This window comes from Papaver somniferum, chromosome 2, assembly GCF_003573695.1.
Source record: "Papaver somniferum cultivar HN1 chromosome 2, ASM357369v1, whole genome shotgun sequence".
In the NCBI taxonomy this organism is placed as follows: domain Eukaryota; kingdom Viridiplantae; phylum Streptophyta; class Magnoliopsida; order Ranunculales; family Papaveraceae; genus Papaver; species Papaver somniferum.
In genome coordinates this window covers 121,195,497-121,262,910 of record NC_039359.1, presented here as the reverse complement: position 1 = coordinate 121,262,910, position 67,414 = coordinate 121,195,497, and the positions used below count along the sequence as shown (strand labels likewise).

Sequence of the window (67,414 nt, the reverse complement as noted above, 5' to 3'; positions counted from 1 at the left end):
AATTTCACAATGTTTAGTAAGTTTTTATTAATATTTGCACATTTATTAGCCTGTCCATCATTTCTATGTAGGGCCAAAAGGATAAATTTTAATATAAATTAATATGAAGTAGGATTACGGGTGGAGGTAAAGCCCAAGCAACATGTTAGCCTATTGTGCTGATAGCATCATACCTTTCTTGGCCTTCCGGGTCAAATATAATGGTACATCCTATTTGGATTAAATCTAAATGGAAGAGTACATGGTTTTCAACCACGTAGATGTGTTTTGACTCCCACGGATGGTATTTTTATTTAAATAGGCTAAAACCTTATATGATTACAATAACAAAATAGAAAGCTAAAGACATCAATCCATATCAAACATAGGGATTCTATCAATTCTGACACCTTTAGCTTCGTCGACTTAATTGTAGGACAAAAACTTGGCGGCACCAAATAAAAAAAGTATCGGGACGGGGGCGAGGCGAAGCCGAGCCACACCAAATAAAAAATGCATCAGAACGGGGGCAAGGAAAAGTTGAACCACACTAAATAAGAAATCTTAAGCGACGGTGGACGCGAAGCCGAGCCATACCAAATCATTAAATACATCGCTACGGGGGCGAGACAAAGCCGATCCACACCCAATCAAAAATGCATCAGGATGGGGCGAGGCAAAGCCGAGCCACACCACATCAAAAATGCATCAGGACGGGCGAGGCGAAGCCGAACCACACCACAAAATATGGTTAGAAAAAAAGATGAATTGGCGAAGCAAGTTTGCGGAGCCGCCCAGACGTAACACGACACAAAATCTAGTAAAACTTTAAAATCAGAATGAAATCTCATACTATCCAAGATTCTTTTCTGGAAATTACCGGTCGTACTTATATGGAATACATATTATATTTGACCTCCTTAATGTTGACTGCCTTAATGTGAATGTTGTATGTACACATTTCATCATCCACCACGTGTACAGGAAGAGACACGTGGAAGGCATGCAAAGCGAGATATCAAAACATGATAACAAGCAGTCATAACTTAGAGGAGCATCTCATCAGAAAATGTCACCGGTCAGTAGATCTGACGGTCAGGGACTGAGGATCACAGAGGTATGATGGCAAAGAGGATCACCAGATAATACCCCTTGGGTGTTAGTACATCCTATCCCGAGGAAGATCCCAGATCAACGGTTGAGAGAGAGTTTGACTGACGCAGATGTGACCAGACTAAGAGACACTTGTCTGACACGAGCGGACGTCCAATTGTCCGCATTAAATACCAAGAGATATACACGTGTCAATCAGCTCGTGGAATAAGCGAGGATAGCTCTTCGTATTCAAGCTTAGACCGCAACATATTCCGAAGACCTCTGCGTAATGGGAACAAAGCACAAGAAGATAAGGTTGCAACGGCACCTCAGAAGTAGGACCCACGTTCCAACCCTATAAATACCCCTCTCCACTAAGAGAGAGGAGGTCGACCAATCCAGAGCAATTATAGGAGAATATAGAAGAGAGAAATAGGAAGAGTAAGTAATCCTCCTACTTTCGCAGACCTATGTATACTCTAAAGTCATTCGACTATCTTTGTAATCATTCAATACATATTGAAACACCAGCCCCGTGGATGTAGGCCTTAGTGCCGAACCACGTAAATCTTTGTCTTATTTACATTTCAGCACTTTACATTCAGCGTTGAACTTCATGTGCTTTACATTTATACTTGATTCTCTGTTTATCCCTTTATACGAATATTATTTATGATAATATTCGACTAGACAACGACAAGCTCGAAGGCTTTGAGTCGATGAATCGATATAATCATCCCCTTTACACATACGACGTACAATTTTAGAATTAGAATGTATGTGAATATTGTTTGTGAACACGTGGATGGCTTCGTGATTTATGTGTTCACAATCTGGCGCTAGAAACAGGGACTTTGTCCCGGTAAAAGATTTATCTTATCCTGTGATTTCACCTTAAACGCGCATTATGGCTGTGCTCTACTCTGGGTTCATCGTGCTTTCAAAAACTTTTTTATTCTGGGCTCATGGTCTTTATTTTCACAAACACCATTTCAAAGAAGGAAAATCCACGGCTATCTATCACAGATTTGCACGTGCGGCGTTTTTTAAACTAAGTAAGACTTGCTAATCAGATTCATGAGTTTTCGCTACGGATCTGCCTTTTCAAAAGTAGTCTGAAAACAAGATCCATTATTGTTTATTAGAGGATTTGTATTTCGAAAACAAGACCGTTGAAGACTTTATGTTTTTCTTTTATTAAGGCCCTCGGGCAAATCATTTCTTTTTTAAAAAAAAAAAGTAAACACTTTTTATTCCACATTTTGCGGGTACGAATGACACTAACCCGATCCTCGTGGATATCTTTGGTTCTCTTTATTTGAAATTCCCCTATGCAGAAAAGGACTCAAGATGGAAAAGACACTAGAGGAAGGAAAAACCAAAGCCTCATCAAAGGAGACACTGAGGACTATCCCGGTCATGACCCGAAGTAAGCAGAAATGAGACAAAGCTAAGACATCTAATCAGAGGCAGGATGCTGCGGAAATCACCTCACCTATGAACACTAACTCCATTGCAGCCGTGGATCTCAAAGCAGCAGCTACGAAGAACAATGCAACTGTTGCGGCCCTCCAGGCTGCAGAATCTAACAAAACTTTGGTTACAAACCAAGTCCATCAACAAAGAGAAGGGGTGGCAGAATCTATGACACATCAGCCCGCACACCCGCCAGCCTTCGGAATGCCGTCAACCAACGGTCATAATCAAACCATACCAGTGGTTTTAGCACCGCGGGTGGAAACTCAACCGAGGGGACCAAACTTGGAGATACCAACAATCGAAGCTGATCCTCTACCACCCTTAATACACACAGTAGATGAAGGGGGAACCATGGCCGTAGGGGTACAATCTGGAACTCCCAATCAGGGATCTAACCAGTCTCATCGACTGATGGTAGAGCTCGAAGAATTGAAAAATAGCCAGCAGGTCTACGCAGATGCCGTAGCTCTGCTGACCAGAGAGAACCAAGTCTTAAAAGATCGGATTGCCCAAAGCACGAAGACTAACCAACAGCTGGACGAAGAAAATTCTAAGGCACCAGAGCCTAATCGAGACCGAAGAATCATCCTAGCAAACGCCGCTAGGGGAAGCAGTGCATCTGATCCGGATTATGCCGACGAAGACTCATATTATTATGACAGTGAAGACCGAAGAAATAAACGCTCAACTGAGCACGAGAACGTGGGACATTACCGTGCAATGGAAGAGTTGCGTGATGAGATGATGGCTGAGATCAGGCAGTTAAAAGCCAGACAAGGCAGAGGAAGGCTTGAAGAGGTTATGAAAGAGGCTAACTCCACGCCCCTAACTCATCGCCTGGAAAATACCCCCATTCCGCTGAAGTGCCCTGTCCCAACTTTTGAATGCTATGACGGATCCAGTGATCCCGCGGCACATATCCGGTATTATAATCGTATTTTAGCCCGATGGAGTCAAAACGACGTCATTCTCTGTAGGTATTTCCCATCAAGTCTGAAGGGATCGGCTTTGTCTTGGTTTGACAACCTGCCACCTGATTCTATCAACTCCTACGATCAACTCGCAGAGAAATTATTGAGAACCTACATGTACAACAAAGTTGTCAACACCGGAATGGATAAACTTTTTTCTCTGGAAATTGGTTACAAGGAGAACACAAGGGAATACACCTACATATGGCATAAGATCTTCCAAGCTATAGGGAGTGTGGATCCCGTAGTAAGCATCAACTACTACAAGTGGGGATTAGACCGAATGAGTCCACTGTTTGTTGAGATCCACGGAAGCGTACCTAAGACAGAAGGAGATCTTCGAATAATTATTGAGAAGTATGCTCGTCTTGAAGAAATCCAACGTGAGAACCCGAAGGCACAAACTCAAAGGTCTCACCGTACCAATTCCGTAGAACAAACCAGGGGGGAAAAAGGAATAGCTCAGTGGAACGACCGCACAAAGATAGGAAGGAACGAAGAGATGATCGACAAAAAGACGATCGAAAATTCGAAAATCAGGTTTACACGAAGCTCAATGCTAGCTACGTCGGATCTTGCGAGAGATCAAAGGAAGGGAAAATTTGGAGTGGCATGGTCTAAGGGAAAACAGCCCCCAAGGACCGAGAAGTCAAAAGATTACTGTGAGTATCATTGCTTCAATGGTCACCAGACCGAGAAATGCAAAAACCTCAAAATAATGATCCAAAAGTTGATTGATGCTGGCGAACTCAAGCAATACATACGAAAGGAAGTCACTGAGGACATATCCAAACGAACCAAGCAAGTCCAACTTCCAGAGGGAAACCGCACAATCAACACCATTTCGTGTTCCGAAGCCGTAGGTCCCTCACTTACAGCGCAGATAGGAAAGAGGCTAAGCAAGAAATTCGAAGACCACTGCGAATTATATAAGATTGATGGCGTAGAGGTGGACGAGCACGAAGAGTGGATGGACACACCTATCATCTTCGATACTGAAGATATCGAAGAAGATATGGAATATCATAACGATCCCTTGGTCCTCACACTACCAGTGGCCGGATGTAACCTCAAAAAGATCCTCATCGACGGGGGAAGCTCAGTTAACGTTCTATTCTACGACGCCTTCAAACGGATGAAGCTCCATGATGAGCAGTTGATGTCCTCTTATTACACCATCTACGGGTTCAACGGAGCACCCACAAAGCCATTGGGAGACATCGTGTTGCAGGTGAACGCCGGTTCCATGAAAGTAGAAACACGGTTCAGCGTGGTAGACGCCTCATCCCCCTATAACGCCATTATTGGACGAAAATGGGTACATAAACTCAAGGGAGTGGCAGCAACTTACTACCAATATCTCATATTCCCTACACCCGAGGGAGTAATGGAAATCAAGGGAGATCGAGTCTCTGCAAAGGAGTTCCAGGCTACTCAGGATCGTATCAACAACGAACAGGAAGAGCAGCGAAAAACCCGAAGGACCAAAAATAAACAAGCTGCGAAAGAAAAGGTCATAGACCTGTTCCTCAAGGAAACCGCGGGGAAGGGCTTGATAAAAGATGATAATGTTCTTAACACAGAGGCAAATACTTCAGCAGCCAACGAAGGACAGAAACATACCAAATAGCAATTAAAGAACGTCCCAGTCCTTGGGGACCCGAAGCCGATGTTCACAACAGTGGATCCCGTAAAAGAAATCAACATAGGAACGGAAGAAATCCGAAGATGATCAAAGTAGGGACCATAATGGACGAAGAAAGAGAATCTTCCTTAACCAAACTACTTAAAGAATACGCGGATGTATTCGCATGGAAGTTAGAAGACATGCTGGGGATTGATCCAAAAATAATCCAACACGAGCTACGCATCAAACTAGGCACGCCATCTTTCAGGCAGAAAATAAGAAAAGTTGCACCAGAGTATCATAAGGCAGTAGAGAAAGAACTTCGGAAACTACTAGAAGCAGGCTTCATCAAGGAAGTCAAATACCCAACATGGATCTCGAACATGGTCATCGTTCCTAAGAAAAATGGAGGGGTTAGAATATGCATCGACTTTACTAACCTCAACAAGGCATGTCCAAAAGACAGCTATCCACTACCGAGCATAAATCATCTGGTTGAAGCAGTGGAAGGGTACGAAGAGCTGTCATTCATGGATGGATATTATGTTTACAACCAAGTAGCCCTGGCAGAAGAAGATCAACAACACACAACATTCTACACCCCGCACGGCCTTTATTGCTACACTAGAATTCCCTTCGGACTTCGAAACGCAGGGGAAACTTACCAGAGAATGGTTGATGCTATCTTCAAGCCATGGATTGGTAGTACCCTAGAAGTCTACGTTGATGACATGCTCGTCAAAAGTAGGCTGCCCAAAGATAACCACCAGGACCTGAGAGATATTTTTGAAACAATGAGGAAACATCACATGAAAGTAAATCCAGAAAAATGCACCTTCGGTGTCACCTCAGGGAAATTTCTCAGATATCTGGTAACAAAAAGGGGCATTGAGGTAGACCCCGCGAAGATTCAGTCCATAGTGAAAATGCCATCTCCGGAGAATTTAAAAGAAGTGCAAAAGCTCAACGGATCCTTAGCAGCTTTTGGCAGATTTATTGCCCGATCCTCGGAAAAATGCAAACATTTTTTCAATATTCTCAAAAAAGGGAGTAAGTTTGAATGGACCGCAGAATGTGAAGAAGCCTTCCAAAAAATCAAGGAATACCTGGCTTCAATTCCAATCCTACAGAAGCCTGATCCTGATGAGGTTTTGGAACTGTACATAGAAGCGGCAGAAGACGCAGTTAGCGCAGTGTTGGTCAAAACCAATACGAAGATAGAACAACCTATCTATTATGTCAGCAAGACCCTCAGTTCTGCGGAAAGGAATTACACGAAGATCAAACAACTCATCCTGGCATTAGTATGGGCTACTCAAAAACTAAAAACCTATTTCCTAACTCACTTCATCCGCGTCCCATGCAAAGCACCATTGGAAGCAGTCCTCAAAAGCGCGGGAAAAGTAGGGAGAATAGCCAAGTGGAACACCCACCTGGACCAATTCAACATCATCCATGAAATTCAACACTCCCAAAAATCCCCAAGTATTGGCGGATTTCTTAGCAGACCTCCCCTGGAAACGATGAAGATATTAGGGGCATACCAGAAGCTGACGAGGAAAGCAAGGATCCAGTTGATGTCCTCGAACCCACGAGTCAAAGACGATGGGAAGTCTTCGTTGATGGTTTCAAAAATAAGGAAGGGGAAGGAATAGGCATTGTCATCACCACCCCAACTGGAGAAAGGATCGTACAGGCACTCAGGTTAGAATTCAAAGAGCATACTAACAACATCGTCGAATACGAGGCAGTCGTATATGCCCTCCGCTTGATAATAGATATGGGGGTAACTGATGTAAGACTGACAAGTGATTCGCAGCTTGTCATACGGCAAATAGGGTTCGAATACAATGTATATGACGACACCCTCTCAGCTTACATGACCTTGGTCCAAACATTGGCATCACAAATTCCGAACATCAAGTTCAGGCACTTGTGCAGAAGAGATCTCAGGCACGTGGATGCCCTAGCATATATATCATCCATGCAGAAGGACAAGAATATCGAAGCTATCAAAATAACAAGGGTATAGGAGCCTTCAATTGCATCACAATTTTCTTTTGCCACAAATCAAGATACAGTGGAAGAAAATATCGAAGATCAAGTGGGAGAAGACATCCATAACGAATTTGACGAAGAATATATCCTGTCAAGAGCAAATCAAGACGAAGATTTCAGCAACGAAGATGATTGGAAAATGATGATTCATGCGTTTCTCAAGGATGGAACCTTACCCGCGGATCATAAACAAGCCAGGAAAATACTCTCCAAAGTAGGAAGATATGATCTTCGGGATGGGGTCCTGTACAAGAAATATTTCCTCGGACCGTTACTACGTTGCTTATCCAGGAAAGAAGGGCATCGAATTCTAAATGACATCCATTATGGTGATGCAGGTAATCATAGCGGCATGAGATCACTAGACGACAAAGAAAAAATGCAAGGATATTACTGGCCCACAATGATACAAGATGCTGCAAGAATGTCCCGACGATGTGAAGAATGTCAGCGTTTCGCCAAAAAGATACACGCACCAGCAACAACGTTGAATTCTATGGATAGTCCGTGGCCATTTTCAAAATGGGGCATAGATATCGTTGGGCCTTTCATCAAAGGATCAGGGAAAAGACGATTTTTGATAGTAGCCACAGACTACTTCAGTAAATGGGTGGAAGCTAAAGCCTTAGCCAGGATCAGAGACGTGGATGTGTTTACTTTCATATTCCAAAACATCATTTGCAGGTTCGGCATACCGGCGGAAATCGTGTCCGATAATGGTAAACAATTACAGGGGAAAAACATACACATGATCTTCAACACTTTCAAAATAAGGAAGAACAAGTCCACCCCCATATACCCTCAAAGCAACAGAAAAGTGGAAGCTACTAACAAGACCCTCTCCCTTATCCTCAAAAATCAATTAGACGAACACAAGTGGCGATGGTGTGAACAGCTACACAATGTATTATGGGCATACAGGACAACACGAAGATCTGTCACCGGGGAATCCCCATTTCTCCTCACTTATGGAGCTGAAGAAGTCATCCCAACAGAGATCCTCATGCCAACCACAAAAACCAAAGCATGGGAGAAAAATCTCACAACAGACATGATGTTAGAGAGATTGGACGACCTGGAAGAAAGGAGGGAAGCAGCATTGCAAAAGATGGAAAATTATCAACGAAGATTAGCGAGAGAGTACAACAAAAAGGTTAAGCTTCGAAATTTTGTAGAAGGGCAGTATGTGCTAAGAACAATCCCGCAGTATCAACGAGAGAAGAAATGGGGAAAGTTAGCACCTACATCGGGAGGACCTTTTATAATACACGACATTGCGGGAAACGGTTCCTACTATCTTCGCAATCTGAAAGGCGAGGTCCTCCGACACCCTTGGAATGCTAAATGGCTCAAACCGTACTATCCATAGGAGCAACGCAGCTTTGCATCTGCGTGAAGAATACCAGAAGAAGAAGGCAGCGTAACCGCTCTACATGTTTCTATCTCTGGACGAGGAATAGCAGACGTCAATCTATCAATCAAACAAACTTTTTGGGAAATTTTCAAGTAAACGAAATGGTCAAAAGGCTCGCTGGGTGAACGCATGTACATTACATAATAAATTAACAATATTGGGGAAAATAGTTAATCTACAATCTCTCAGGGCTCCTTTATCAGTGTCTATGAGTGTAAGACCAGGGAGAAGGCACCCAGTAGAAAGAGATACCCAACCAAATTAAGGCAGCGGGTCGACGGAATGGGTGCATGTAAATATTTCAAATAAGCATCCCATATCCTAGAACGCTGCCTCCTCCCCCACCGTTTGGGAATCCTCTGGCCCAGGATTCGCCAGCGGGGTGACAGGTCTCAAGACGATCACGAAGGTATTTACCTTCGATGTCGCACCCAAACACTCTTTAACTTTTTACAAAGAAAGTTATTTCTAATTTAACGCTTCACAATATTTAAAATAAAAATGAACTTATAACGCATGTATGCCCAAAGGATGATCCATTTCATAAAGAGTTGATTACAAGTTCAGCAAATAAGATAGAGCAAGAAACACATCAAAAAATAATCCGAAATTATATAATCAACAAGGATCAACTTTCTATGACTAATAAAAGAAATATACTTGGACGATACAGCTCCATCAGCAGGGTTGGCTTTGCGAGATGAAGGTACGCTAACACCTGAAGAAGGCCCAGAAGAACCAGGCAAGGGCGCGGGTAGGGAACGACGCGGATAATTCTTGAAAAGACCATGTTAGACTTTAAGATCAAGTTCAATCTTGAAAAGACCATGTTCCACTTTACGGCTTCGCTTTTCAACTTACCCACCAACTTTTCAATGCGGGATTTCTGTCGTTCCCTTTCTTTCCGAAGCCATATCAGCTCGGGGACTCCACCCACTGAAGATAGGGTGGGGAGACTCAAATAGAACACCAAAGTACAAATAGGGAATCACGAGGAGTGAAAGATCGGTAAAATACGAACCTGTGAGGGACGATACATTTCTACGAGTCTTCTCCAATTCTTTGCGGACTATAGCAAGTTCCGAACGGAGACTCTCCTCAGTGTTACCCAGTCGTTCCTTTTCCTTCAGGCGGCCCCTCAAATAATTTATTTCCACTTCAGCCGCAGATAGTTCCTCTTCTGTATGACGAATCTTAGCCTCCAACTTTAAAGACTTTGCTTTAAAGAATTGGTATTGAATATGGTTACAATGTTCGCTCCTCATCATCTATGTCACAAACAACAAACATTATTATACCCAAGGGATCGGATATCAGGAAGAATACAATGTTCGGATATCATGAAGGAATAAGTACAAGGATTTACCTCTAAGACACGCTGCTGGGGAAAACCGTATTGGTACCATCAACTATGGCCATCATATCAGCAACAGAGGAGGGAGGGTCAACCACCAGGTTAGCTTCCGAAGCTCTCAGATTCTTCTCCCACATCTCAGCAACGCGGGCTTCAGAAGACAATTGCATCATCTGACGAGTATAAGCGTCAGAATTCTTCTCACCAGGGACCACTGGGGCAGGGTTGGGGACGAACATCAGATTCTTCTTCCTATGCCAAGCCAAAATGGCATCTTCACCTTCAGGCATTAGCGAGTAAGGGAAATCCTCTGAAGGAGACTCAACCGCAGACTTCCCCTTGGATGTTATCTCCTCACCCGCGCAAGTCTCGACATCACCAGACTCAGCATGACCACCTGCGTTTTCAGCCTGCTGACCAGTAGCACCTTCTTTACCAAGATTCCCATGTACATACCAATCATCATTTGGGGAAAGCAATGAGAAGTCTTCGGCAAGACCCATGGCAACGTTCACATCAAAGGATTTCCCCGCGGAATATATCCTACCAAAAGAAAATTCAGGGGAAATAACGGGCAGAGTACCCACACCACCAATATTATCGCCAACAGGGGCAGATCCCCCCTCGCCAGTACCACCTGCGGTAATATTACCCTCAGACTCACCATCACCACCCGCGACAACTTCTTCTTCACCATCACCACCCGCGGCAACTTCTTCTTCACCATTACCACCCTCATCATCAGGATGAGAAGTATCAGTACGCTCTTCTCCATCGGACATTTCTTCATCCTCAGCATACCCTTCGTTTACAGGACTCGTAACCTCCTCATAAACCTCAGCCTCACCGGTTACAACAGTAGAAGATTGTTTGGGTCCAAGTTTCTTCTTCTTCGATACCTACAAACCAGTACACATCCCAACAAAGGCTCATTTTTTCCCTCACTTAAAAAAAAAATAAACCAAGGAAAAAAGGGCAAATAGAATAGAGAATATAGGAAGAAACTATACCTTGGCAGCAGCAGCACTCTTTGGTGGATGGGTAGCACCAGAACCTTCCTCCTCATCTCCATCAACGACATCAAGAGCGTAAGGAAAATTCCTGCCCGCGAAATTCGGACGCCAAGGACAGAAATCTCCATAACGAACAGGAGGAGTTTCACGAGGCTTGCTGTTTTCAGAAGGACGTCAACCGCGCGGACCAGGATTCCAACCATAAGCCCAAGGACCAACTATTTCAATGACAGTAGCATGCCACTCATAATCATGATCACGCTTAATCCTTTCATGAGCAGGAAAGAGTTTCCGTTTAGCATATCCCTCAGTACCAGGAACATACTTCATCTTGGCATCACTCACCTCACTCAAAAGACGAATTTCACCACGAGGAGCAGCAATATTACGAAGACTAACACTCCAAGGCTTATGGTTCCTACTGTTGACATAATCCCCAAAGGAACTGTTAAAATTCTGAGGAGTGTACCACTCTCTCTCAGCAGGATTTGGAACATAGCAGGTCATCATAGTCTTTCCCTTGCTCCGCAGGTAACATTCCTTCAGTGCACGAAGATAATTCCCAGACAGTTGTGACACGGAATGATTATGAGTGTTTTTGGAAGAGCCTTCGCGACTAGCCAGCACGTCATAATAAAAGGAGTCACCCGACTTATACAGGGGCAACATGAGACCCGCCTCGAAGGCTCCAACCGTAGTCAACAGATGGAACTCATCAAACTGATACTTAGAGAGGAGCTCGTAAGTGATATCATCGTCAGGGGCATAGAAGCGAACCTCAAAATCTTGAAGCTCATGTTTTCCTTGAACATCTCAAGATCAATATGATTGAAAGTGACCTTCTTCTTGCCAACTGAAACGCTGCGTATCACGGGGGAAGTTTCTTCTTCGTCTGCGGAATCTGAAGTAAGACTCAATTTCGAAGCTTTCCTTTTAGAAGAAAGATTTTTAGACGGGTCATCTCTCGACATAGTACCCTTTGAGTACTTCCCTTTGAAAGAAATCGTTGGAGGAGGAGGCAAAGATTTCTGCAGAGGCACTGAAGGAGGAGCCATTGAACGAAGGGGCGGAATATCCGATGTTTCATTACAAGGAGGAGGAGCCCGCGTACTCCTAGAATCATCACGAGGAGGATCCTGCGTACTCCTAGAATCTTCACGAGGACGAGAAGGGGCGCGGTTAACAACATACCTAGACCCAGAAGGACCCTTCGGAAAATCCCCTTTCTTAGTAGGCAAAGCCTTCACACCAGAGGAAGATGAAACCCTATGACCCCGAGGATCTGATTGTGAAGATTTATAAGAACCTTCCCCAAGTGGAGATCTGTCAGAATCTCTACGCGGAGGGGATCTTGGCGGACTAGACGGCGGGGTTTGGTAAGGAGCCCGCGGACGATCAGACATATCTACAAGGAAACACAAAAAACAGTTTAGATAAGAATACGAGGAGATCACTAAAGATCAAAAAACCCATAACTGATGGTTCATCCGGATTAACATTAAAAACCCTAAAAACTGAAAATAACCAGAAATACCCCATCAGACTCCAGAGATAATACTTAGATATAGACTTACAGACTTTGTAACAAAGAACATGGGCAAGCATATATGCTTCGACATATGTGTTCTTCATCACAAAGCCAAAAATACAGCAGCAGAAGACAAACGTGTAGATATAACAGAAAATAGATAAATCAATGACGAGCAGCTAATGAAAAACCCCATACCTGTATAAAAGAGGACGACAAGCACCAACCACAGTCGAAGATAGAAGGATCAGAGATATCAAAATCAAGTTATCTTTGATATAGGGGCAGCAGCAGTCGAGAGCGAAAGAGTCAGAAAATTGAATGTTGTTATCTTCCTCACAAGAACAACGATAATAAATGACTAAAGAACAAGAATAGAAAACAAAGAAAGGATGAACACTGACAAGAAGAGGATGAACACTGACAAGAAGAGGATAAAAGTTTTTTTCACATTCTCTTTCCTATTTATAAAGCTAGAGAAGACAATAAATGTCCCTCGTACTAAGGAGCAGTTATGTGGAAAGTTAATGCAAAAGTGAGAAACGTGCCCGTATTAATAGGCGAAGTTATTTCAGGAGAGATAAAACGTGTATGACGACCTTTCTTCTTCTAAATTGAAAAATACGCCCAAGTCAGAAGAAGAGGGGCAAATTGTATGTACACATTTCATCATCCACCACGTGTACAAGAAGAGACACGTGGAAGGCATGCAAAGCGAGATATCAAAACATGATAACAAGCAGTCATAACCTAGAGGAGCATCTCATCAGAAAATATCACCGGTCAGCATATATGACGGTCAGGGACTGAGGATCACAGAGGTATGATGTCAAAGAGGAGCACCAGATAATACCCCTTGAGTGTTAGTACATCCTATCCCAAGGAAGATCCCAGATCAACGGTTGAGAGAGAGTTTGACTGAAGCAGATGTGACCAGACTAAGAGACACTTGTCTGACACGAGCGGACGTCCAACTGCCCGAATTAAATACCAGAGATATACACGTGTCAATCAGCTCGTGGAATAAGCGAGGATAGCTCTTCGTATTCAAGCTTAGACCGCATCATATGCCGAAGACCTCTGCGTAATGGGCACAAAGCACAAAAAGATAAGGTTACAACGGCACCTCAGAAGTAGGACCCACGTTCCAACCCTATAAATACCCCTCTCCACTAAGAGAGAGGAGGTCGACCAATCCAGAGCAATTATAGGAGAATATAGGAGAGAGAAATAGCAAGAGTAAGTAATCCCCCTACTTCCGCAGACCTATGTATACTCTAAAGTCATTCGACTATCTTTCTAATCATTCAATACATAGTGAAACACCAGCCCCGTGGATGTAGGCCTTAGTGCCGAACCACGTAAATCTTTGTCTTATTTACATTTTAGCACTTTACATTCAGCGTTGAACTTCATGTGCTTTATATTTATACTTGATTCTCTGTTTATCCCTTTATACGAACATTATTTATGACAATATTCGAATAGACAATGACAAGCTCGAAGGCTTTGAGTCGATGAATCGATATAATCATCCCCTTTACACATACGACGTACAATTTTAGAATTAGAATGTATGCGAATATTGTTTGTGAACACGTGGATGGCTTCGTGATTTATGTGTTCACAAATGTATATTTTGTCCTAAATGCTTTGGTTACGTGGTCTGAGGTAGCTTACTAGGAGTCTAAAGGTAGAAAGGCTTGGGACCCTGAAGATTTGTGAGGGTCACCTAAATGTAGTGTTGCCGACTGAGTGTGAACAAATGGTAGTCCCCTTAATAATGCCAATATAGCCGACCTGACCTGGTACGATGACTCGCAACGGTTTGGAGTCATACGTGGCGTATTACATCAGCCTTGTATAGCTGGACATTTTGTATAGATTAAAGAAAACGGCATGGTAAGAGAAAGTCTTATTGTGGAAGAGTTCCATCTTCCATCTTCCACGCCACCTCAGCATTTGGAATCGTGGATGGAAGCGCAAGTGTAGTGGTGGAACAACAAAAATGCTAATCTTAATAGCGTTTAACGCTAATCAGAATAGCGCTAAACGCTATTAAGATTAGCGCTATTTTCTCAGCCATTAGATTTCCAATAACTTGCTTGAATCTATGGATTAAAAAAAGCGCTATTCTGAGTAGCGCTTTGTGTTATTCTGAATAGCGTTTTGTGCTATTCTGATTAGTGTTGAGCGCTATTTTGATTAGCGCTTTTCGTCTTCTAGTGCGCTATTCTGAATAGCGTTTTACGCTAATCTGATTAGCACTACCATGGATTCCACGGACCATTACACGAATCCATGGAACACTGCTTGTATTTTTCATGGAAAACACCAATTTGGAAGCCACTAGACTTGACATTTCATGGTTTTTGCACACTTGGAATATGATGGATTCCACCATAAGGCTTGCTCTAATGGACATACGATGCTCGTACTATGGACATAGCTATATAAAACTATATCCCATAACAAATAGCAATATATAAAACCATAAAGATTAATACTACAAAAATCATCTTCCAAACAATTTTAGAATTTAAACCAATAAATCTAAAAACATGAAGATGAAAACATTGGACATAGCTATGTGTAATCACAATAACGGCTATTCCAAACTTCTAGTTATTCTTCTTAAACAAAATAAGAAAATAGAATATTTACTGGACATAGCAAAAAATCACAAGCTAAGAACCAAAAAGCAGACTTCAGTGCTATGCCCATACACGAACTAGGATCAGTTAGACGGTTCAGGAACATCACGAATATTGGGTCTTTGAGCTTGCGATTGACAACATCCATTGCATCTTCAGAGAAGAGATTCTCTTTGAGAAGATCATTGATGTGAGATTTTATGAGACCAAGGTTAGAGGTAACCTTTTTCAACTCAGTCTTTAACACATCAAGACTTTTCAGAGTATCAACGAGCTGCTGCTTTGATTCCTTAAAATATTTAAGAAAATCATGAACCATTTCAGCAGAGATCATATCCTCCTTTTCAACATCCTCATGAGTATAGGCATAGTAACATGAGGCATTATGATGATCTTCATATACAAGGGTTCTTTTCTTCCTCCCTTCGGACTCAAAACCAATACCTTTATCAAGAAAGCCTTTAGCGAAACCACAATCTCGTGAAGAGGACGACATTCTTGATAAACCAAAAACCCATAGTATGCAAACGATTTAGATATTTAGTATTTTATATGGTTTCTTAGGGAAGATAACCTTTAGGGTTTCTAAGAATTGATTCGTAATAGTAACAGGGGTACCCGTACGAACACAACCCGACCCAAGGAAAAACTTAAGACATAAATCTTTTTGCCACATGAAAATTCATAACTGGCTCAAAATTCCATACCAACAAAGGAGTAATTTAGAGCACAAGAGTAGCAGGCAACATTGTTGCAATGAAACCCTTTTTTTTTCTTTTTTTTTTAAAAAAAGAAAGAAAAAAAAAATCAACAAGAAATGACATTAAATACTTAAGCAACCTTTTCTGCAGACAGTAGTTTAGCTATAGACGATAAGAAAATAGCTCCACTAAGCAGAAGTAGTATGCTAACAGTATACCTGAAAATTGACACAACTTACTCAACAAGATTTTTATGAGTAAGTTCTTTAACCCTTGTGATTAATTAGCACAAGTATGAGCTCTGAGCTCATTAAAAGAATTGTGTTTTTGGTCGAATCTCTTTTTCTTACCGAATCTAGAAAAGGATCCATTTTGATGTGAGAAATTATCACAAAACTTACTGTCATAAAAATATGATACATAGTTTGAGTCCTTACCAGAGGATTTTTTCTTTGAGGGAATTGACAACCTGTTGATAGTTTCCTTATTCCTTTCAATCATCTCCTTCAGGATATTTCTCATATCATCATTTTTGCTCCTTTCTCCTGGAATCTTATTCACATAAAGGACAACATTATCTTATCTTTTGACGATAGGAGAAACTTGTTCCTTTCTTAAATGTTTTTTGTTAAGACTCATGTTCTGCTTCGGAGTATTTGAGGAACTCATTGAACTGACTTTCCTGGTAGCATACACAGAGTATGTACGAAGACCAATTGGTTTAGATATACGAATGCCAGTTACACCTTTGAGGATTAAGTTTAAGGTGTGTTGAAGTTGAACAAATGATTTTCTATTCAACCTAGAGTTACCTTTTTGTTTACCAAAACATTTGGCCTCACAAAAGAGACCTACTTTATGATCACAAGAGTGATTAGACGGTACAGTCTTAACAGTCTCGTTAGGAGATTTCTTCCTTCCATGTGATATAGAACACCCTTGACTGGATGAGACTAAAACATATTTTCTGGATGGAAGGGATTCCAATTTTACTTCTGGAGCTGGAACATTTTCAGACGAAGCATAAGTACTTGATATGTTGGACTGCTTAGAGCATCCTTTAATAGAGAGTTTACTCAAGCGATGTTCAATTTCTAAAGCATACTTTTTGAGGCTTTCCTCAAGAGATATACATGAAGAATGATCTTCAGTATTTTCTTTGAACTTGCAGTCCCTTAAAATACCAAGGAGAACATCAATATGATGTTTTAACCGATTAAATCTATCAGCTTGGATTCTAACAAGATTTAGAATCAAATCACTCTCTTCAGCCATTTCCCGTTCATTTAGAGAAATAGACTCTTTTGAAGGGTAATCGGAATAACACATGTCGGAGCCTGTCTGTCTAGTTTGAACACAAGGTTCGTCTATATTTGAGATTGAAGAAGATTTCTCTTTAATAAAAATAGACGAGACAGAGTTTTTATTTCTGCTGATGCATTTATCAGAGATAGTACTATTGTCCATCGAGTCAGATCGAGTACAAAAACAGACTGATAAGGTATTTAACGTGTTTGCCTGCTTTGATACCAATTGAAAAAACGGGGGTACAACAACCACACCCAATATTTCGCTTAGCAATTTGTATGTACAAACTCCAATGTATTTTCAAGAGAATAAACTAGACTCAATCTTAATAAAGCATATCAAAGAGTTATATCTCTCTTTCTTGATTCAATTCTTTCTCAAGCAAATAGAAATTTGCGAGTCTAATTGAATACAAGAGAAATCACTTGAAAGATACCAAAGACCAATGTTCAAGGATCAATCAATTTCAATCAACAACCAAAGGTCAGATTTCCAATTGATTGATTCAAACGCACAACCTGTGATATTTCAATTATATAACAAAATATAATGTGGAATAGAAATAACACAGACACCAGAATTTTGTTAACGAAGAAACCACAAATGAAGAAAAACCCCGGGACCTAGTCCAGGTTGAACACCACACTGTATTAAGCCGCTACAGACACTAGCCTACTACAGACTAACTTCGGTCTGGACTATAGTTGAACTCCAATCAATCTCACACTGATTCAAGGTACAGTTGCGCTCCTTACGTCTTTGATCCCAGCAGGACACTACGCACTTGATTCCCTTAGCTGACCTCACCCACAACTAAGAGTTGCTATGACCCAAAGTCAAAGACTTTAATAAACAAATTTGTATCACACAGAAAAGTATACATAATAGATAAATCTGTCTCCCACGGAAATACCTACAAGTTTTGTTCCGTCTTTTGATAAATCAAGGTGAACAGGAACCAATTGACAACCCATACTTATATTCCCGAAGAACAACCTAGTATTATCAATCACCTCACAATAATCTTAATCGACGCGGCGCAAGAAGATATTGTGGAATCACAAACGATGAGACGAAGATGTTTGTGATTACTTTTCTATCTTGCCTATCGGAGATATAGATCTCAACCCAATCGTTACGATTGTACTCAAAACGATGGAATCGACAAGATCAGATCACACAACTACGAAAAAGTAGTATCGTTCTGGCTTCACAATCCCAATGAAGTCTTTAAGTCGTCAACCTGGTTTTTAAGAAGAAACCAAAGGTTAAAGGAGAATCGACTCTAGCTAATACAACTAGTATCACACAAGAGGTGTGGGGACTAGGTTTCCCAGTTGCTATAGTTCTCCCTTATATAGTCTTCAAATCAGGGTTTGGTAACAACGCATTCAATATTCACCGTTATATGAAAACCTGATTAGATTCAAGCTAATATCTTTCAACCGTTGGATCGAAAAATTAGCTTGTTACACAAATGAAATGTACTATTTTGGGTTTATGTAACCGTACCCAAACATGAACATTTGTTGGTTCAACAATAGTTAACCAAATGGTTAGCCATATGAGAACTTTCATATGAACCATGTTCTTCTTCACCATAACTAGCTCAAATGACTCAAATGAACTAGTTAGAGAGTTGTTCAATTGCAAGGAAATCTTATGAAACTACACAAGACACAATCGAAGAAAAAACGATTTGATTCACTCGAATCGGTTCATGAACTATATAGCCGCAGTTTGCATTTAGAATTCCTTAGTTAATATGAATAAGTTTGCAAAAAATCGTCTTTATATATAACCAGCTTAAGTTCGCAGACTTAGTTCGCGGACTTAAGTTCCCGGAAGGAGTTCTCAAACTCCAGCAAATTTTCTCGGGTCGAGAACTTCCACCGGCTCGCGGACTGAGTTCACGGATTTTGTTCTGGTTCTCTTGATCAACAAAGTTCGCAAACTTCGGTTTAAGGATAAAGGACTTATACATATATGCGTTGCCATACAATGCTTATATCCATCACTGGTTATTTAATCTAAACTCTCATTTCAATCATTGAAACATTCTTAGAGGACACTTCGTCAAAGTAAGCAATTCTCAAAGTGATTGAAACGTGTCATGAGTTTAGTCACTAGGTAAAGATGAACTTGGCCAAAGCAAAAGCTTACCAACACATATTTCGAGAAATAGATAGGCGACATAAACTCGACTCGAAATAGAAAATGTGTATAATCAAAGTCTATATAGCAAAATGACTTTTGTTTCAAAATAGGAGATAAAGTAGATAGACTTTTGAGTGATAGATAAGTTCAACACATACCTTTTAGTCGATGAAGATCCACCAGCTCCTTGAGTAGTCCTTCGTCTTATATGATGATTGTCATGGAGTTCTTGAGCTCAATTACACTTTCTATCCTAGTCCAAGACTTAGCTATAGTAGACCAGAAATCAAGACTTATAGTTTTGATCACTAACATTGACAAACATGCTTGAGATACCAACGCATGCGAGTTCGACCGAGCAATGCTCTAACAGAGGTCATGATGAAATGCGAGGTATCGAACGCTCAGCTAGTGGAGGCCTTTCGAGAAATATATTCATCATGGCTCGTAAAATATGAATCCTCACATGCTTGAAGCCGTGTCAGAAACATGCAGTATCATGATTTTACGATTTTGACCTTTGTTGAAAATCCATCATCAACATTAAGTCCCCTGCTTAGTGAGGGACAGTCATGTTTCGCAGTAAGCATTAGATGGTGATTTTCAGTCGACGAGATGAGTGGTTGAACTCAGTTACACAAAGGTATTTTCAGAATCCTCGATTTTCTCCAATGGTGCCTGTACGAGCAAGTGTTCAGGTGAAGACCCTGATAGTATGATAGAGTTTCATCTCGTGAACAAGGAGAGATGAGGCACTGCTGATCTGGTCGGTTAAAAGTCCGGTTTTGGTCGGTTTAGCGTTCGCGGGCCCAAGCCCAAAAAAGGAAACCCATGTTTTATTAGTTTTGGAAACAAAATTGTTATAAAAGAGAATCAGCGTGTTACTCCTGAAATCACGTCATTCTCAAATCACTCATACAAAGAGGATGATATAGGAAAACACAAGGACATACCAATAGGGTTGTCTCTCTTGTCTATAAATCAGAATTCTCTGGAAACAGTGAGCACAAAGGATCAAAAATATTTCTCCTATGTTAACTAAGTTTTCAGAAGATGAAAAGGAAATCTCCTAGTAAATCTAAATCTGTTTCAAAAGAGATTTCCAATGCCATTTATAGTGTGCGAAAATCGATAAACAAGGTATTCGGATCTATGATGGAAAGGAAGGTTACTACACATGATCCTTCATTCATGAAGGAAAATCAGGAACAAGGAATAAAAAATCTTTCATCCTCTCATAAGAAACCACCATGTCTTGTTTTGGATTGGAAAAATTACATTCTATAATAATGGTGAAGATTGTTTTTGTTTTTCCCTTGAGCAAGAAACAAAATCTTCAAGAGGGCTGTGATGAAAAAACTCTGTGTTTTTGTTTTTGGTTTTTTTTGTTGGTCTAACTTGTTTATCGAGCTAAGAACCGTTTCTTCTCATGAATGGTTTTCCTAATAGAGACTTTTTCCTGGGAATATCCAAATTATGTTAGGGTTTTGGTCAGAGGTATTTTTGGAAAATTTATCCCCTATCCTTCTTCTTTTTAAGATAAAGATTTATCTTTAAGGAGAGCATTCCATTTATCTCTTCTATCATGTCCTCATCAAGTCTTTCTAGCAAAGAAGGTGATGTTTGGACTGTTCTTTTTCCCTCTAAGAAGGTTCTTTTCGATTATTCTGACAGTGAGATATGCTTTTCTAAACGTGATTCCTCCTCTGACGAGAATCCCTCTACCTCTCATTTTGAAAAGCTTTCCTTAACCTTGAATATCGTCTTGGAACAAGTTCGGGCTTTGAAGAATGAACTTGAATCCTCCTCCAAGAGACTTGAAGAAAAGATGGATAATTTGTAATCCAGGATTGATCTAATAGAATATGAGCTTGAAGAATATAGGGAATATGAGAAGAGCATTCAAAGTAAGTAAAATGTTCCTTAGAAGTTTTTTTTAATAAATGTCTAGGAAACTTCTTATGAAAATTTATTCTTGTGATTTAAGAAGGATAACGGGGGTTTGGAATAGCCATTATTGTGAGTACACATAGCTATTTCCAACGATTTTCATCTTGCAATGTTTTTAGATTTATTTATTTAAATTCTAAAGTTTATTTGGAAGATGATTTTGAAGTATTCATCTTTATGGTTTTATATATTGAAACTTGTTATGGGATATGTGTGTTTGCCTCCATGAACTATGATTGTCCCATATTCTCTCAAAAGTTAAGTCTATCACATGTCTTTATTGATAAAAGATAGAATGAACTTTTGATAACAAAAGTTAAGCCTATTATGTAGGGCTGAACATGGTATCGGTTAACCGTTGGAAACCGACCGAACCAGACCAATAAGAAATAAACCGAACCAAACCATTTAGATTTGGATTGGTTTGGTAAAAAAAGTTGAAAAACCGACATTACTGGTTTGGTTTTGGTTTGACCTGAAAACCGAACCAAAAACCATTGGAAAACCGATAAATATAGACCGTTGATTAATATCAGATAGATTCAATCCACACCCTTCATATTTCTTAAGTTATAACCCAAGTATACATTGATTTCGTCGACCTAATTTTCACTTCACATGTCTTCGCCTCCTTCTTCAGTTCATAGAACAAAAACTAAAGTTAGGAGAAATCAAAAATCAAATCATGAATTGTGAATCGTGATCTCTAAACTCTAGTAGAATCTAATCATCCCCTCATTCTTCTTTTTATCCTCCTCCTTCTTTTCAGGTGAAATCTGTTCATATGAGTTTGTAACCTGTCAGTGTTAGCTAGGGTTTACTAGTAGAAGGTATCATCTTCATTCTTCAGACGAAATAAACAAGTGAACATCTAATTTCTTTTAAGAGGTATCATATTTATGTAACTTGGGTTACTTGATTTACATGATTTATATTTAATCTAGGGTTTACTAAAATGATTTGATTTTGCTTGTTTTCTTTTTTTGCAGGATTAAGTTGATTTCTTTGATTCAACTATGGAGGAATCAGGATCAACACCAGTAAGATATTTTTTCTCAAGAATTAGAAAAATAGGATTCTAAAATTTGCAGTCTTCTTTTACTAATTCGTTCAAGTGATTGGTACCAGTGTGTCAATTCGCTCTTTTACCAATTTTTTACTAAAATCCAGCTCTTTTTTGCGCACCCCACTTCAATATTATAACACTTGATAATGATGATGTTGATTTAGCAGTGAACTGATATTCACAATATTTAGTTAAATATATTGATCTATTAAGTATTATGACCTGATTTACATAGGCTTGTTCATAGTTGTGAGTGTCAAACAATGACAGATATGTTCCAATAAAACTCCAACCTTTGGATATCTACGTGTAGACAGTGGGTCTCATGGGATTAGCTCTAGCTGAGAGGATATCCAGTGAATTTATCTACTCCTTAATTACAGAATACTTCTTTGTGCATATAAAGTGTATCATCTATCATCCATCCAACTCGAAAATAATTAGTATCTGTATATTATCCACCAATCTATGACTTGAAGGGACTAGAGATATTGTATAGAAATACTTTACTTATCTTTTTAAAAAGAACAGTAGTATTTGAATGCACTTTACTTATCTTTTTAATAAGTAGTATTTGAATGCACTTTGATATGCTTTTTTTACATGTTATCTGATTTGAATTTCTGCCTTGTTTATATTCAGGCTTCCGTTAACTCAAATGCATTGTTGCCACCACTACATCCTCCTCCAAGATCTTCTAACGCCTCTACAGAAGTTAGTTCAGTTGGAAAAGTACCAACTACTGGTGAAGCTCCATCTGCACCAGCTGCCAATGTTTCCGATGCTGGTACTATCACTATCACTGCACCAGCATCTAAGAAGCGGAAGAAAACTTCATGGGTATGGGATCACGTTGATATGGACCCTCCTCCTTCGATAATGGTAACTTGCAAGAAATGTAAACAGAGAATGAAAGCCGACCCTTCTACACATGGGACCGGTTCCTTGAATAACCATTTAAGAAAGTGTTTGAATCTTATTCCTAAGGATTCTGGTCAGTCGACTCTTTCTTTTGAACCTGCTAGGATGGGAGAAGATGAAAAGTTAGTTGCTGTAACTTTTTGTCAGGATTCGTGTAGAAAAGCATTGATTATATTCATCATAGTGGATGAGCAGCCTTTTAGAATAGTTGAGGGGGAAGGTTTCCGAGAATTTTGCAGGGTACTTGAGAGTAGATTCAAGATACCATCTCGTATCATTGTACGGAGAGATGTTATGGAACTGTTTGAGTACGAGAAAGTGAGATTGAAGAATTATTTCAAGGTTAATAAAGTCAGAGTTTGCCTCACCACTGACACATGGAGCTCACTTCAGAAGTTGGGATATATGGTTATTACAGCACATTGGATAGATGCTAACTGGAAGCTGCACAAGAAGATCATTAGTTTCATCCAAATTGTAGGTCATAGCGGTGAGACTATTGGTAGGATGATAGGAACATGCTTGTTAGATTGGGAGATCGAAAATGTGTTTACTATAACTTTAGATAACGTTTTTTCCAACGATGTAGCTATAACATATCTGCAAAACCAAGTGCTCAAAAAGAATTCAGATTTAGTGAAGGGTTTCTTACAAGTGAGATGCGCCGCTCACGTCCTTTCCCTTGTTGTAAAGCATGGAATGAAGGAGTATGACATCTCAATTAAGAGAATAAGGGCAGTAGTGAAGTATTGTATGAGTTCTCCTGCAAGATTGAAAAAATTTATGGACGGTGTCACTTACGAGAAGATTGAATGCAAGAAGGGTTTGGTCCTAGATGTAGACACCCGTTGGAATTCGATATTTATTATGTTAGACTCAGCTGAGAAGTATCATCCAGCTTTTGAGAGGTTAGAGTATGAGGAAAAGGCATTCAAGAAGAAGTTCTGTTTTGTTGAAAGTGAAATTCCTTTAGTTTCTTCTACTTCTAGTACTTCCACCGTTGATAACCAACCTGACTGGGATGTGGATGAAAACCAAGATGCAGACTTAAGTTCTGATAAAGAAGTTATTGCTACTGCAAAGAGAGGAAAGAAACGCAAGAGAACAAGTTCTGATAAGGCCCCATCAGCACCTCCTTTGCACGCGCCATACCCATAAGATTGGTCGTATGCTAGAGCCTTCGCGAAGTTTTTGAAGGTATTTTTTGATTTTACTGTCAAGTTCTCCGCTTCTACTCATGTTACTGCACACGAATTCTTGTTTCATGTGAGTGTTGTTCATCGAACTTTAAACACATGGGCAAATCACAAAGATACATTTCTTTCTAGCATGGGTCTTAAAATGCAAAGTAAATATAACGAGTATTGGGGACGTTATGAAAAGATGAACAATCTTATGTTTATTGTTGTATTATTGAATCCACAAGGTAAAGAATTAGGATTGAATTTTCTTCTTGGCCAGTTAGGAATTGGTGGTGGTTATTTGAGAACAGAACTAATGGATCTTGTAATGAGGGACTTTAAGGCACTTTTTGAAGAATATTGGGATGTCCAAATGAGTGCTGGAAACTCAACAATTGTAACAGATAGTAGTGGTGGTAATACTGTTGGCGCTGAACCAGATGATGAAGGAGATTGTGCTGCAGCCGCCCTTATGGCAGAGAGAGCAAGAGAAGAAGAGGAAAGTTTTGATGATGAAGGAAAAAATGAGCTGGAGACTTATTTGAGAGAGAAACGAGAACCGCGGAAAGAGAAAGTTTCTTTTGATATCTTAGGTTGGTGGAAGACGAACTCGACTAGGTATCCTACTTTGGCACTAATCGCAAGAGATATATTGGCTATACCCATCTCTTCAGTGGCATCCGAATCTGCCTTTAGCACTGGGAGGCGTATTCTCGATCCATATCGAAGTTCTTTACTTCCCACAACAGTTGAGGCATTGATTTGTGCTCAAAATTGGTTGAAGACGCCGATTGATCTTGATATTTCTTCCTTGGGACCAGAAAAGGAAGTTAGTTCAGGTATTATTTCATTTGTTAATTTGTTTATAGAATTTTTGGACACTCACTGTATACTAATGATCGTGCATTTGTTCATTGCAGAATTTTTGGACTCTCTCTTTAAATCCATGTTTGTAAACATAACAGATGATGATGTTGAGGACTAAGGAGTACCAAGGTAATTCATCTCACCAATTGGATTAGTTTAAGTTGGTAAATATTTTTGGAAGCATGTTTAGAATGACTGGTTCAGTTATTATATTAGTGGCTACCTTTTCAAATCCGGCCAATCAGGTTTAATTTATCTGTTGTTGTGCCGTTTCGCATCAACATTACTTTAAGATGCCAGGACCAAAAGTGAATGTTAAAACACAAGCACGAAAAAATACAGATCTTGATTAACCAAAATTTACTTTAAGATGCTTAATGTACGTGTTAGCCATCTAGTTTCAGGAAATCAGAAGGATAGATTGTCCTCCTGATAGTTGGATTAATCATGTTCAGTTAGCAAAGAAAGATAGATTCCGAAGTTTGAAACCAAAATCAAATATAATCCCAGAAGGTTTAATTTAGTGGATACATTGTCCTCCTGATGGTGTGTTTACATGTCACGTCTTTTCACTGTTAGCATTTTCATATATTGCTTGCCATCATGATTAGTGGAAATATACGTGAATTAGATTCTAACTACCAGTTGCTTGCCATTTTCATATACATGCAGTCAGCAACCCTGGAAAGTCTGAAGCTATCAGTTGATTTTGTGGATGCATAGCTGGAAAGTGTCGATGTTGTTTAGATGTTATGGAGACTGTGGATGTTTAGGTAGTTAGGTGGCACTTGCTTAGTTTATTTTTTTTATATGAGTTTTGGTGAAACTGAAAGAAGATGTAATCTACTAATCTTTATCTTTTGAATTGTGTTTAAGAATGTTATGAATTTGGATTGTGTATGGAATATTGGAATGTGAATGTCTGTAGCCTGTAGGTAGGTTTGAACTATGTTTTTTTTTCTTGGATTTGAACTGTCAGTTTCCTGAAACTGACATAGCAGCCGGTTAACCGATATCCGCTGGAATAAACCGAAACCGGCTAGAACCATTAAGAAACCGAACCAATGGTTAATGGATTGGTTTGGTTCATATTTTAAGAAACCGATAGTATTGGTTTCGGTTTTGGTTTGGCTAGAAACCGAACCAAAACCGACCATGAACAACCCTACTATTATGTCATTATGCAAATATTGATGGAAGATAGGATGAACTTTTATTTGCAAAGATTAGTCTATTATACGTCTCTAGCAAATATTGATGAAAGATAGAATGAATTTTTTAATATTCCGCGGTATTGATCTTTCACTGATCCATTTCTTATGAATATACTGTGTGGATCTGTAAGTTCTCTGCATTTTCGATTAAATTAATCATGGGTTCTCTTGTGATTAATTTAATTGAGTATTTTGGATTACAATTTCATGTTTTCATGTTATTTGTTTATTCCAAAGAAATCCTTCTTTTCATGGAAAATTAAGGCCGCTCTTGTTGTTCTTTTGGAAATGACATTTAATGGGGGAGAGTTTTTTTTGAACTTGTGCTTAATTTCCAAATATTTGTGGGGAGTGCGTCTGTGGAATATTATAGGAGGTTTCTTGTATCTTTATAAACTCCTTGATGAATACACTAGTTTCGACTATGTGAAATCATCGAAACAAGTTGATATGTTTCTTTCTTTTGGCCATGAAATGTATCTATGAAAATTTCATGAGGATCCCACTAGTTTTCGTACCTTTGCCAATTTTTATTGATAAAAAGTGGGAAAATTAATGTGCAGTTCACACTACAAATACATATGTTTTACAGATCATTATATAAGGGGGAGTGGTTTTCATGTCGAGATGGGGTATTGAATAAGGGGGAGTGATACATATCACCATAGTATTGTTGTCAAAGTTGTGGTACAATTGAACTTTGATGTTGTATACTATGACACTGTAAAACAATGATTGAGAGCAACTGTTTTCTCATTGTTATAACTACGGATCTTCAACAAATAAGATGCTGAATTGAACACCTTTAAAATCATGGAGTACTTGGAAGTGATGAAGATTTCGAGTAATGTTGAAGAAACCAAGGATGTGACAGCCAGGATTTTCGGACTTCCAGCATACACGGATTTGACCTTGTGGGTCGGGTCCGATTCAGCTAGCAAGTCCAAATTTCTAGACCGCCACTCGTGTAGGACCAGATTTTTCGTTCCAAAAGATTTTAATAAAATACAAAACTCAACTCAAATGAAATTTATAGAATTAAATAATATTACTTTTAAAATTACAAAATCAAAGCATATTAAAATAAACCAACACTCTGGTTTAATTCAAAATTCGCAAAACCCAAATCCCCATGATAAATAATACTTTCTTTTACGGCTAGTGTTTCTTCATTCTCAGTGGAAAAGGGGTGAGCAAACCACAGCCCAGTAGGAAGTTTCCAAAAATAATAGAGTGCATCGAAAGCAAACACATGCAACCGATACTATAATTAAAACCATGCATAAAAGTTTGTAATAATAATTACGCCATTTTAACCATAAATATTTAACACTTTATTACTCAAATCTTCAACCTTAAAATCTAGATCATTAATCTAGTTGTCATAATTATTCCGGTAAACAAACCACTACTATTCTCGGAAAAGTCTTCTTTTTCTTTCTTCAAATGATTCTTAATCTAGTTGTCAGAGTTATTCCAGTAAACAAACCATTATTATTCCTCGAATAGTCTTCTTTTTCTTTCTTCAAATGATTCTTAATCTAATTGTCAGAGTTATTCCGGTAAACAAACCATTACTGTTCCCCGAGCAGTCTTCCCAGGATATCCACCAATGGTGGGATGCCATAAAGGCCTGACATTTCACAGCAGAGAGACTTATATATGTGTATTCCATTTCCAATCAGCACAACTTACCCGCGTACAAACATCAAACTCATTTCCAATCACTATTAGTCTAATGCAATAAATTCACTTTCACAAACCAAAACTCAACTATTATGCATTAATATAATTTTTATAACAATTAAAAAGAAATAATATTTCCTAGATATAATGTTTACAATAAAAATCTAGAAGAATCTAATAATAATGGTTAATAATCAATACGCAAAATTTCATAAATAAATCAATTTATACAAAAAAAAAACTTATTAAATTTAAAACAATCATAAGGATTATTAGCATGAAAATAAAACAAAAGAAATAAATATAATTATAATGCTAAAATAATTACCAATACTTAATAATAATTATGATTAAACAAAGCTATTGGTTGGTAACCTAGCAACAAGCTGGGCTCCAACACCTCTTTGAATAACAACTCCTAATCTATGAAAAATAAAATTGCCAAAACCACTACTAACGTCAATGCTAAAACAGGTTTTCATTTTTGTATTAGGTAGAAACCCCTACCTCAAATAGAACTACAAAAATCTTGTTGCAAGAACAAACATCTTTTTCCAAGAATAATTAATATGATGCTTTTATTTTTGTTTCCTTATATAAATAAAATTATGAGAAGAATGTCCTGAAAGTGATAGGCAAAAAGGTTTCGTTTTCTTATTGTTGTTTGAAAAAAATATCAGAGAGAGAAAAAGAAATAGAGAAAGGTGAAAGTGATCGAGGAAAAAGATACAAACTGGATTAAATATCAAATCAGGGTCACCCCTTATCTAATTCCTAATCTACCCCTCATTAATCAGGTTTAGTGGTTAATAATTAGTTATGTTAATTGGTTAGTTTGAAAATGATTTATAGAAATCTTTATCATTTTAGAGAGATTAGAAGTATGAATGTTGGGTTCAAAATTTTTGGTTGAGATGAGTGATCATAATGACCAAAAAGATGTCTCTAAGTCTTCAAAATTTCTGTTGAATCTTTTCCAGATGTAACTTTGAATTCACCATGGATGCACCTGCAAAACATCCTGCCGGCATTGATATAACTTTGAATACCATGACGGAACAACCTAAACCGGCTAGGTATTCATAGTTATATCCATGCCGGCACACCAACACAGTGTGCCGGCGTTGTTGTCGGTCGTCCATCCATGCCGGTATTTGTTGGAAATATTCATAAATGTTTGCCGCTACGCAGAATTTTTTTTTGGTATTGAAATATTCATGGTCGTCCATCCATGCCGGTATTAATCAATCCACTGCCGGCACAGTCAATTAATTCTCGAGCATGCCGGTACTGCTAACGTCATAATATGTTGCTTAAATTCCTTTGCCGACACATGATGTAAAGTTTCCAGAAAATTGAAAAACAATTTCACTTGACTACCGGCATTGATAGATTTCTATCGAGTATGTCGGCATTAAGTTACAGAATTGAATGTTAGTTACCAAGCATGCCGTCACCAGTTATCGGCATGGTCTTCATCAATTCCGGCGATGTAATTTTTTGTATTTCCGACATGGTATTCATCACTACCGGCATGGTCTTCATCAATTCCAGCATGGTCTTCATCAATTCCGGCATGTTCTTCATCACTTCCGGCGATGTAAAGTTTTTTATTTCCTACATGGTATTCATCACTACCGGCATGGTAATCATCACTACCGGCATGGTTTTCATCACTTCCGACATGGTCTTCATCATTTCCGGCATGGTGTTCATGGTCTTCATCACTTCCGGCATGGTCTTCATCACTTCCGAACCCTAACGAGAATGCGGCAGTGAAGATGTAAATGGGGATATGATTTTGTGTTTTGATTTTAAGTTATTAGATTTTTATTTTGAGGGAAGGGTATTTTAGTATTTTTGCCCCCCAGAAACACCCCTTAGCAAACACTATTGGTTGGGGGAAGTAATTTATATCCCTCAATTAATTTTCATATCCCCCAATTGCGTGTTCTTATACAAACCACAAAAGATACATAATACTTTATGTAGCCAAATTTTGGTTTATGCATCAACTAATTTTCCGTTGCAACTAATAAAAGATGTACTCACGCCGTTTTAAAAAAAGTGATACTTCACTTTAGGCGCAATTCTCGAAAATTGAATGCATCGCCATTATGAAAATCACTACAAAGGATGTATAAACACATCATGCAGCCATATTTCGGTTTATGCATCGACTAATTTTCTGTTTTAGGAAAATTGATACTTTCATATTCCGTTTCAGAAAAAGTGATACTTTCATTTTGTTCAGGAAAAGTGATACTTTCACTTTTTCAATTTGACCTATTTTTAGGCAAAAATAAAATTATGAAAGTATCTCTTTTTCTGAAACGGAAGTAGTATATGCTTAAAAGTATCATTCCAAAAGAAAAAAAAAGAGATGCATAACGAATTATGGAGCTACCATAAAGGATGCATAACGGTTTATACCGTCGTATATTGGTTCATGCATTCAGTAATTTGGTTATGCAACCACTAAAACGATGTATATGCTTTGAAAATAACATTCCAACAATATATATATATAACGCGCTACGCAATGAGGGGTGCTTCGTTTTTCTTCGGTCGGCCCTCCCACCGTGGCGGCGGTGTTCTAGTATAAGTTTTATGATTTTTGGGTTAAAAGAACGGTCTTGTTTCCGAAATAACGGACGTTCATTCCGAAAAAACTTTGGTTCTCACTGTGTATATACTTGATTCTGCTCTCGAAAAGCAATTCATTTCGCCTTTGTCTTTCCAGTGTTGCCTCAGCCAGTGACTGTTTCTCTAAAACCCTAGTTTCTCTGTACCATCCTTATTTTTCAATTGGAAGGATGGAGTATTTCAATCTTCTGGCATCAGAGATTACATTAGAAATTTTGAGTCGGGTACCCACTCAATCGGTGCTCGAATGCAAATTGGTTTGCACGACTCGGAGAAGTATTGTTCGGCATCCATCATTCTCGAAGATGCATTTAGATCATCTCAATCATCCTGCGGCTGATTCATTAAGTTGGGTTTTATTGCTTTTACTTATATTGAAGGGGGATTGCTGGGAGCAATAAGGAAAATTTTCAATATTTTGAATGTAATGATGAGAATCATGGATCCATTGAGAGAATTAGAAGGCTGAATTTTAACCTTCCCTTAGGGTGGTATACTAGATTTCTTGGGTCGTTTAATGGTTTGATCTGTTATTTAAGAGAAAACACTTATACTGTTTGTAACCCCATGACCGTAGAGTACATTATGTTTCCAGAATTTAAGAGAGTTAGACGGGGTTATGGGGCGAGTGGATTTGGTTATGTTGATTCAACCAATGAGTACAAATTTGTAAGAATAATGTTCGAGAATGGGAACGAGACCGGGTTTACAGAAGTTTACATATACACTCTAGGGAGTGGAAATGGATGGAGAAACGTTGGAAAGTTCAATTTTGGAACCGGAGAACAATGGGGAGAAGGTGTATATTTCAATGGGAATCTTTATTGGCTGGACAATAGATTAAAAATGATAGTTCCCTTTGATTTAGCTGAGGAAAAGTTTGGTAAACATTTTTCACCACCTCCTTTGTCAAACACTTATTTTGATGATTATTATAAACTAGGGGTCTCAAATGGGTGTTTGTATTTTGCTGCCAATCTGCTTGTCGGTGAAGATGATTGTTGGTGCATGTGGATATTGAAAAACAAGGATGATAATCATGACATGAAATGGCGAGAGGGGCATCAGTCGTTTTGTTGGAGTGAAGAGGTTAGGGTTTATGTCAGTCTTTACAGCGATTTGTTTGCCGTTATGAAGAGTTACTCCGTCTTAACTTACACACGTGAACAGATCAACATTCACGGCCCAGAAGCTTCAACCTCGGAAACAATTGTGGATGAAAGGATTGTAGATTTTAATGAACGTATTGGTGAAATATTCCCTCATAAGAACACCTTAGTTTTATTGAAAGAATTAGGGGAAGAAGATACAAAGATAATGGAGTGATTTGAAATTGTGGGGACAGAAAACCGTATCAGCCTTTCAACCAGCTGTCGGAGTATAAACTGGTAATCTTCATTCATTTTGAAATTAGATAACAAGTAACCTCTGTGTGAACCTAAATGCTAATGACATTGTTATATCTAGACTGCTTTTACTTTGTCTTTATATCAGTGAGTGTTTTCTTATACTTTCTTATTTTAGAGTTAAGCTATGTTGCTTTGTTGCCTTTGCACTTTGTTTGTGACTTGAACTTATCTCAATGTGAGAAAACAATCTATACTTAAGTAACTTATTTTGTTTACGCATGGGTGGAATAAGTATTACTGATACAATTGCAGAAAGTAAGGGCTTTCCTAGTAGTACCCAGCCATCCAGGGTATATATAGTCGTCTTGCATCTAAATATTATTTTCCAGATAAATTTTGTGATCCAAATCGGTAGTTTATATATTTTTCTCTGATACTGCAACAAATCCTATTATGTTAGTGTTGTAATTATTATCATATTACAAAAGTAAATAGTTTGAACAAGAAACCACACCCAAGTTTGTCTTCATTTATCCATAAATTTCACAAGAACCTTCAAACAGAGTTCTCTGTGATAACAAGTTTCTATTCTGCCATTAATTGTTTGTCATGAGTGTGCACTTTTCCATCTTTAGGGGAAGGATCAACAAACAAGGTGCCTTTTGCAGCCTACTATTTGGATGCAGAACAATAATCCTTGACAGCAAGGATTTTGACATCTCCAGGGTTTACACACAAATTGTGGTTACTTCATTCCTACCGCCTTAGTTGTATCAATTTTGTTACTTTGTTAACTCTGATTCGGTTAGATCTCAAGTTTCATCATTTCTTGGAACAAGAGTTTTTGGGGAATAACGTTATCATTTGTATTTTGTATACTGAGCTAGTAGCCAACACTAGCTCAGTATACAGTCGCTACTTCTAAAACTATTATAGATGTCTCGTTCCTTATCCTCGTATACCATTTGTATTTTCCCCGTTGTTAGCATCTTGAGGGATCCGAGTGAAAAATGCTTTGCTCACTGTGTTATCAGTTGACCATGGTTTGCTCGTTCTTTCATCAACAGTCAGCTCTTATGTGAAAAGCTTTTGAAATTCTCTGAGGAAGTACGCAATGATTGTTTCAAAATGAAAGGTTATTGTTGGCCTGCATATAAAGATTTCCATACTTCTGCTAACTGTAGTAATGTTGGTCTATATAAAGATTCCCATGTAGTATTATTGGTATCCGGTTTCAAGCTCCTCAGTTATGGCTGAAACCAGCTGGGAATTTACTAGTAGTTTTGAAGAACGGGGTGGTCAGTGGTGATCCAAGTGGGCCTTTTTTTTTCTTTTTTTCAAAAGAACCTTTTGAAAGCGTTTGTTTTGATGTTGCTTCATTAAGATCTGAAGCTCATTTATGGTGTGCCCCGGGGAAATTCTTTTATTTTTATCTATTAAGTTCGCTAGCTTTGGAACTCCAGAAGGGTGGCGCAAGCTTGGAAGGAGTTACCATGGTCACAAATTATACAATGCTTATGAGAAGGTACATATTTACACACCCTTTCTTACCATGATCTTGCATTTTACATCAATATTGTTTCCATAAAGTACATGAAATCGCCATCCTACTTCAAGCAAATTAATCAAACTTAAGCCGTACAGAGTTACAAACTAGGATTGACTAGACATGAAAACATACTCTCATCTTAACACTTAGAATTTTATCGCAGAGCTGCATTTAAATAGCAGTTATGGATATATCTGTAGCTCCTAAGTTTTTTGGAGGAGATCCATGTCCAGATATTATGAAAAGTCTCTATGTTGATCCGCTACAAGGTTCAGACGAAATCAAATAGTCAAAGGTGTCACGGTTTCGATGTTTTTCTTATAGTTTCTTGTAGTACTGTCACAGCACTTGTGTTGTATAACTTGTGGATAGTAGGGATTGGTCTATTCATACAACATAAAGACGGCTAGTTTACATAGAGTTGTCATTTACCTTTTAAGTAACTAGGTATTCCAGTGCAATAGTTTACATAGAGTTGTCATTTACCTTTTAACTAGGTATTCCAGCGCAATAGATATGACCGAATCTTTGATTACTGTAGATATCCAAGTCTTGCCAATCAAAATAGTGATACTTCGCCATTCAAATTGCATATATGATGGTTCATATCCTTGTTATTGTTATAATTTCTTTTATTACAAGTAGGTCATGTTACAGATGTTCTCGAACTCTCGTATATGATGATGGACTTGAAGCAACTGGGTATCCCATATTCTTGGACGAAAAGGTTCAAAACGCAATTTTCCTGTCTGTTTACATAGACTGGATCCAATTGTTATTTTCTGCACATTATTCAAGCGACACGTCTTGTAAAGACAGGTGCAAAAAGCTATAGCATTTGTAAAAAGAGCTCACCTTGTCATTGAGGAAGTCTGGCGATCTTAATTTAACTTGGCGGCTTGTCAACTGTTGTTTCTTTGTCAATATACAATTCATTATTATCATTGAGGAAGTCTGGCGATCTTAATTTAACTTGGCAGCTTGTCAACTGTTGTTTCTTTGTCAATATACAATTCATTATTGCTGTACACCTACTACGAAGACGTCACAGGAACAACTTAACAGCAGGGTCTTCTGGATCCTGAATTAGTAGATTATTCCCATAGTTTTTTGTTTTGGTTTTCCTGACATTAGATTGACTTTGTATTTTTATATGATGGTTTTGTATCGGAATTGTGTCAAACTGATGTGGTTTTCAAAACTTGAGAGATATTCTTCCATTCTGCCTTTTCCGAGACCAAAAGGTTCTTTGCTCAGTTTGTTTATCATCCAGGAGACAATTTATGACATTCGTTTGAAAATGATCACTCTTGTCAGTTGGAACCTTTTTCTTATGAAGTTATGAACCATTGCTGCTGGAGTTTGCGGACATAGAGCTTACCTTAACAAAATATGCACAATTCGAGCTGCAGTAATTGTGCCATTTGCAGAAGGTAGTGATAGAATCATCGTATACTGCACATCAAACAAAGCTATAGCTTCAGGCTATTGAAAAAAGTTGCAAAACTAGGTATGAACTATGACAGGGTAGGACATGGGCAAGAGCAAAAAAAAAAAAAGGAAAAAAAGGTATGACAGAGTAGGACATGGGCAAGAGCAAAAAAAAAAGGAAAAAAAGGTATGACAGAGCAGCACCGCCGCATCGGCGGCCACAAACGACACAACACCAACACCACAGCTCCTGTACATGATGCTCGCATCAGGATTTCCAATGATGCTCAATAAGTTCCCAATCTACATTTGTAAACTAAACGATGCGGGACAATATGTATAGGCAAAATTTGAAACAAGCCAAAACTAAAAGCCTTCTTCCGTCTCCAAGGTTGCACATATAAACTCATTCACAAACAAAAAAAAAGAAAGTAGAAGAAAAACCCTTTCATTCGTTCCTTTCACACTCTCTCCATAGCAAAATTCTTTGACCCTAATTTCGAAAAAAAATAGAAAAGGTTGATTGAATTGGGAAAATGCTTTATATCTACCGGATTTTTACCCAAAAAAAATACCCGGCTTATGTGCCCACCCCCTATTGGTCCCCCGAAAGCTCTCCCAGACCCACCATTTCCCATCTACCGCTGCGATCCATGATACATAGGGGTGTATTTAGATTAAGGGTGCACAGGAACCGAGCCGAAAACCCGAACCGACCCGGAACCGGCGGAACCGTACCTGTTTTTGTACCGAACCGAGGAAGGGGGTACAGGTACCGGTCCAAAAAATAGGAACCGAGGCTGATGAGGTACAGGTACACGGTCCTGTCTAAGTCCCGTGCCGTCCCGGACCGAATATACCGAAAAATTCTAGCCATCAGATTTAGAGGTAGCAAACTAATAATAGCCATTAGATTTAGGGGGTATATATAGAACATAAGGCTAGGGTTTTTTATTTTCTTCTTTCTTTTTTCCGTCTCTCTCAGAGAAGGAGAAGAACTCCATTAGAGTTACAAGGAAGATTTTTATTCTGAATCTTCTCTTATCCATTAGACTTCAACTCCACGAACACCAGTTACACTTACACCACCTCTAGATCGAGAAGAAGAAGGAGAAATTGTTAACCAAGGGTAAGTTTTTTTGCTTTTTTTCTCTCCAATTTTACTGATTCTTTATTTATTGTGTTTTATTGTGATTCACAGAACTTGATTCGTTATTTTTATTGTGATTTTTGATGGCCAATTGCTTGGAATTGAATTAATTTAATTTAGGGTTTGATATAGGGTTATATCACGCCAAGGAGAAGACTAAGGGAAAGGATTCAAGGAACCATCCACCTCAGAAATTGTTAATCAAGGGTAAGTTCATCAAAATCTCTCATTGATTCCTGTGAAATCTTCTTCTGTTTCTGTGAAATCTCTCATTTTTGTAGGGTATTTATGTTTGTTTGATCCTCGGATTTCTAATTCAGTGACTTGAGATGCTAATTAAAAAATTTATGTGAAAATTCATTAAACCATATTGTAATGGAATTCAGAATATCTAAAATTTGTTTACCTGTGCTGTGTAGGGTTTCTTTGGTTTGATTTAGGTTTGGTTGGGGAACTGTATATGACTTTATTTAGCTTGAGATTTGTAAATGAGTTTAACTTGTCTATTTTAAGGATATAAGTGGAGTGTGCTCTCTGCTATGAGCAATGTATTCTAGAGCCTTTAAATCCAACTTTATAACAACAACAAGGATCTTGATGTTTTCCTTTTGTTAAAGGAAATGGTCAGGGATACAAAGCAACATGATCTTTATGTGCCCATATAATTATAATTATAATGGTGTTGCTCAGATAAATCTTTTCTTGTAAATTTGGGGAAGCCATTTTTTGTAGATTTCGTGACTTTGTTATGTTATGCATCTAGTAAATTGTGTAGGTCCTAAGTGGATTGTGTACATCATTTGCATTTGTAGGTCCTAACTCCTAAGTAGATTTTTTATGTAAAATTTTCATTTATTTTGTTTTCAAGTTGCATCATGTCCATTTTTGCTTTATTAGAATTGTGTTTGTAGTTAACACTTGTATTATCTAGTGTAGCTTTGTTATATTTTTAGTACAAAGTTGTCACCACTAAATAATTCGTTGTTAGTAATAGCTTTTAAGGTACTTACTTCCTTGTTTTGTAAATATATATATTTCTGTGAACTGTTTTTTTTTCTTGAGCTTATAAGGTGCTTGCGAATCTGCTGTACAAGCCAAGGAGGAAGAAAAAAAGAGATTAGTAATTGTTTCTATTCGCGGTTTAGTGCCGGCTGTAAGTTTCTTGAAACAATAATGTGAAATGATGTTTTTGTGATGGATTTTTACTATGGTTGCTTACTGAAACTTCTGCTTTGCTTTGTATCATTCACTCCCTCCAAATATGGTGTGTGCAAATTTGGAAACCATGACTCTCTCATTCCTTATCTGACTTGTGCATTTGTTTGATGTTCTAGTTGCTCTTACTGATTCATGAACATGTGTGTAGTTTGGCACTTTGGCTTGTAATCTTCTTATGTATTTTATATGCAAATGGCATCCTGAATCTGCAAAGTGATAATGGTTGTTGTTGTTGTGGATTGTGAATCGAAATCATGTTTGAATTGGTGCCTGTTTCAGTTTATTCCATTAGTGTTAGGCATTTCTGTTTGCAGTATATTGTACTTCGTTGGTCTTTTATGTATTAAACTGTAAACTCTTCTTCAGATTTTTCAAATTTGCATTTTATAGAAATGCTTGCTCATTTTTCTTTCATTTTGCTCATATATTTCTGAGTTGGGTGATTGGTATGTTCTTATATACTTAAAAATGTTGTTTTTAGTTCAAATTACTTACTAACTTGCTATTATTTATTTTTTTTGCAGAGTTCCACTGGTTCTATCATAGCCACCACCAGTGCTGCCATGGAGTTGGAATAGCCGAATAGTCATCTTTTCTTTGCAATGTCCTTCTTTTCTTCATTCAAATTACTTAAGAGTCTTAAGACTATTATCTGTAATTGTGTATGTCTATGTGTTGCAGCTACTTTCTACTTGCTATGTATTTAGCTTTGGATTGTTAATATTACATCTATCTTCGATTATAAAGAACAAGAATTTTTTTTACAAAAATACCGACTGATACCGGAACCATACCTGGTACCGTACGTGTACCGAATTGTACCGGAACCGAGGTATAAGGTACAGGTACCGGTCCAAAATTTTGGAACCGAGGCTAGGGAGGTACAGGTACTCGGCCTCCGCAAGAACCGAGCCGAAACCGTACCGTGTGCACCCTTAATTTAGATGGTGTATGGAACCCGTAAATGGGAAGCAGCTTCGATTGAATTGGGATGGTCTCTGCTGCAATTGCCTTTGGCGGACTGGTAATCTCTCTCTCTAGCAATGTGATTGGAGGAACTGACATCTCTAGGACTTTTGGTCCAAAGGTTGAAAACTGGACGTTTTTTCCGAAACAATGAACGTTAAAACAGTCACGGGATAAATTTTGGAAGCACTCTTTCTATATATTTGGTTCTTCTCTCATTTCCCCTTTTTTGCTCTTTGTACTACACCCAAAAGTCACGAAACCCTAGAAGAATTTCTCTGAATCCTCCTCTCTGTAAATCTTTCTCCGTTCAACTACAAAAAGGATCTCAATGGAGTATTTCGATCTACTACCCGAAGATATTACATTAGACATCATCAGTCGAGTTCCAACCGAGTCGGTTCTCGAATGCAAATTGGTTTCCAAAACTTGGAGAAGACTTATTGGTCGTCCATCATTCTCCAAGAAGCATGTATATTATCTTAATCATCCTGCGGCTAATTCCGGTAATTCGGGTTTCATTGTTTTTACTCTTTTTGGTACAAATTTCCGGTATTTTGAATATAATGAGAATCAAGAATCAACACCCATTGAGAGAATTAGACGAATGAAATTCAGCTCTCCGTTTCATGGGCGTGCTATCTGTCTTGGGTCGTGTAACGGTTTGATCTGTGTTTATGAAATCAGTTGTTTTGATGGGAAATCTTATATTTGTAATCCCATCACCAGAGAGTATATTATGATTCCAGAAATTAAGAGAGTTAGAATAAATCATGAGGCGAGTGGATTTGGTTATGTTTCTTCAACCAACCAGTACAAACTCGTAACAATAATCTCCGAGCCCGGGTGTATACAAGTTTACATATACACTCTAGGGAGAGGAAATGAACGTAGAAACCTTGGAAAGTTTAAAGTTGAAACTGGTGCGTGTTGGCAAGATGGAACATTTGTCAATGCAGCTCTTTATTGGTGGGACTATCAAATACAATCCATCTTTACCTTCAATTTGGCTTCGGAAAATTTTTGTGAACAGCTTTCACCACCTCCTTTGTCAGACAGTGATTTTGGAGCTTATTGTAAACTAGGGGTTTTGGATGGGTGTTTGTCATTTGCTAATGATAAACATGTCAATGGAGCTGATTGTTTGGACGTGTGGCTATTGAGAAAGAAGAATGAGAATCAGGGTATGGAAGAGCAAGCGGGACATCAGTCATTGGATTGGATTGAAGCTTTTATGGTTTATGGCCCCAATATGTTTGCTGCTATGAATGATATGTTTGCTGTTACGAAGAATAACACTGTCTTAACTTACAGTCGTTTTCATAGACATATCAACATTCACGACTTAGAAGCTTCAAGCTCAAAAACGATTGTGGATCTTGAAGAAGGTTTTACTCAAATATTTTCTCACAAGAACACCTTAGTTTCGTTGAAAGAATTAGGGGGAGAAGATACAAATACAATCGAGTCAGTTGAAATTGAAATTAGCCTTTCAACCAGCTGTTTAATGGAGTCAGTTAAAATTGAGGAGACAGAATAGCAATGATCAGCCTCTCAATGATTAGACCCTGGATACCTACTTTTAAACTGGTAATCTTCGTTAACATTCATTTTGAAATAACAAGTAATCTCTGTGTGAACCTACATGCTAATGACATTGTCCTAGTGAGTAATAAAATGAGACTACTGTTGCTATGTCTTTATATCATCAATCCAACTTTATGGCAGAGTTCTCTGTGACAACATGTTTCCATTTTGTCATTAAATACAAGCAACCTAATTGCTTGTCAGCAGTATGATTTTGTTCCATTTCCATGGGAAGGATCAATAAGCAAGATACCTTGCACCTTACTGTATGGATTCAGAACAATTTTCGTAGATAGCATGACATCTTCATCATATTCATGAGTTTGCACATAGTTCTGGTACTTTCACTTCATACCTACTTGCTCAGTCAATTTTTCATTTGGTTAACTCTAAAATCTGCTAGATCTCAAGTTGCATAAGAGGTCTTGGAATGCCTGAGTATGTTAACAATGGAATCATATAAGCTTGGATTGGTAGCCAACACGAGTGAACGTCGCATGATATTCTATTCATCAGTACATAACAAGCAATTGAACCTTCCCCAGAAACGATAGATATCCGCCACTTATGCCAAGCACTTAAGTCTCTTTTCTTTTTTCTCCTTGCTGTTTTTTGTTGCAGACACTAACAACCCTTTATCTTTTGCTAGATGCAGCGACCACCATAAAAAGAAATGGTTGCATCACCAGAGAAACTAAGATGAGAATGTTAAAAACATTTGATAATTGTGATGGGTAAATCTAGAATTATCTAGATAGCTAACTATAACTCCCATGGGCTTATCTCAATGCATAGGCCCAGTCTAGAGATATCTAGACTCTTCTAAGATAAAAAGAGTGCAAGCCCATTCTAGAGTCTTCTAAGACATTTTCCATCATGTGTATCTAGAGAATTCTTTCTCTAGAATGATCTAGGTCAATTAGCTCTAGAGATTTCCAAGTCTAGAGTATTCTTAGTAGTTGGTCATGAAGTAGTATAAATAGAAGCAAATGTTGGCCTTTGTGGTCATCAAAAAACTCAAGTGAGTGAGTAAGTAGTAAGAGTGAGAGCTAGAGTTTAGAGTAAGAGCCAAAGTGCCTCTTTGTAAAAACTAGTGTAAGCCAAAGTTGCTACACAAGCCTCTTGTAATATTTTCATTTTCATATTAATATAAGCCTCACTTTCAATTAACCAACCTCTCTTCCTAAATTCATTTCCATAAACCCATCACATTTCCGCATTGCGCCAACAAATTTGGTATCAGAGCAAACCTAACCCAGTAATCCTAAAACTCTACTCATGGCAATTAACCAAAATATTCAAGGTTTCAACTATGCCCAAAGTCTAATTCCAATTTTTGATGGTGAGAGTTACGATTATTGGAGTCTACAAATGAAGACACTATTCATTTCACAAGACCTATGGGATTTTATAGAAGAAGGTTATAAAGTACCAGAGTCGGCAGAAACTCTGTCGTCATGGACGGACGCAGAGAAAAAGAGTATAAGGAAAATAAGAAGAAAGATGCTAAAGCATTACTGTTTCTACAACAGGGCGTAAGCAAAGCTATTTTTCCTCGAATTTCGGTGGCAAAAACTTCACAGGAGGCCTGGAATATTCTCAAAGTAGCATTCCAAGGATCAGAAAAGGTAATCTCCATTAAACTACAAAATTTATGGCGAGATTTTGATAATTTACTTATGAAAGAAAATGAAACTATCCAGAACTTCTTCTCAAGAGTTACTGGCATAGTAAATCAAATCAGTAGTTATGGAGATACCATTGAAAATAAAAGAGTGGTAGAAAAGATATTAAGAAGCTTACCATTCAAATTTGATCATCGTCGCTGCCATTGAAGAATCAAAAAATTTATCGACTCTCTCGGTACATGAATTAATGGGTTCACTCGAGGCGCACGAGAAAAGAATAAATAGGTTCGCGGAGCAACCATTGGAGCAGGCATTTCAATCAAAAATAAATTTCAGTGAGAAGAAAAATACAGAAGCCAAAAAGAAAGCTCTAGAGGGGGATCATCATCCAACTCGCAGTATGAGAAAGGGTCGACGTCAAATCAAGGACCCAGAAATTACTCCGCGGACGTGGAAAAGGAAAAGGAGGTTATAGAAACAACAATCAAAGGTACGGAAAAAATAACTCCTCAAATCTCCGATGCAATGTTTGCAAAAATTTTGGACATGCAACTGAAGATTGCAAGTATAAGTGCACCAAGTGTGATAAATTAAATCACATGGAGAAAGATTGTTGGCTTAATGAAGCAAACTATTCCGAGAAAAACAATTCTCAGAATCAAGTATTTATTCCTGCCTCACCTCGCAACAAGAATCGCAAGGTATATGGTACGTCGACAGCGGATGCAGCAGCCATATGACAGGAAACAAAGAATATTTCGTAAAATTGGAGGAACAAGAGATTCCGCCAGTCAAACTTGGAGATGGAAAGTTCCAGAATGTTGAAGGAAGAGGAGTCATATCCGTACGTACAAGGTCAGGTAAAACTCGATACATATCTGATGTTCTTTATGTTCCTGGCCTAGCTCAAAATTTATTAAGTGTTGGACAACTTATAAGAAAAGGGTACTCACTACATTTCGAAGACGGAGAATGCACAATTTACGATAAAATTAATAATCAATTGGTGGCAAAAGTAAAAATGTCAGGAAATTTTGTCTTTCCCTATCTATGCCATCAATTGAAAATTGTGCAATGAGTACCAACCATATTGACGAAGGAAAGCTATGGCATTTGAGATACGGGCATCTCAACTACAGATCCTTAAAGGTTCTAAAATCAAAAGGCATGGTAATTGGTCTTCCCAATATCGACGGTGGAGATAAAGTATGTGAAGGTTGTATTCTAGGGAAGTTTCATAGACTTCCATTTACGAAGACATCGTGGAGAGCAAGAAGGCCCCTCGAATTGGTGCACGCTGATATGCGGTCCGACAAGAACAACTTCACTCAACAAAGAAGATATTTTCTCTTATTCGTGGACGATTATACCAGGATGATGTGGGTGTACATTCTGAGCAAAAGTCCGAGGCATTCACTAAATTCCTAGAATTCAAGGCGCTGGCAGAGAAGCAAAGTGGCCATCAATTGAAAGTTTTCCGTACAGACCGTGGTGGAGAATTTACTTCAAAAGAGTTTATCAACTACTGCAAAGAAAATGGAATTAAAAAGGAGCTCACCGTCCGATACACTCCACAACAAAACGGCGTCGCGGAAAGGAAAAATCGTACGATCGTGGAAATGGCTCGCAGTATGCTAAAAGCAAGGAAGCTACCCAACACCTACTGGGCGGAAGCAGTCAACACAGCAGTGTACATCCTTAATCGCTCGCCAACAAAAGCGGTTCACAATAAAACTCCATACGAGGGATGGCATAAGAAAAAGCCGAGGTAACTTCTTTCAGAATTTTTGGTTGTGTAGCATACTCACATATTCCATCCCAACATAGAGAAAAGTTCGATGAAAAAGGAGAAAAGCTTATATTCATCGGATATAGCGAGGAGTCTAAAGCCTATAGACTTCTAAATCCAGATACAAAGGAACTGGTAATATCAAGAGATGTTATCTTTGATGAATTCAAAGCTTGGGATTGGAATGATGAACCAGATAACCACGAGTCTCCACTACTCATCGAAGAAGAGCCAGATCTGTCACACCAAGAAGAAAACACTCCACCAGCAAGCCCGAGATCTCCTAGTCCAACACAACAAAGTCCAAGCTCATCTGACTCAAGTGCCCCACCTAGAAAGGTGCGTTCCCTAAGAGATATTTATAATGTATCTAATTGTGCTTTTATAGCACTAGAACCTCAAAAATATGAGGAAGCGGCAAAAGAAGAAAAATGGAGAAACGCCATGGACGAAGAAATGCGAGTAATTGAGAAAAATAAGACATGGGAGCGTCAATCAGCCAGTTGATAAAGAAATAATTGGTCTGAAATGGGTCTACAAGACAAAATATAATGAAGATGGGTCAATTCAAAAGCACAAGCAAGGCTAGTTGCAAAAGGATATTCCCAGCAACCAGGAATTGACTACAACGAGACATTCGCCCCAGTCGCTCGCATGGAAACAATCGGATGGTGTTAGCTTTGGCAGCTCAACTCAAAATGAAAGTCTACCAATTAGACGTAAAGTCGGCGTTCCTAAACGGAGAACTTGAAGAAGAGGTGTACGTTGAACAACCTCAAGGATATATCCGAAAAGGAAAAGAAAAAATGGTATATCGTCTCCGCAAAGCACTATACGGTCTTAAGCAAGCACCGCGTGCATGGAACAGCAAAATCGACAAGTATTTCCGAGATAATGGATTTGAGAAAAGTCCAAGTGAGCCATCTCTACATCAGAAAACAAGGTACGGACTTCCTAATGTCTGTCTCTATGTTGATGATTTAATTTATGCCAGTACAAAACAAGGATGAAGAAATTTAAGAAGGAGATGATGAAAGAATATGAGATGACAGACTTAGGACTTATGCGATATTTTCTTGGGATTCAAGTAAAACAATCTCCAGAAGAAATATTCATTTCTCAAGAAAAATATGCGGAAGACTTACTGAAAAGGTTCAACATGATGGATTGCAAACCAATTGCAACTCCAATGGGTACCAATGAGAAATTGGTAAAAAATGATGGAGCGACAAAAGTTGATCCAACCTTATTCAGAAGTCTAGTCGGCTCACTGATCTACTTAACAAATACAAGACCAGACATCGTCAATGCAACTAGTATTGTTTCTCGGTTTATGAGCGAGCCAAGCAAGTTACACTATGCAGCCGCAAAGAGAATTCTTCGGTATATCAAGGGAACGAAGGATTTTGGCATCAAGTATACAAGAGAAAAAGATAATGATTTAATTGGCTTCACAGATAGCGATTGGGCAGGTTCTATTGAAGACCGAAAGAGCACATCAGGCTATGTTTTCTGTATGGGAACAAAAGTTATCTCTTGGAGTTCTAAAAAGCAAAGCACTGTGGCATTATCGTCAGCCGAAGCAGAGTACATAGCATCAACAAGTGCAGCATGTGAAGCGGTATGGTTAAGAAGAATAATGACCGACCTACAACAAAAGCAAAAAGAACCAACAACTATATACTGTGACAATATGTCTACAATTGCAATGACAAAAAATCCAGTGTTCCACGGACGGACGAAGCATATAGAGCTACGACATCACTTCATCAGAGAGTTAGTAGAGAACAAGGAAATCGAGCTCCAATTCTGTCCGACGCAAGAACAAAATGCGGACATTTTCACAAAAGCAGTCACGGTGGATAAATTCAATCATTTTAGAGATAAGCTCAACATCACAATTAAGAGGGGGTGTTAAAAACATTTGATAATTGTGATGGGTAAATCTAGAATTATCTAGATAGCTAACTATAACTCCCATGGGCTTATCTCAATGCATAGGCCCAGTCTAGAGATATCTAGACTCTTCTAAGATAAAAAGAGTGCAAGCCCATTCTAGAGTCTTCTAAGACATTTTCCATCATGTGTATCTAGAGAATTCTTTCTCTAGAATGATCTAGGTCAATTAGCTCTAGAGATTTCCAAGTCTAGAGTATTCTTAGTAGTTGGTCATGAAGTAGTATAAATAGAAGCAAATGTTGGCCTTTGTGGTCATCAAAAAAACTCAAGTGAGTGAGTAAGTAGTAAGAGTGAGAGCTAGAGTTTAGAGTAAGAGCCAAAGTGCCTCTTTGTAAAAAACTAGTGTAAGCCAAAGTTGCTACACAAGCCTCTTTTAATATTTTCATTTTCATATTAATATAAGCCTCATCTTTCAATTAACCAACCTCTCTTCCTAAATTCATTTCCATAAACCCATCACATTTCCGCATTGCGCCAACAGAGAAGTACAAAAAACTGATGTTCCAGATGGCTATTTGATGACGAGCATGGTAAAAAGCAATGCTGATGCTCAAACTCTGAGAATGCGTAGGTGTCAGAGAAGTAATAGAACGGATTGTGTTTTATCGGTACTATGTTTTGTCGAGTGGTGGTATCAACTGTCAAAGTTAACTTTATCATTTTCTCCAAAGGGATTTGTAATAGAAAATTTCTGTTGATCAAAGTTTAGTCCGGGTTAAACTACAAGTTAACTTTGAAATTGTTCTTCTAACTGTACTAGTTCAAAATCCTGCAGACCAAAACCTGTAAATAAGAACGCATTTGTAGTGTTTATTTGAAGACAAAACTAGTACTTCTCGGGCACTACAGATCAAAAAAAGGGTTCCTGAGAGGCTCAATATGAGCAGTTTAATTTAGTCCACCGGGACTGCATGAACTGTAGATATCAATTCCTTTGGCTTTGATCTCCGGGGGAGGAAGGCTGGTCCCATCAATGACACTTTAAGACGTTGTGATGCAGGAAAACCCTGTGCCTCCATTACTTTGAGTATCCTCTCAGCATCTGATGTTAGCCCACCAGCTATCAACCCATCTATGATCCTCTCAAACTCATCAGCTCCCAAAAGGTCCTTCTTACCCTCCACAACTCCAAGTGCTTGTAGAGCTTTCTTTTTACCTCCCTCTTTTTTTTTTCGAGTACATGGTGCAAAGGCTGACATGAACCTCAGTAGCTCCTCGCATTCATCAACTAGCTGTAAATGAGCTAACCAATCAACCAAGACAGAGTATGTCTCGAAACCAGGCTCAAACCCATCCTTATTTTATGTGAAGTACTGGGATGTGGTTGGACCAAGTCTTATTTCCCTTGGACCAAGTCTTATTTTTTTTTCTCAACCAATTGTTTACCTTTTGGAATCGACTAAACTTATATAACCTTAATCCCCAAAATTCCTAATCGATCTCAAGTTAAAAAATTCCGTCCCATAAGTCTTTGTAACTTTAGTTATAAAATAATCTACGTAACAAATATAAACATGACTATCAAATGATATAAAGTAACGAATATAAACATGACTATCAAATGATATAAAGTCAACTATTAATGGCCCAAAATTTGAAAATAAGTAGCTCATCTAATTTGGAACGGAGAAAGTATGTTATTTTCTTTAGATTTTTATTCAAATATAATCTTAAAAAGGCAACTGGAATATTGGATTTTTATTCAAATATAGTATGTTATTTTCTTTAGCTAATTGAGTGAATAAGATCTTATTAAAAAAAAAATGATCAATAAGATCAGTGACGGAATTTTTCTTCTTAACTATTGATACAATAAAGATGTCTTTTTCTTTTAAATTCTGACTAATAACATTTTGTATAATTCTCCTACTTGTTATTGTTATCGACCATTTTTTCTATGGTATTTACCAAAAAAGTCACGCTTCCTTAATCCGGTTCACAAAGCCATCACATTAGTTTGAGAGTTATTTAAACCAGAGCTAAGTCATTCGGGGAATTACATGTTTATCCCCGTTGTTGTTCATTTAACTCCATTAATGGATGTTGAAGGTGGTGGCGATGGTGGTAGCTGGTGTTGCGGTTTCCGTTATTGCTGTTGCTGCTGTCATTGTTGCTGCTGTTGCTATTGTTGTTGTTGTTTTCCGATGAACACATTCAGAATCGTTACATGGCACCAGAACTTCAACCCATATTCAGGATCGTTATATCACATTCCCTGAAAGGGTGGGTATAGCCACCACCACCACCACTGCTTCATCACCATCATTTGATTCATTTCAACAATGGAGGAAGGGTATTTAGGACCAAAACATGACTGTTTTTTTTTTCAAAACAGTTAATTCGGATGGAAACAGATAGGAAGAGACTCTTTTGTCAACACTGATTAAAAGTGTGATGATTTTGTTAAATAAATTAGGTGACTACTGACCATTCTGAAAAACAACATTTTTTTCTATCCAGATAATCTGTATTGGGGATTGTTGTTATTAACATGTTTGGGTTAGGGATATTTTGTTATGATGATGATAGGGGATAATCATCCGCGATGATTAAATTTGCAGGGCTACTAAAATATGTTGATTACTCGTAAATTTATTGGCATAAGCCATCAACTAGGGTTAACAGATTTATATAGCCTAATCATGATCATATGGGAAAATGACCATCAGATCATCAATGGGAAAATGAATATGACATTTCCATACAAAAAAAATCATCAAATCATCAACAATGTAAAGAAATGATGGCAGGATGGGCCTAGCAAGGGGCTATAGCACGACCCTTGATTTGGTAATAAAGTTTTTTGGTGGGCATATTTACTAATATCCACACCATCCATATCAAGTCCATAAGAAAATGATGTTATCTTTACCATTGTTTCAGTCCTCCAGTAGTAATACGTAAAAATAAAATAATTTGATATGACTTTAAGTTGCTTTCTTTGTCGAAAAGTTACTAGATTTTTATTTTTCTTTTCTCAAAAAGTTATTAGAATTCTGTCCTTTCACTATAGCACCGAATCCCCATGTTTACTAAATTTTTTCCATTTTTTATCAATCTAAAAGATTTCTGCGTCCCTCGGACGCCATGTAGAAATATAAACTTATCCTTGCCCAATGTTAATTCCTCAGTCCGTCCTTCAATGGTGGCGGTGGCGGCTTGTTTATGGTTTATAGTCTTGGTGGGTTAATTAACTTACAGGGTGTTAGCCCTTAAGGGAATTGGGGGAGTTGGGTATAGTTGGGTTTTTTCATGTTAGTCGTGGGGGGTTCCAAAGAGTCTTTCAATATCCCCGTTAGTCGTGGGAGAGTTTAGAAGAGTCTCTCAAACTCCCTAGAAAATCCTGTTAGTCGTGGTGGAGTTTGAAAGAAACTCTTAAACTCCTTGTTAGTGGTAAAAACTAAAATGCTAGGGAGTTGGTTATTTTGGGGGAGTTCTAGGGAGTTCTAGGGAGTTTACAGTGTATTTTTGCCTCACTCCAACAGGGGGTTAGTCCACGAGTGAGTTGGAGGGAGTTTAATATATTTTAAATCTTGGGAGTATCCATACGTACGGGATTGATGGGACTTCTTTTTCCTTCATGATTGATGGCTTAAAAATCATATTAACATCTTCTCCATCAGAAGACATAATGTTTGGAGTATCCATACGTACAGGATTGTGAGAGGAAGTCACAAAATAATCTCAACAAACAATCTTATGATAAAAATAGTTTCAAGAGGAGGAAAAAGGAATGTAGGGTTACATAACCTTTAAACACACAAGTTCACGCAAGCACAACTCTCAACCCTAAAGAGGGTAGAATTGTCGAGAATAACCCTCTTTTATTGACTAAACATGGAAGTCCCTTTCGATATCAATTAGATATTAAAACTGAGAGAATTCCAAATTGGCATAAACACAGTAAAACCAAAAAAAGAAGAAAAAAAAAACTAAAATATTTTTCTTTTCCCAAAGCCCGAGGTGTGCACAATCTCGTCTCTTTTGATCAGGCACATGAGACAAGATGCATAAAACAACACAATCAAGTTGTGCTGGGGTGAACAATAATCTGTCCACCATATCCTTTTTGAAAGAAATTCATAGAACCTTGTTTCTTAGATATTTTAGACCGCACTTCTCTCTCTCGTGGTCTAGTCATTTCTTTGGAAACTAACTTTTTCGAGGATGAGATGAGATTACATACCTCGGGTGATTTTTGAACAAGTTTGAGCTTGTTTGCTAATCAATTTGCTCTTCGTTGAAGTTTGTTGACGTATCTTATTTTGTGTTTGTACTTGAAACACTTTGAGAGTTCATGAAATTTGAGAGAACAATAAGAACATGTCAACATGGAAGACGGTTCAGACGCCAGAGATGCGTAAGCAATTAGACACATAGTGGAAACTGAAAAATCAGACAGAGAGTTTCTAACAAAAACAGATAAATCAATTTTTTCTTCCATAACGGTTGAGGTTTCTTCTGAAAGAATATCAAGATTGATGTATGTATTGCTACAATTATCAAAATCAATATTTTTACAAAGAAGTGCAACACTTGACTTTTCATCCTCATTAGAATCATAGTGATCGGACATTTCATCAAGAGTTGCAACAAGACCTTATGATTAAAGAGACTGACTTGTCAAGATCTTCATTTGATGAATTAGCCTCAGAAAGATCATCTTCAGAGATGCAAACACTTTTACTTTTGTCAAGTAATTTAGTGTTCTTTTGTGCTTTGAAAGCAACATCCTTCCCAAATTTGGATGTATACTCATGATCAAAGATCTTTAACTTCCCAACCATAGTATTTCTGGAAAGAGTTGCAAGGTTATTTCCCTCAACGATGGCATGCTTCTTAGAATCATATCTGTATAGTTTGGAATTGTATTTGTTAGTATTCGATAATTCATGCTTAAGTTAAATCTTTTGATGGGTTATGCTTAGACGAAGCAAATGAAAATTGTGAATCTACAAATTATGTTTTCGATAACTCCCTCGATATTATAATTTGATAGGTCATGCTTAGATAATTTGATGGGCTATACTTAGGAGATGCGAGTTTATGGTCAAAAACATATGCCAATAATAGGTATTGCAATAGAACAAAGACGTATGCATAAATTTGGATTTGAATTCTTTTCGGTGCGAAATATAAATAGTAGTGGAATCCATACACCGTGGTTATTGTCTCTCTTATTATATTTTGATTAGTATAGTTAGTTTTCTTCTTTAAAACCATTTTTCTAAAAATTCAAAAACATCATTTCTGGTTAGTAAGTCAAGAATATTGGTTACCGTATGTTCCACCACTCCCTGTGGATTCGACCTGTACTTTCCTCTGTCTACTAGTTAGACACCGTGCGATTGCGGTTATTTACATATAGGCATTCCCAGGATCCTATCATAACTGTTACGTCACCTTCTGTAACTTCCGGAGGATCATAGCCATTAACGACATAAACCCATGATTGAAAATCACGCGCTTGAAGAAAGGCATGCATAACAATTTTCCACCATAAGTAATTTGAGTCATCGAAGACTGGTGGTACGTTTATAGAGATATAACTTCTGTCCATATTCAGATCGCTACAAACACATACTTACGAGGTCTTAAATGCGTCTCACACAGAAAAGTCTATTGGAATAAATAAATCTGTCTCCCACAGAAATGCCTATTTTTTGGATGGTCAAGACTTGATCAAGATGCTGCCAAGTTAGTACACATGGGTATTTAATGTTTTGGGTGCATGTCATGTGGGAAGAAATAATCTTGGTATCCGACGAGACTTAAAACTATTCATATAACAAACTTTACCGATGAATCACTGACGGACCTATAGCTGGGCTAACCCAGGCTTTAGCCCAGGTGGCCATCACAATCCAACAGCCTAAAAAGAGAAATGATATGGTCGACCAAAGCCATTAGCCCAGACTGGAAAATGAATTAAGATTTTCTGGATCCGTCCCTGCGGTGAATAGGTTAGGGTTGGAATTAGTAAACCACGATCAAAGTTTAGGATCGAGAAGTAGTGGTCCGTTGGGCCTCAGCTATAAATACTTACTCTTACACCTGGATAATTCAATCCATGCTCTGTAGAGAACCGGCTTACCCACCATTAATAATATTCTCTTATTATATTTCAAGATCTCTTTTGTTTTTCTTTTACTGTCTCTTCTTATTTCTCTCCTAATCAATATTGGTCGATCCTAATAAGAGGTTGTATGGTAAATTGGGCTCCATCGACAAAGTTGACTAGTATGGTCATTAGATGTGATATTAAATTTCTCTTGAAATTGCATACATGTGTATACATTCACGATCCAGCAACTATTATTGCTGCCATGGATCCTTCATTGTTGTGGTAAGAGTTCAGACAAGCGGTATGACAGTTGTCTATCACGCGGTCAAAAGGTAAAGACTATACTCTTCTTTTATCAATCAACAAAAAAATTTTGTATGGACTTTCGTTTTCATTAGGTCGGTAATTGTGATTTTAACCTCAAATTTGTCCAAAATCAACCAGGTTTATGGAAGAGACGGAGTGGTCAGAATATAAACCAACTATGAAGGTGTCTGTTACTGTTGATGCTTAAGCTGGTTTGTGGATCGCCTGACTAACTCCTAGCTTATTCACAAAGGACAACAACCAACAACAATGTGGCTCGCTGCATCCGTTGCAATATCACTGCATTGTACGTCAATCAACATACGTCTATTTTCTTCTGATATGACAATTCCACTAATAATTAATTAAAAAATAGGCATCGTAAAGCAATTAATACTTTTGCTCACATAAACTGTTCTTGGTAAGACTCTCTTTGTAATGATTCTTGCAAAAGTGCTCTTGGCACGTAATCTTGTAAGTTGTTTTTGCCGAACTGGATTTTGATGAGATTGTGTTTTTAGTAAACTAGTGGATTGCCCGTGCCATAATGGCACTGGTGCGGAAGGCCTTTGTCAATGCATCGGGTTGATATTCACCACCAATTTGCAATGCATATCTTCACCATCGGGCGGAAGGCCTTCGTCAATGCATCGGGTTGATACTCATTATTCACATTGGACAGACCTGTAATCCAGTAAACATATTGTTTTACTCCAAAAGCCACCATAAAAAATAACTTTAATAAGATATATACACCAAACGACTCACTCGGCATTCATTCTCAAACATGTCTGATGCTTTACATCTATCAAAAAGGAAGTTTACATTGTATGACCTACTCTAGATATCATGCTACCCTTGCATTACTCATAAACCATCATGCACAATTTGCTCATAATCAGATACGACCTCAAATCTTTGGAATTGTGAGCAAGTGGAAAATAAATACTATGAAGATGCAACAGATAACTGCTATGAAGATGGAACATGAAAGAGCATTACCTGTCCAAAATCTGCCAATTTTAGAACACCATTTTTCTGAAATAAAAATATTTACTGCAGGATTGATATCTCGGGTGAACAATCGATCTTCTACAACAACCAAACATTACTCAACCATAATAGTGCGTTTGGTTCAAGTTTTTGGAAGCCCAAGAATACAATTACAAGGTAATCCAATTCCAGGAATTGGATTCCTAAGAATGAGATTCCTGATTCAAATATTATTGTTTGGTTGACATAATCCAATTACAGGGTAATCAATAAATCCCAAATCACTTTAGTACCCTTCCTCCCCTTTAAAACTTTGATAGCTAAGAACAAACCAATTCTAAAAGTTTGAATTTCAAATTTCTAAACCAAAATACTGTTTCTAGTAGTTCAAAAAATTCAAAAAATTCTAAACAAACAAGTTGTAATACTAAAACAGCAAGGACTGAAAAGTATTGTTTCTAGTAGTTCCTCCTAACATCACTCACAAACATAAACTACATTACTTAAGAATCTTGTTCTTCACATAGTTGGATCGTTTTTCTTCCCCCATGCCGAAGAAAACCTTTGTTTTTGTAGATGAATCGAGAATAATAGATGCGGCATCTATCACCTCATCTTCAGTGAGCCCATCTATCTTATTCAACTCCTCAAACAAGCGTTTATTGACATCGGCTTCTTGAGCAAGGGACACACGAACCGCTTCAAAGTGATCAAGTGTACCCGTCACAAATTTGCTAAACGAATTAGCCATCAAACTAAGGCCATTTGAATCTCCACTTGATTCACCGGATACAATGTCAAAGGATGATGAACGTACCCTTTTCCTTCTACCTTTACCACTATTTGACTCGGACTGATTACTTTGTTGTTGATCATTTTCTTCTTCCTTTTCTTGTTCGCCTTCTTTCTCGATCTCTTCTAGTTCTTCAGCAAGTGAAGCAGCCCCTTTACCATTTGCCCTATCTTCAGCAAATATCTCAACTAATGCATCTAAATGAGGGAATGATTTCCCATACAGTCCCTTTGCATTTGTATGAGACTGCAAGAACAAAAGCAACAAACAGAAACTTGTTACCAGACTAGGTGATTACCATTTATACATGATTGTAATTACCATTGCATAACAACACAGATTACATTTATACAAGACTTGTGCTACTTATACATGACCTAACAGTTGAAAATGTTATCAGGTGTAACGATGATATATTGCTTACGCTTGTGGTTAGACTACTGAAAAACATCTCTGAAATAGAAACTAACTGCTCAAGATGTACCACAAATCCACAAATCCATATATTATCCACAATTAATATGCGCCCTGAAGAAGACAAAGATAACGGCACACAACCACAAAAAGATCGCCAAATTTTCATTTAAATGATATGCCAAGTGATTTATACCGACTATTCTCGCCCTGTTATTTTTCTGACGACAATTGTCACGTCGTTCGTATTTGTTTTGATACTTGTTGCGCTGATCACTACAATCTGTCCATGAAATGTCTGTATGTACTAACTGCTCAAGGAAGAACAACTAACTGCTCAAGGTGTACCACAAATCCAACACGTTATTGTTGAGATGTCACGTAAGTTACCTAAAATCAACTCCAACTATATCAAGGACAGGTACTGACGAGGACGAAAAACTAACTGCTCAAGGTGTACCACAAATCCAACACGTTATTGTTGAGATGTCACGTAAGTTACCTAAAACATTGATACTAAGATTATATATCTGAGTGTCTGTTTCGATATATGCACATTCATATGTAATTGGCCATGACAAAATATTTAAATATAAATTATGTAAACTAGTGAACATAAAGGTGAGGAGAAAGAAATTATACGGTCTGCAGTGATAGAAGCCTATGACCACATTACTAACATGCCGCTTTAGTTATTATGGATTAGATGTTATGAAACAGGGAAGAAAACAGCCTCTGACATATAGTTTACCATGAATGAATAACTCAGTAGTTTCGAAAATACCTTAGCCCAGTCATCAAATAAACTTTTTTCGCACACAAGCTTGTTGTTGATGTAATCAAATTCAAACCCACTGCCAATAGTTACCATTTCATTGATGGCCATCACATGTTTCTTCAAAGTCTTGATTCTAGAATCGATATTGGTAGTAGTTAACCCACAAGTTGGTAGTTTCTCAGTTAGTTTCTGCTCAATAACTTTCAAGTAGCCCGATTTAAATCCGGTATCACTTTTCCACTTGCCATCGAGCGTAAGTTTCGTCAATATATCAACCAATACGTTATCTTCAGCTTCTACCCAACTCCGATGAGGTGCCATTACTTTCCTGTTTACAAGCATTCACACAAAATAATTATAACTTCACCAATCCATGAAGAGTGAACATTACTATAATCAAGATACGGTATGCAACTTTAAGTGACCCAAAATTGAATAGCTTATAAAGATCACGAGCACCAAAAAATAAACCCTAGATTTTCCAAATTTCTAAACCAAATAACAAGATCTAAGGGAAAAAATTTAACAGCTAAAGCCTCAAAAAACAAAATACAAACTGTACCTTGCAATCATATAGACAAATTTAACAAATTACTTCAATCCACGGTAAATGTATATAGAAGAACGTACACCTCTTGTTTTCATGTCTCCAAAGAGTCTCAGTGCTTCCTCAGTATGCCCTAGCCTCCCAAATCCTTCAATTAAAGCAGTATAGGTAAGGAGATCTGGCTTAAGTCCTCTTTCACACATTTCTTCCAGGAAAACTAAGCACAGATCCATCCTTCCCAGTTTTCGCAAACTGGTGATTAATGTGTTGTAAGAGACTATGTCTGGCACCATGTCGGTTTCCTTCATTGAAGAAAACTAATGTAGCAATTCATCGACACGACCAGCACGGCCCAAAATTGCTAAAACTGTATTGAATGTGATAGTATCTGGTTCACATTTCAAATCCTTCATATGATCAAATATTAGCAATGCTGTATCAATCTGCCCAGATTTGTCAAAGCTAGAAATAATCCTGTTCATAACCGTGGCACTTATTCATACACACTTCAACCAATTGACCCGATGCAACAAAATTCAGTCGGATGTTTGTTCTTCCACAGCTATAACATTGAGTAGATACAAGATGCAAAAGTTCATAGGTTTCATAGGAGTTCTCATTTTTTTTCTTTTTGGTTGCGACATTATCATGTTAGCTGCAGAGAAATCATGGAGAAGGAGATGCATTATATTCACACAAACAAACGAAATCCTTGTTTTTCAAACATAAATCCTTATAACTTCAATGGAGTTCAATAAACATATAGTAACAAACGAAAGTTATTAAAAATTAGACTAATACAGGAAAATCAAAGTTTTTTAACTAACTACGCGTCTACGTCTACGTGCAGTCCATCTTTCCCACATTTGATCAGCTAACTCTTTCCTCTGAACAGCCCAATAATCTGAGGAATCAACAAATTCTATCATTCGACTTTCTTGAGGAGAAACCAAATTAACTGGTCCATCTTCATAATTGTCTTCCGGTAGAAATTCATCCATAGGCATTTCTCTCCTAATAAGGTTATGGATCAAACAACAAGCCATGATAAAACGACAATGTATGTTTACTGGATACCATGAAGGACTCCGAAGTATTGCCCATCTCATTTTCAACAATCCAAAAACGCGTTCAATCACATTCCTAGCCCTACAATGTTTCATATTGAATAGTTCTTCATCTGTCCTTGGTTCTAAACGACCTTGCCCCCATTCCTTTAAATGATAACGTTGACCTCTAAAAGGCGCAAGAAATCCTCCAATATTCGGATAACCGGCATCGACAAGGTAATAGTAACCTAGACAAGTCAGCATGCAAAAACCATCATTATCTCACTAAAGAACACTAGAAACACCCATTCTTTTAATACACTAATGAACTTACCTTGTGGAACTTCTAAGCCATTCTTTTTGTATATTGCTTCTCTAAGAACACGAGAATCGGCAGCTGAACCTTCCCATCCAGGATACACATATATAACCTCCAAGTTATGGGAGCATACACATAATACATTAGTTGCAATCGAGCTCTTCCTTGTACGATACCTAGGCTTGTCTTCGGTTGCCACATGGATACTAATATGTGTTCCATCTAATGCCCCTAGGCAGTTCTAAAGGTAAACAAGGTATTACTGATTCATTAAGGATACGGGGTATATTCTTAAAAGACATGAAACATCAAAGTTTGATTTCATACCTTGAAGCAATTCCATCTCTCATCAACAGATTTGTAGCCACTGCAACTGGTTGTTTAAGCAACTCCCCTTGAAGTCTAATAACTCCTTTCAACACCGTGTTTACATATCTGCTAATGGTTTCTCCAGATCGCTTGAACATAAACCCTACAACTCTATTCTTATGGTGATGTGCAATTACATACAAAAATACTGCAACCATTTCTTCAACATCAGAATTCCTATTATCTTCTAGTCCGCTTATGGTGGATAGCTTATGGCAAAGTATTCGAAAAGTACGTCTATCGAGGCAAAGTTGCGATTTACATTTTGTGTCGTTTTTGTAAACTAAATCTTGCATCACCCACATTCGTACGGTAGTCATTTCAAAACGATCATTTGATCTTAACACGCAACTTTGGTAACGCAGAACATATGAATAAAAGTAGACGTAAAATAAAGTTACAGCATCCAACGTTGTTCGGATATTATCATTCATCATTTCTAGTTTTCTTTTCTTTGTAAAGACTAGAGGATCCATACTGGAAGTTGGTCTGAGTTCAAAAAGCATAAGAAAAGAACAGTCAAGCATAATAAACACATGTACAGTATTTCCAGGTTGGAGGCAAGCTACATTCAGATAGAAAATAATGCACATATACAGAATACAGCAAAGCAATCAAAATCAATGATTCTAAAATGATTGTGTAATAGTAGCCTAGGTGTAATCGTACTTGTTCTTTACAAGGATATCACGAGTGTATAAAGTAATGTCTTATGGTGCAGACTCAACAAGAAAAACAGAACACGAAAGTTAATAATAGTACTTACGAGAAAAGTTAAAGAAAATCGAGACGCCCTTCCTGATTGTGTAACTTGTAGAAGAACAACAATGACCTATATGTGAAAAATAGAAATGAGAACTAGTCAGTCGATGCATATACATCAGCAAACTATGAAGACAATTTAACTGGAACAACAACAATTTCGGCGATGTTAGAAGACAAATTAAGTAAAGATGCATATACATCAGCAAACTATGAAGACAACTTAAACCTGATTCTCCAATTGTAACAAGGCTAAAATCTGAACAAAAAACCCTTTGCGAATCTGGGGACAGAAATACTCAGCACTTTCATGCATATGCAAATACAGAAGATGACAAAATAAATTAGCAGCCCTTAAAAACCCTTTGCGAATCTGGCACAAAAAAAAACTTATAGACAAAAAGCTACAAAGTGAAACTTTTCACAGGCTTGTGTGATAAGTAGGCATACTTATAGACAGACTTCTACATCATTCTTCCGATCCAAAATTCGTTTCTTTTTTCCTTTTTTTTCTCTATCCAAATTCACTCCGACATTCTTCCGAACTCAAGGTCAGATCGCTTAAATTTTAGTTCTTTCAGACATATGTTAGCATACCTAGTGTAACACCAACCATACACAAATATTGAGCTTATCATGAGCCAACAAGCTGGCCATCCTATTTTTCTCTATCAATGAAGAGGTTCAGTAAAAAAGAAGAGCAGTTCCAAGAGCTTCTCCAAATCTGAAATCTACTATCAATGTTAGAATTACTCGTTGGATAGACGATGAAGTGAAGTAGGTGTGTTTTCTGGAGCTATCAATAAAAACAGGTGTTATTGAGCTATCAAAGGTGAGAGGTTTAATGGATTTCGTTAGTAGAGGACGGCAATTGATAGTATATATTAGGAGAAGAATTAAGCAACAAAATTAACAACCAACTAAACTGAAATCATCAAAAAATCAGAAGAACTAATCAAAAAAATCAAAGAGAGGTGAGGAATTACCTAACCCTAAATCCCCAAAATCAGAGATGGATTTTGCGCCCTCGAAATCAGAGATGGATTTTTTTTAGAATATGATACGGTTTCTTGTCGAAGTAGAAGAATAATCAACGATTAACAGTCTCAATCCTTCTCGATCTCCATTGATTTTTCTCTGGTTTTTTTTTTCTTCTCCTTCAGCCCGTCGCTCGAGTTTGGAAATGGAGAAATGTGAAAACGGGATTATGTTTTGTTACGAGGACAGTCTCGTAATTTCCTTTCCTCCGCGTTTTTTTTCCCGGAATTGGACTACATTCCATTGGAATAGGGATGCAATGGAAAAGAAGGCTTTGGGGGGAATTGGATTACCCAGGAATCCAATTACCAAACTATATGGACTGTTTGGTTTGGGGTAATTGGATGGATTCCCTAGGAATCCAATTCTTGGACGTCCAAAAACTTGAACCAAATGCACTATAAGTTTAAGCCAACGTTGAACAGGGAAAATGTGCCCCACAGAATTAGTACCACGCAATAGTTTTTTTTTTGATTGGAAGAGAGAATATTATTAAGAGAAGAAGAATGTACAGAGTACTACCAGAAGTAGTAAAGAGCTAAAAAAGTAAAAGAGTTACATAAAAACAAGATTCCAATTATACACCATGCTAGTAAAATTCTGGTGTATCCTATTTCCAAAAGAAGCTGCCCATCTAAGCAGTAAAGTCTTTGCTTCAGTGCAAAGCTCTTCATCTGTTTTGTAAGAGTAATTTCCTTCGAAACTTCTGCAGTTACGCTCCTTCCAAAGAACCCAAACTACTACATCCGGGATGAGCTTCCAAACCAACTTTCCATTGCCAGAGAGATGGTTATTGTACCATGTTTTAGCAAGGTTTAACATAGTATCTGGAAAAACCCAAGACCAGTTATCATTAGGAGTGAGTGAAGACCAAACCTTGTGCGCAACTTTACAGTGGATGAATAAGTGATCTTGTGTTTCTGGACAATCTCCACAAAGGCTGCATGAACTGTAGATATCAATTCCTTTGGCCAACATATCCTGAAAGTTTAATTTTACATGCACATCGCACCATAACAGAAAGTTCGCATTGGAGGGAATACCATAGTAGACCAAACAAAAGAGTGTGGAAAGTACTCAACACCAGCATTGCTGTTCAGCTTTGCATATAAATATTTAACCGAGAAAATACCATCTTGCTGTAAAGACCATCTTTTGGTATCTAGAACAACACTAAGAGAAGGTGGTGTAGAGCCTATGATGTTCATAAAAACAGCAAAAGAGTTTGCTTCATCATTTGTTAAAATTCTTTTAAAATCAAACTTCCAAGAGCCATCTTCAGTGATGTGCTGAGCTAAAGTTGCATCTTTCAGTCTGTCGAGCTTGTATAAACTATTGAAAGCATCCATAAAATAAACGTCTCCCTTCCATCTATCATGCCAAAAAGAAATAATGGCACCAAAATGTACATTCAGAGTATAGTTTTCTACCACGAGTGTACATGTGTCTACAATATTTCTCCAGCATGAAATCCCATGAACAGAATGCACCTTACCTGGGGTCCAGTAAGAAAAAGAGCAACCAAACTTTTCTGCAATTATCATGTACCACAGATGAGTTTTCTCAACTCCAAACCTCCAACACCATTTTTCCAACAAGGCTTGATTCATGAGTCTCAGATTAAGAACACCTAAACCCCCTCTTTCCTTGGAAGCCATCACATGATTCCAGTTAACCAGATGTGAACATTTACAGCCAGTAGAACTATGCCTCCAAAGAAAATTTCTCATCTCTTCTCTAAAATATTGATGATAGAAATGGGAGCTTTAAAAAGAGAGAAGTAGTACATTGGAAGGGAACTAAGTATATGTTTTAGAAGAGCCACTTTACCTCCCTTGGAAATATTACACTGATTCCAGAAAGAAAGCCTTGAATCAAATTTCTCAATGATAGGATCCCATATAGCTTTGCTGTTAGCCTTAGCCCCTAAAGGCATTCCAAGATAGATGAAAGGTAATATGTATGTTTTACAGCCAAAGTCAACATCCCAATCATTCAGCTGAGGAACTTTACCAATAACAATCAATCTTGTCTTAGAAGTATTTATTTTTAGGCCTGCAATGAACTCAAAACAATGCACAATGGAAAATAGGTTAGTGAGTTCTTCTTTTTTGCTATCTACAAACAGGATAATTTCCTATGCATAGTGCAAATGATTCACTATAGTTCCACCTTTCACCACTGAAAAACCATTGAATAAGTTGAAATTTGCAGCCCTGTCCAAGTATCTAGAGAACCCCTCCATGACAATATTGAACAATAAAGGTGACATGGGACAACCTTGCCTTACTCCTCTTGTGCTACCAAAGAAACCAAAGGCAGAACCATTAATTAGCACTGAGAAAGATGCTGTTGAGTAGCAGAATTTAATCCAGTTGCACCATTTAGTGTTAAACCCCATTTTCCTCATGACAGATTCTAGGTACTTCCAATTAACTCTGTAAAATGCTTTCTCCAGATCTATCTTGCATACAATTCCAGGCTGACCAGATTTAAACCTAGAATCCACAAGTTCATTTGCAATTAAAGTGCCATCAAAAATCTGTCTTCCCTCTACATATGCACACTGCACAGGTGATATGAGCTTTGGCATCACCATCTTCAATCTAGTAGCTAAGATCTTAGCTATAATCTTGTATGTACTAGTGAGTAAACATATTGGCCTGCAATCTTTTATTGATTCCACATGATCCTTTTTGGGAATAAGAGCAATGAAGGTGGAGTTGTGCTTCACATCTATGCTGCCATGCTCATAAAATTCATGAACTGCGTTCATAATGTCAGTCTTTAAAAAGTTCCAATATTTTGAGAAAAATAAGAGAGGATACCCCTCTGGCCCTAGAGACTTTTCCTGCCCCAAATCTTTGATTGCCTGCAACACCTCCTCTTCAGTAAAACTAGCTTGTAGAATATCAGATTCTGCTGCTGTTATGCTTTCAAAGTTGATGCCTTCCAGTTCAGGTCTAATGATCTCCTCCTCTTTGAAAAGATTCTTGTAAAAGTCTACAATGTGTTGTTGAAGCTTTGGCCTATCATCCTCAGATTGCCATCTATGTAGAGTTGTTTAATTCTGTTGTGCCTTCTTCTTGCAGTTTCCTTGCTCATGAAGTAATGTGTATTACTGTCACCTTCTGTTAACCAAGTTGTGTTTGATTTTATCTTCCAGGCTATCTCCTCCATATTAGTCACTTTTTCAAACTCAGATTTGAGATTCAATTCCTCATTTAGTTGATCTTCAGTTAAAAGGTCATCTTCAGCCAAACTGTTAAGAGTTTGTAATTCAGAGAGAATATGCTTCCTCTTAGAAGTATTATCACCAAAAGTTTCTCTATTCCAGTCTTTTAGATTTTCTTTGAGAGCCTTCAGTTTACACCAGAGAATTGTACTAGGAGTACCTGCAGAACAAAAAGACAACCACCACTCTTTTAGCATTTTAATGAAACCAATCTCTAAGAACCATATAATTTCAAACCTAAAAGGGCTTGGTCCCCAAGAAGGATCAGAAATATCTAAAAGGATGGGTATATGATCTGAGGTAGGTCTAGCTCTGGCTAACTGAGATATTAAAGGGTAGTGGGTTTCAAATAGAGGTGAAATAAGGAATCTATCAAGTCTGGACATGATAGGATTAGCTTGGCCATTTGACCAGGTGAATCTTGCACCCTTGAGAGGAAGGTCAATAAGACTATGTATGGAGATGAATTTGTTGAAACACTTCATACTCTTGCTAATCCTTGTACACCCTTTTTTTTCAGCACACTTCATACCAAGGTAGATTCCGTAATCTGCAGCTGTTATCTAATTCTTCCCAAAAAGATTTCCTTTCATGTAGTTTGTTAGGCCCATAAACATTGGTAAGAACCCATTCAAAATTATCAGTCTTGTTTTTGTATAAGATTGATAATGTGTAATCACCCACAAGAGTGTCTGAAACTTCCACCAAATCTTTATCCCATAAAGTAATCATTCCACCAGAATTACCAAAGGATTGTTGCAATGCCCATCCATAATTTGCTTGACCACAAATTTGGAGAATATCATAGTCAGAGCAATATGCATCATCTTCGTCTCATGTAATATTATTATAGGAGCTTTATGTAATTGTATCATTTTCTTCACAATCAGCCTTCTGTTAGCTGAACACAACCCTCTTACATTCCAAGATAATATTTGTAAACTCATTGATCAACAGCAGACCCCCCTAATTTCTTACTTCTACTTCTTGTTGAACCCAAAGCTCCTACTTGAGAAATATCAAAATCCAGGCGCTTACACTCAGTCACAAGTCTTTTTGGAGTAGGACTTGGAGAACAAGCATCATCTAGTATTTCATCAAGTATAGGCTTAAAAACTGGTGGATATGTTGACGTGCTACTTGAAGAGATATTGTCTGTATGAAAGAGAGGAAAGTATCCTCTAAGCCCCCAAGAGGAGTAGCTTTATCCTTTGATTCGTGGATTGAGTCAGAGACTACACCATCCAAAGATATTAATGTCTGTACCGCAAAATCCTTCCCGATGGTTGGAGCTGTGAGTTTTGGAGCATTACTTTTCACTACAGGACCATCTAGAGAAATCTTAGTCATGAGAAATATCTTGGAATGATTGGGCATGTCAATAAACTTGTTGTAAGTGTAATCCCTAGTTGAAAGAGTATCTGAACTTCTGTGAGAACCCAGTTTGGTACCATAAGTTGATTGCTATGTTGAAGATGCAAAGGAAAGTTTACTTGCAGGTTTTTTATGGAGGTTGAGATAGTTGCAGAATGGTTTTTGAGGGGATGGGTAATTATGGGTGGTGGTGTTTTAAGGATGGGAGGCTGAGTGTATCTAGGAGTATGTAAAATTTGGAAGGAATTGGTAACAGGGGTGGTTATGATTGGGCTGACTGATCTAGGGATGGGTTTGATAAGACATAATAGCTTTTGTTGGAAGGTACGGGTAATGGATGCAGGTTTATGAATAGGTTGAATTGGAGAGGGGATATCCACATCATCAATAGTAATGTGAAAAGCAGGTGGTAAATCGACATCCAATCCATTGCAGTGGTTTCATCAATTGTTGTAGTGTTAAAAGAGTCTTTCTGAGCATGGACCCAAGCCTGTTTCATGGGTTGCGTTTTCTTCCTCCTTGATTTGGGTTTGCGTCTCTTTCTTGACTTTTATTTAGACCCATGATGCGAAGCTTTCCGTTCAGAAGATTTCAAAAAATCTTTCTTGTTTGGAAAGTCACATGTCGCGGATTTCGCCGTGATGACTAAATCTTGGATTGAATCAACTAACGAACGAGAATTTTGGCTTGAGATGCTACTTTCCTTATTATCTTCCAGATTTGTAGCACTTGATTTTTGCTTGGACTGAACAAACGGTGTAGGTATAGGGTTCCGGTGACTCAGCTTAGGTTTATCAGCAATGAAGATATTCTCAGTATAGGTACCCAAATCAGTGATCAATTTTACTGCTCTTTGAATATGATTAATGCCCCTAGTATTTCTGATCTTCATCCTAATGGCTGTTAAATCATGTAACTTTAGGGAGCTTGGATCAATTAGCAGGATTTCACCACAGAGACTGCCCAAAGAACCATAACTTCAGATGACCAATATTGATAAGGAACGCCAAAAATCTCCAAATGAAAATCTATCTCCCAATGAGCATTTGTTTTCCATAATTGATTATCCCATTTGAACACCGATAAATTCATATCTCCAAAAGAGAACGAAAATTCAAAATTTGTTAAATTTTCATCTCTTTTAAAGATTGCCTGGTAGGAATTTATTGGGAATAAATCCATATGGAATGGATACTGGATTTGAGATTGTAGTGCTGCAGCAATATCAACCCAGGAGACAACCTGAATGGGTGAAGAGATCACATAGGAGTTGTCCCACTTACCCAGAGAGTTATGCCTGTCAAAAATTTTAATATTGATTGTATGAACGGAGCCATACTGAGAAGCAGTAGTGCCAGCCGCAAGATTGTCACGGTAAAAAGGTGATGGCTTTAAAGGATTTGAATAAGAATGCGTTGTAGGTTTTGGATGGGCAAATGACTGCAAGTTTAGGGTTCAAAGATTGTGGTTTAGGATGGAAAGCTTGAGGTTTATGGTATAAAGTTGGCTTTGGGTTTGAGTTTAAAATTTGAGCATATGATCAATTTGTTGTGTCTGTTGATGAATTGAGCACTGGTTTCTGAGCAGCATCTACCTCTTCTAGAATTTCACCAAGAGAAGTAGCAATTGAGAACCATCCTTCATAACAGTTACCAGAAGGAATATAAAATGAAACTGGATCAGCTTTAGGGTTGGGTTTTGATAAAAGGATGTGTAAATAAAAACCATTGTTATTGGATTGTTTATTTACCACAAACCAGATGTTTTTCTCATAATATTTCCAAATGGTTCTACCTGCATCACCATTCTTTGCAGCTTCAAACAGGACATTAAATTAGCGAGTTGTAATGGGAAGATTCCCAAGGTAGAACCTGCAGGATAAAATTCTGTTAGGGTGATTTGTGTAGAAGGGTTGTTTTTTTTTGAAAGAAAATCTAAAGAATTTTCGATCTATTTGTGTATAACGATGTTGAGGATGCATATCTAATGCAGGTTTTAGGAAACTAGAGATTAAAGATCTGAAAAAATGCAGAGAATGGAGAATGGGGAGAAGAGCGATGAGAGAGAAAGTCATTTTTTACGTATAACTTTGAGCTATTACCACGCAATAGCTAGACGCGAAAACATGACATTCCAGTGAATAAGTTGTGCCACAGGGCTCCTATCGGCATGGACTTGAGTTACAAATATGCAGGGGGGAAAAAACATCTCCTATCATTATGTGCAAACTAAAGTGTATGCAAGTCATAAGACATCTTGTCAGATATGGTTATAAATCACAAACACACATGCCTAAAATCTACAACCAAAACATGGGACCAACATTATTATATCCAACTATGTTCCACCACAATTGTGAACAACCATTGTAACTTGTTGGGTCACATGGGTCATGCATAGCCCGCAATGCCAAGAAACAATAAACCTACATGGTTATCCATTGATCCCAGTTGAGTCACAAAAGAAATTAAACAAGACGAAGGAGCTAAGAATGAGCACAACCCGACGCTTCAGGAAATTCAACAAACACACGAAGTACATAGGAATTTTACTTTAGCAACTCCAGCATACCACTCTTGGATGGGAATCCTTAAAGCTTACTGATACGGTCAATCTTACACGTTTTTGTTTAGTTAGCATTTGAGTTTGAAATGATGTTAATTAGTAATGTTAAACATGAATAATGGATGGATTAGATTTACTAATTCAACAAGTTAACGTGTTCTCAGTAGTCCATGTCTTTAGGAAACTGTTTTGGTTCGTACGTACATGTTGTGTTAGTAGGATCATGTGTTTATGTTCCTTGTTTTAAGGTAGTTACAGTTTGTAAGTCTCTGTATAAATATTGGAACAATTAATGAGAATATTATCGAATTGAAATGATGATAAAGCAAATAGCATATTAGGCTTAGTTCGCAAGACTGAAGCTTGGAGGTTAGGGCTCCTCTATAGCCCTTGGATGTTAGGGTTCGTCAGTAAACCCTTTATCGTTTATATTTTAATCATATTTATCCTTCTTCTCCACTGTCCATTCCCATCTTCAAACCATGGTCATCTCCATGTTATATATCTTAGTGTGATCGTAACAAGTGGTATTACCAGAGCAAGGTTTTCGCTTCCGCAAAACACCATCTTCATCATCAATAAAAAAAAAATGTTTGATCCCGTTCAAGTTCAAGAACTTTTGAAAGCTTTTGAAGTAGTTATACTGGCTTTCAAAAATTTTGAGCAAGATCTTAGAGATTCTCCAAAAAACCGTTAGCAAATCTCCAAACAAAAAGAGTACCAAATCTTCAAACACAAGGAGTTTTTATTTGTGTGTTTTTTTTGATATATTTAAAGAAAAGTTGGAGACTCCAAAACCAAAAACCGGAGACTTTCCAATCCTTAATATTTCGGAGTTTTGCAATATTTTTGATGAACTAAATACCAAAGGAATTTTAAGTTTTGTTCTTCCTATGGTCCAAGCATCTGCAATTAATGAAGTTCAACTTTGTCTTATGGTTTTTAACCAGGTTTGTTTGCAAAAATCATATTGTTTGAAAGAGTTGAGGGTGATCAATATGCTGGAAAATATCGTGGTCGACTTGGAACTATGATTCCTGTTAATCTTCTCTTTCAAGTTGGCAACCTTGAGGACCAGGATCAAGATGTAAGACTTGAGGACAAGTCTTAAATTAAGGGGAAAGGAGCTGATACGGTCAATCTTACACTTTTTTGTTTAGTTAGCATTTGAGTTTGAAATGATGTTAGTTAGTAATGTTAAACATGTAATTCAACCAGTTAACGTGTTCTCAGTAGTCCATGTCTTTAGGAAACTGTTTTGGTTCGTGCGTACATGTTGTGTTAGTAGGATCATGTGTTTATGTTCCTTGTTT

At 37.9% G+C, this 67,414-nt stretch overlaps 1 protein-coding gene and 3 long non-coding RNA genes across 6 annotated transcripts; all 4 read left to right on the top strand.

Annotated features, from left to right (window-relative positions):
• Positions 1-22,080: 22,080 nt before the first annotated feature.
• Positions 22,081-23,135, top strand: LOC113353870. The gene is made up of 3 exons (XR_003361584.1): positions 22,081-22,176; positions 22,278-22,328; positions 22,997-23,135. It is a non-coding gene; the product is annotated as an uncharacterized LOC113353870 (long non-coding RNA).
• Positions 23,136-25,403: 2,268 nt separating this feature from the next.
• LOC113353869 lies at positions 25,404-26,269 on the top strand. The gene is made up of 2 exons (XR_003361583.1): positions 25,404-25,452; positions 25,996-26,269. It is a non-coding gene; the product is annotated as an uncharacterized LOC113353869 (long non-coding RNA).
• Positions 26,270-36,174: 9,905 nt separating this feature from the next.
• LOC113354579 lies at positions 36,175-38,292 on the top strand. Its single transcript, XR_003361964.1, has 3 exons — positions 36,175-36,327; positions 36,481-36,555; positions 38,091-38,292. It is a non-coding gene; the product is annotated as an uncharacterized LOC113354579 (long non-coding RNA).
• Positions 38,293-38,596: 304 nt separating this feature from the next.
• Positions 38,597-46,204, top strand: LOC113348978 (putative F-box protein At1g60370). 3 transcript variants are annotated; one of them, XM_026592897.1, is made up of 3 exons: positions 38,597-40,122; positions 40,775-40,826; positions 45,982-46,204. In XM_026592897.1, exon 1 carries the CDS (start codon positions 38,864-38,866, stop codon positions 40,070-40,072), a length of 1,209 nt encoding a protein of 402 aa, XP_026448682.1. In that variant the 5' UTR covers positions 38,597-38,863; the 3' UTR covers positions 40,073-40,122; positions 40,775-40,826; positions 45,982-46,204. The 3 variants fall into 3 exon arrangements, with proteins under 3 accessions (XP_026448682.1, XP_026448681.1, XP_026448680.1); XM_026592896.1 differs by having other exon boundaries at positions 40,769-40,826; XM_026592895.1 differs by lacking the exon at positions 45,982-46,204 and having other exon boundaries at positions 40,769-41,162.
• The last annotated feature ends 21,210 nt before the right edge of the window (positions 46,205-67,414 follow it).

What these genes read in the sequence shown, in the direction of transcription:
- LOC113348978 (XM_026592897.1), top strand. Translation starts at nt 38,864, where the DNA reads ATGGAGTATTTCGATCTACTACCCGAAGATATTACATTAGACATCATC.